Genomic DNA, 60,948 nt, shown 5'->3' with positions numbered 1-60,948 from the left:
ACCCACAGTCCCGGTGGCATAGCAGGATATTCAGGTTGCTGGCCACCAAGAGGTTGTGAGTTCATAGCCCAAGTGTGGTTAATTCCAAAGTAATCCGAATACGGCAGCCTGCTGTCTCTTACAGAAAGAACATCTTAGTCCAGCTAAAAAAATACAGTCATTTGTTGTATATTTTCATTGCACACACGAGCAAGGATTGTTTTTTTACAGTGTAATTATTCCTTATTCCTGGTAGAATGGATGATTATACAAATAACCAATATAAGGTTCTCCACAGCCCAAAAAAGGCTTCGCCTTCATGGGCTAAATTAATTTGCACCAATTTTTTAAACTACAAAAAAAATTCTGTGTAAGAGTGTACGATGGAATGGATGGGTCATAGTGATGGTGTGGGAGTGAGAGTTGCCTAGGGAATAAAACTGTGAGTCAGTGAACTCACTCCCTCAGTTCTGCTGTGTTCAGTCCCCTACATTGGGGTCACTTTATTCCCAACTTTTACTAAAGGGACATGAATGATGACAGGGTAATGGCATATTGCTGAGGAGACAGCCCGGAAGGGGCTCAGGTGGACAGGGAGAGTAGTAAGCTTTGAGGAGGAATGCTTTTAGTCCAAATTACACACTAAAAATACCCACCCCAAAATAAATCTTGATCTGACGCAAACAAAAAATACATTGTTTAAAGAAAATGGGTTGGAATTGAGGTGAGTTTAAAGACAACTCACAGAGCATCTCTTCTTGAGAAAGGGGTGATGCTGAATCCATCAGAAAAGAAAGACACATTCATTGAATAAGTGCTGAAAAATAAGACCGTTTTAAATATTGCCACTGCACAGAGTTTATCTTATGGAGACGAAACGCTTCCTGAAGCCGAGAGACCAGCAGTGGAGCCCAGATGCAGTCATCTGGAAACGCAGGCCACTGCTTACTGCGTCTCTCTCTCTCACACGCACGCACGCACGCACGCACGCACGCACGCACGCACGCACACACACACACACACACACACACACACACACACACACACACACACACACACACACACACACACACACACACACACACACACACACACACACACACACACACACACACACACACACACACACACACACACACACACACATATATATATATCTACCTACCTCTGTTGCCATGGGTCATGTCCTTTTTACTTTGTTAAAACCTCAGTAAATCTGGTTGAGCTGAAGTGCTTTGAGGGGGGCCAAAATGAATGGACATGTTCTCCACAAATTTATAATTTTCCCTTCTTCTCAAACAGCTCCCCAGCTGCATTGCATTCCTGTTGCAGTCCTAGCTGCTCCCAGGATGAAGTGCTTGTGTTGGTTACTACAGGAGGTTGGTGGCACCTTAATTGGGGAGATTGGGCTCGTGGTAATGGCTGGACCGGAATAGGTGGAATGGTATCAAATACGTCTATTCCATTCCATTTGCTCCATTTCAGCCATTATTATGAGCCATTCTCCCCTCAGCAGCCTCCACTGTTGGTTACATACCTGCTGTGTTACTTCCCCTGTAATCAGGAGTATAGCCCTGCACCCAGGGAGGTTGGGTTTGAGATGAACCTCTACGGGATCGGTGTCCCCCTCGTGGGACGGTTGAGCTAATGTAGGCTAATGTGATTAGCATGAGGTTGCAAGTAACAAAATAAATTCCCAGGACATAGATATATCTGATAAAGGCAGAAAGCTTAAATTCTTGTTAATCTAACTGCACTGTCCAATTTACAGTAGCTATTACAGTGAAATAATCCCATGCTATTGTTTGAGGAGAGTGCATAATTATGAACTTGAAAATGTATAGACCAAATAGGCACATTTGGGCAGTCTTACAACATTTTGAACATATATACAATGGTTCATTGGATCAGTCTAAAATTTGCACATACACTGCCATCTATTGGCCAAAATCTAAATATGGCCTTTCTCTTGCATTTCAAAAACGCATGTTTTTTTTCTTTGTATTATCTTTTACCAGATCTAATGTGTTATTCTCCTACGTTAATTTCACATTTCCACAAGCTTCAAAGTGTTTCCTTTCAAATTATATCAAGAATATACATATCCTTGCTTCAGGTCCTGAGCTACAGGTAGTTAGATTTGGGTAAGTCCTTTTAGACGATAGTTGGGGAAAAAAGGGTCCGATCCCCAGAAGAGTCGGTTGGTGAGCGCTCTGCTTGTGGTCTCAGCTTGTAATCAGGCCCTATTTATTCTAAAGTTTAAAGTAGACCTTTCTGTCAGCCTTTGCATACTTTGAACTGTATAACTCACATGGGAGATTGGAGGTAACAGAAAAAGTACCAGCTATTCCAATATTGGAAACAAGCTTTTTAACAAGATGTATTACTTACAGTACATGTGCTCAAAAATGAAGTGACCTGCTATAACCTAACCTTTCCTTTATATCTGTGCAATATCATAAAATATAAATATATAATCTGATTAGCCAAACATGGGTTAATTTAACCATCAGTTGAGTTTTTTATTCAATTTCATTCTAAGTTGACCCAGCAGCTGGGTCTTTTTTAATAGAATCCATTGGTTATTTCCAGGAGGTAGGGCCTATTGGGGGCTTGGCTTTCATGTAGTTATTTTTGGCGACCTGTGAGAGTAAATGCCATTCCTGTTCATCATGCTACGTTTGCACACTGCAACATATTTGCCTTCAATATTTTTGCCTGGTCGAGTCACTCAGCATTAAAAAGATGGATTAGCGTCCTGTCTAGGAAGTGTAATTGTACGTACATGTATTTTTATTTCACCTTTATTTAACTAGGCAAGTCAAGCTGCCTCACGCTATAGAATCAGGAGATGGGCTCCTGCCCTTGTGCCATTCTGGCTCAGACGAGGCTTACTTGTACAAGGTTTTACTTATACCTACTTACTGTAAAACAGTGGCAGCAGCAGCGACTATAGTTGAAGTCATAGTCATTGTGGGTCTGAATTTGACCCCGATGCTGAGTCTGGCCCCACATTTGGCATGGGCTTGAGGGCTGACTGATTCCTCTCTCTGTTCAAAGGTGCAAAAACAATCATCAGTTGTTGGCAAACATTGGCGTCTTAGTGTAGCCTACCATCAGCTGGCAAAGGGGTCAATGCAATTTTGTCCGGTTTTACAATGTGGGTGATCCAATGGCTTTACCATCCATTTCAAATCTGGCAGCTGTATTGTATGTTCATACCAATGAATTCACAACTGCCTTGATATTGGTTTTTACGAATTACCAACATCAGACATTTTGATATAAAGACTTAAAAATGATCATATAAATAGCTTATACAGTCTTCTAAAATCATGATGGAAGCACAGGAATAGTCTTGAAAACATGTTTATAAATGCAACATGTAAAGTGTTGGTCCTGAGTTGAAATAAACAGAAATGTTTAATAGACACAGAAAGCTTATTTCTCTCAAATGTTGTGCACAAATTGGTTTACATCCCTGTTAGTGAGCATTTAATTGTTGCCAAAATAATCCATCCACTAGACAGGTGTGGCATATCAAGAAGCTGATTAAACAGCATGATCATTACACAGGTGCACCTTGTGCTGGGGACAATAAAAGGCCACTAAAATGTGCCATTTTTTCACATAACTCAATGCCACAGATGTCTCATGTTTTGAGGGAGCATGCAATTGGCATGCTGACTGCAGGAATGTCCACCAGAGCTGTTGCCAGAGGATTGAATGTTCATTGCTCTATCATAAGCAATGTCGTTTTAGAGAATTTGGCAGTGTGTCCAACTGGCACTACCTCATGTAACCACGCCAGCCCAGGACCTTCACATCTGGTTTCTTCAGCTGCAGGATCCTCTGAGACTAGCCACTTGGACAGCTGATGAAACAGGACTATTTCTGTCTGTAATAAAGCCCTTTTGTGGGCAAAAACTCATTCTGATTGGCTGGGATCTCCAGTGGGTGGGCCTATGCTCTCCCAGACCCACCCAGAGATGAGCCCCTGCCCAGTCATGTGAAATCCATAGACTAGGGCCTAATTTATTAATTTAAATCGACTGATTTCCTTATGAACTGTAACTCTGTAAAACTGTTGAAATTGTTGCATGTTGCATTTATATTTTTGTTAAAATAAATTACACCCGCAAATTATAATACAAAAAAGCAAAGATGGTCCTATTCTCAAATTATTGTAGTCCCACCAACCTGTACCAGCACCTTTTAAATTACAGACAAAAAATAATTTTAAATATATTTTTTTGTTTTCTTATGGTAATTGACTTAGGTTGGCAACCTTCCTCCGGACAGCCACTGGGTGGTTCAGGCTTTTGTTCTAGCCCTGCTCTAACAGACCAGATCCTACCAATCAACTGATTATCAGGAACTGGTTGGAGTTGGTCTTGAAAAATGATCTTGCCTTAATGGCCATATGTACTTTTCAATCTCTACCCTGGTCCAGCCAGAAGAGGACTGGCCACCCCTTGGAGCCATGTTTCTCTGAAGGTTTCTGCCTTCTAGACTGTTTTTCCTAGCTTCTGTGCTTCTGACTCTGCATTGCTTGCTCTTTGGGGTTTTAGGCTGGGTATCTATGTAAAGCACTTTATGACAACTGCTGATGTAAAAAGGGGTTTATGAGAAGAAAAAAAATATTTGAAGACATGAGCGTTAACCTGGGTTGAAGAGGATGAGGGCTCGGAGTTAGCCCAGCTCTGTCTTGTCCATTTGCTTGTCATTCATCTTAGACACCAGCACGGTCAGATCCCTGGAGGCCACAACACAAGTGACAGTGAGGAAATGTAACAGGAAAAAACAAAGCCCAATTTTACTGCTGTATAGCCCATAATCAGCTTAATATCGAATGATTATAGTGTGCATGTAAATGTGCTGACTATGGTCCAAAATCCAAAATGTCAACCGAAACTGTTTATTTTCTTTATGAATCTTACATAATGTAATAAATCACCAAGGCTGACGTCAATCGAGAGACATACAGTGAGAGTTTAGCCTGGATTGAATACTTTATTTGGACAACACTAATTAACCGATTATCAAGTGTTTTGTACATGGGTTTATTGTATGTGTGCATGTGTATGTATACAAGTGGTATGATATGTGTGTGAGCATGCATGAGTATGTGTGCTATGGCGTGTGAGATGTGCTATACCTGGTCGTAGTAAGATGGTCATCCAGTGGCAGCTCAAAGAAATGGGGGATCTTCTTGGCCACTTCACCAGGGTTGTCTGCTGCATGCAGAGATGGCGAGTATTCCTGTTACATGTATTCCTGTTACATGTGTATTTCAATTACTTCTGAGTATTTTGTCATTTGAATTACATTGGGCTGAACTACAATCCCAATGTATTTTGTAACAAGATACTTTCGAGAGCTGAAATTTGCATTTTCAAAATACAAAATACTTTTCTATACTATTTTTTTTATAGCAGTTCACCTTTTGTGTCTCCCTTTCAACCTGCAAATCAAGGATAGTTGAAATCACAGTGTTAAATAAATTAACTCTACTGGTAGTTATCCTAACCCTCAGGGCCCTCCCTCCCAAGGGGCACATTTTGTTTTTTGCCCTAGCAGTACACAGCTGATTCAAAGAATAGGCTACACCTTGTTCAGCTATGTTACCTCATTAGCTAGCTACAGCTAACAACCTGCGGTGCTTTCAGCAGGACGTCACGTTTTGGAACATTCCAATAGAAATGTGTATATAGAACAAACATGCCTCTCTGACATGTTGAATAAGGAATAATGTTGGCTCCATTCATGGAATTTCTATCTGCAACATTCGAGAACGTTTTGCAACTGAACGTGGTCCTGGTAACATTATCAGTAGCCTAAATGCAAACATTTGGTGGCACAGAAAGAAAGGAAAATGGATAGCAAACAATTTAATGACTAAATCCCTCTTGCCACTACACTAATCAAATCAAACTAAATTTACAGCACATTTCAGACATGGAATGCAACACAATGTACTTCACTAGAAAATAAAAACTAAAAACAATGAAAATAAAAATGAAATATTTACTACACAACAAACAAAAGAATAACAAATAAAACTATTGACTAAAAAGCACTCCAAGGAAAAGCAATGCTAAAAAGGCATGTTTTAAGATCTCTTTTATAAATGTCCCTCGGGTTCTCTGGTGGGCACTATATCTGACAGGGTAAATAACTGTATTTTGAGTTAATGTGGACCCAGTGACTCAGGGCAAGGGGACTCGGACTTTAGCCATAGGGACTCGTGAGTCAACCATTGGTGAATCAGACATGGACTCGGACTCGAGAACAAATCAAAATCTAATTTTATTGGTCACATACAAGTGTTTAGCAGATGTTATTGCGGGTGTACCGAAATGCAAGTGCTTCTAGTTCCGACAGTGCAGCAATATCTAACAATTAATATCCAACAATTTCACCACAAATACCTAATACACATAAATCTAAGTAAAGGAATGGAATTAAGAATATATAAATATATGGACGAGCAATGTCAGAGCGGCATAGATAGTATAGAATACAGTATATACATATGAGATGAGTAATGCAAGATACATAAACATTATTAAAGTGACCTTATTAAAAATGACTAGTGTTCCATTTATTAAAGTGGCCAATGATGTCAAGTCTGTGTATGTAGGCAGTAGCCTCTCTGTGCTAGTGATGGCTATTTAACAGTCTGATGACCTTGAGATAGCAGCTGTTTTTCTGTCTCTCAGTCCCAGCTTTGATGCACCTGTACTGACCTCAACTTTTGGATGATAGCGAGGTGAACAGGCAGTGCCTCTGGTGGTTGTTGTCCTTGATGATCTTTTGACATTGGGACTGAGACATTGATTGCTGTGACATTGGGTGCTGTAGGTGTCCTGGTGGGCAAGTAATTTGCCCCAGCTGACACGTTGTGCAGAACACACAGTTCTCTGGAGAGCCCTGAGGTTGTGGGTGGTGCAGTTGCTGTACCAGGCGGTGATGCAGCCGACAGGATGCTCTCAATTGTTTTTCTGTGAAAGTTTGTGAGGGTTTTAGGTGACAAGCAACATTTCTTCAGTCTCCTGAAGTTGAAGAGGGGCCGTTGCGCCTCCTTCACCACACTGTCTATGTGGGTGGACCATTTCAGTTTGTCAGTGACATGTACGCCACAGAACATAAGACTTTACTACTTCTCCACTGCTGTCACGCCGATGTGGATAGTTGGGTGCTTCCTCTGCTGTGTCCTGAAGTCCATGATCATCTCATTTGTTTTGTTGACGTTGAGTGAGAGGTTATTTTCCTGACACCACACTTCCAGAGCCCTCACCTCCTCCCTGTAGGCTGTCTTGTTGTTGTTGGTAATCAAGCCTACTACTGTTGTGTCGTCTGCAAACTTGATGATTGAGTTGGAGACGTCCATGGCCACACAGTCATGGGTGAACAGGGAGTACAGGAGGGGGCTGAGCACACACCCTTGTGGGGCCCCCGTGTTGAGGATCAGCAAAGTGGAGGTGTTGTTTCTTACCTTCACCACCTGGGGGTGGCCCGTCAGGATGTCCAGGACCCAATTGCACAGGGTGGGGTTCAGACCCAGGGCCTCAAGCTTAATGATGAGCTTGGAGGGTACTATGGTGTTGAGTGCTGAGCTATAGTCAATGAACAGCATTCTTACATAGGTATTCCTCTTGTTCAGATAGGATAGGATAGTGCAGTGTGATGGCGATTGCATTGTCTGTGAACCTATTGGGGCGGTTAGCAAATTGAAGTGTGTCTAGGGTGACAGGTAAGGTGGAGGCGACATGATCCTGGACTCGTCTCTCAAAGCACTTCATGACAGAAGTGAGTGCTACTGGGCAATAGTCATGTAGTTTGCATTCTTGGATACAGGAACAATGGTGGCCATCTTGAAGCATGTGGGGATAGAAGACTGGGATAGGGAGAGATTGTATATGTCCGTAAATACACCAGCCAGTTGGGCTGCGCATATTCTGCAGCCTTGCGAGGGTTAACACGTTTAAATGTCTTACTCACGTCGGCCACGGAGAAGGAGAGCCCACGGTCCTTGGTAACTGGCAGCGTTGGTGGCACTGTGTTATCCTCAAAGCGGGAAAAGAACGTGTTTAGTTTGTCCGGAAGCAAGACGTCGGTGTATGCGACATGGCTGGTTTTCCTTTTGTAGTCTGTGATTGTCTGTAGACCCTGCCACATATGTCTTGTGTCTGAACCGTTGAATTGTGACTCCACTTTGTCTCTATACTGACGTTTTGCCTGTTTGATTGCCTTATGGAGGGAATGACTACTCTGTATGTATTCTTCCATATTACCAGTCACCTTACTATGGTTAAATGTGGTGGTTTGCGCTTTCAGTTTTGCGCTAATGCTGTCATCTACCCATTGTTTCTGGTTAGGGTAGGTTTTAATAATCACAGTGGGTACAACATCTCCAATACACTTCTTGATAAACTCAGTAACCGTCCCAGTATATTCATTGATATTATTCTCTGAAGCTACCCGGAACATATCCCAGTCCGCGTGATCAAAACAATATTGAAGTGTGGATTCCGATTGGTCAGACCAGCGTTGAATAGTCCTTAGCACGGGTACTTCCTGTTAGAGTTTCTGCCTATAGGAAGGGGGAGCAAAATGCAGTCGTAGGTAACCTTGTCCTCAAATCTGCTTTGTTAAAGTGCCCAGCTACAATAAATGTAGCCTCAGGATATATGGTTATCAGTTTGCATAAAGTCCAGTGAAGTTCCTTGAGGGCAGTCGTGGTATCGATTTGAGGGGGGATATCCACGCCTGTGACAATAACCGAAGAGAATTCTCTTGGGAGATAATACGGTTGGAATTTGATCGTGAGGGATTCTAGGGTTGGGTGAACAAAAGGACTTGAGTTCCTGTATGTCATTACAATTACACCATGAGTCGTTAATCATGAAACATACAGTTGAAGTCAGAAGTTTACATAGCCAAATACATTTAAACTCAGTTTTTCACAATTCCTGACATTTAATCCGAATAAAGATTCCGTGTTTTAGGTCATTTAGGATCACCACTTTATTTTAAGAATGTGAAATGTCAGAATAATAGTAGAGAGAATGATTTATTTCAGCTTTCATTTCTTTCATCACATTCCCAGTGGGTCAGAAGTTTACACACTCAATTAGTATTTGGTAGCATTGCCTTTAAATTGTTTAACTTGGGTCAAACATTTCTGGTAGCCTTCCATAAGCTTCCCACAATAAGTTGGGTAAATTTTGGCCCACTCCTCCTGACAGAGCTGGTGTAACTGAGTCAGGTTTGTAGGCCTCCTTGCTCACACACACTTTTTCAGTTCTGCCCACACATTTTCTACAGGATTGAGGTCAGGGCTTTGTGATGGCCACTCCAATACCTTGACTTTGTTGTCCTTAAGCCATTTTGCCACAACTTTGGAATTATTCTTGGGGTCATTTTCCACTTGGAAGACCCATGTGTGACCAAGCTTTAACTTCCTGACTGATGTCTTGAGATCTTGCTTCAATATATCCACATAAATGTCCTACCTCATGATGTCATCTGTTTTGTGAATTGCACCAGTCCCTCCTGCAGCAAAGCACCCCCACAACATGATGCTGCCACCCCCGTGCTTCATGGTTGGCATGGTGTTCTTTGGCTTGCAAGCTTCCCCCTTTCTCCTCTAAACACAATGAGGGTCATTATGGCCAAACAGTTCTGTCAGACCATAGGACATTTTTTTTTAAGTACGATATTTGTCCCTATGTGCAGTTGCAAACCGTACTCTATACTTTGTACCTATTTCCTCCAGCATCTTCACAAGGTCCTTTGCTGTGGTTCTGGGATTGATTTGCACTTTTCACACCAAAGTACATTAATCTTTAGGAGACAGAACCCGTCTCCTTCCCGAGCGGTATGACGGCTGCGTGGTCCCATGGTGTCTATACGTACTTGCGTACTATTATTTGTACAGATGAACGTGGTACCTTCAGGAGTTTTATAATTGCTCCCAAGGATGAACCAGACTTGTGGATGTGAAGCAAAGAGGCACTGAGTTTGAAGGTAGGGCTTGAAATACATCCACAGGTACACCTCCAATTGACTCAAATGACGTCAATTAGCCTATCAGAAGCTTCTATAGCTATGACATCATTTTCTGGAATTGTCCAAGCTGTTTAAAGGGACTGTCAACTTAGTGTGTGTAAACTCCTGACCCACTGGAATTGTGATACAGTGAATTATAAGTGAAATAATCTGTCTGTAAACAATTTTTCATGCACAAAGAAGAAGTCCTAACCGACTTTCCAAGACCATCGTTTGTTAACAAGCAATTTGTGGAGTGGTTGAAAAACGTTTTAACCTGTAGTGACACCCCATCCCGTGAACGGGACCATTCTCATCATCTGACACTAATTACCATAACGCAGCGGACATAAATCTTCCTAGAAAATATTCCTATTCATGAAAATCACAAGTGAAATATATTGGAACACAGCTTAGCCTTTTGTTAATCACCCTTTCATCTCAGATTTTCAATATATGCTTTACAGCCAACGCTAGACAAGCATTTGTGTAAGTTTATCATAGCCTAGCATAGCATTATGCCTTGCTAGCAGCAGGCAACCTTGTCACGGAAATCAGATAAGCAATCCAATTAAATAATTTAAATCGAAATTCGGATGTTTTCACTCACAAGACTCCCAGGTAGACAGCCAAAGTTCATTTTTTCCCCAAATATTATTTTTGTAGGTGAAATAGCTCCATTTGTTCTTCACGTTTGGCTGAGAAATCGCCCGGAAATTGCGGTCACCACAACTCTGTTTGCTGGGACACCTCTCCAATATCCCGGCAGCCATCTATCTTCTCCAGGAGTGTGGCATCCCATAAAAGGAGATGGATGCACTCCTGAAGGAGGAGTGGGCTCTCTCTGGTCAGGCTCCAACACCGCCAGAGCAGACAGTGTTGGCATATTGGTTACCAAGCCCTACCTCCAACTGAAATCCAGCAGGTTAGTCGAGAGCGGGAGAATCCTGGACTTAGACCTCGAGATTCAGAGTTTGCCCCTGATGGTCATCAATGTGTACCAACATGGCCAAGAGAGTATCCCTCTTCAAACAGCTTCAGTCACTCCTGCTCATCTCCCACACCAGTGCCCTCCAAGACAAAGACTGCAGTAGGCCCAGGAGAGAACGTAGCACACAGGAACTACAAAAAATCATCAATGACGCCTCCCTTACAGATGCCGGTGGCACCTCCCCTCCAACATCAATGTGGGTGAGTTCCTTTGGTGCATCCTACTCCAGGATTGACATGTTCTTGCTCTCGCCAGGTCTGAGAATGTTCTCCCTGACAAGCCAAGCGGTGCACTTGTCAGACCACAAGATGATGACTGTGTCCTTAGATTGGGAAGGCCTAGTGAGAGTAGGTAGGGAGGATGAATACATCTATCCTAGCAGTCCAGCTCTACTTCTCCAGACACTACCTGGAGTGGAGAACCTTGAAAGAACTATTTGACTCCCAGAGTGGTGGGAAATGGTAAAGGCCAGGGCCAAGGGCTACTTCGGGGGAATAGGGTGGAGGAAAGCTAGGGAGAAGAGGGACAGTTTTGAACACCACAACAAGGCCCTCCAACGTCTTAGCCCCCTCCAGCTAGAGGAGTGGAATTCTGGCCCAAGAGCTGGCTAAAACTAAAAAAACAAGATGCAGCACAAGTCAAAATTCCAGGGTCTGGAGGAGGAGAAATGCATCTACTTTTTATTTTGCCAAGCACGGTCAAAGCAAAAACACACCCTTTCCCTGTACAGCAACCAAGGGGACTCTGTGACCAACAGTGATGACATTTTGGGGGTGGCCAGGTAGTTCTACAGTAGGCTGTGTGACATCAAGCCTACCGACGAGGCCCTTATGGCCACCATCCTAGATGGTGTAGACAGATTCACTGAGGGTGGCTACAGCGAGAACCCTGACCTAAGAGGAGCTCACGAGGGGTGTGGACTTCTTGAACAGACACAAAGCACCAGGACCGGACGGGATCCCAGGAATATTCTATCAGACCTTCTGGAATCTCCTCAAGGACAACGTGGCAGAGGTCTTCAGAGCAGTAAACAGGGAAAAGAGGGTGGGTACATGGGACAGAGTATGGTTATGGACATCGATTAAGGCAGCCCCAAGCACCTCTCTGATTCAGAGGGGTTGGGTTCAATGCGCAAGACACATTTCAGTTGAATGCATTCAGTTGTGCAACTGACTAGGTATTCTCGTTCCCTTTCCGTCTCTTATCCCCAAGAAAGAGGACCTCAAGGACCTCCGAACTGTCGCCCCCATCAACCTCCTCTCCGTCTACTACAAAATCATGACCAAGGCCCTCACCAAATGATTCCAGACACACCCCTCCTCAGTAATAGCCCCACACCAGACCTGCAGCATCCTTGATAGGTCCATCAATGACAACCTGCTCCTGGTGAAAGATCTCATCCTGCACCTTCTCAGCCTAGACCAGGAGAAGGCTTTTGACAGGTATAGCTATGGCTTCCTCCAGAGGGTGCTAACCAGATTAACTTTCCCCAACACATCATCCACTGCTACGAGAATATCACAAGCAGAGTTCTGTTAAAGAACACTCTCACAGACCCATTCCCCAACAGATCCGGCATATGCCAAGGTTGCCCCCGAGCCCCTCTGCTGTACGTCATCTACCCAGAGCCATTACTCCAGAAGATCAGGTCAACACCAGAAATCTCGGGCTACCAGGGGCCCAGGGGGGAGGCTCAAAGTGGTGGTATACATGGACGACATCACCATAGTCTGCACAGATAGTCACTCCATCGCCATGGCAACAAAGGTGGTAGACGACTACTGTGCAGCCACTGGCACCCTCGTCAACAGGGGTCAGAGTGAACTGTTCCTCTCACAGGACTGGCATAAATCTCTCACCACCTCTTTCCCTGTCAAAACAGAGACCATCAAGCTGCTGGTGGTCACCGTCCAGAGGGATAGAGGTGGCTCCTTAACCTGGGAGAAGACCATGTGCCACATCCAACAGAAGATCTGTGAATGGAGCGCACAATCCCTTACAATGACGGGTAAGATCCTGGTCTTGAAGGCAATCGTTCTCACCATTCTCCTGTACCTAGGCAGGCGTTTCCCCATACAGTGCAACCAGCAAGAAGATCGAATGCATGATGTTCACCTTTGTCTGTGGAAGCCAGATGAAATGACTCAAGCACAGAACCTTGTACAAAGCAGTTGAGAATGGGGGGAAGGTGGTCCCAGGCATCCTTAAAAATTATTGTTCACCTAACTTCATTGTCCGAGTTTACAATAGGCTTTACAGTGAAAGCATGACATGCGATTGTTTGAGAACTGCGCCCCACATCAACATATTTTTCCACCAGCACAAGCTTCATAAAATAACAAATAGCGATTTAAATATTCATTTACTTTTTGAAAATCTTGCTCTGATTTGCAATCCAAAGGGTCCCAGCTACAACATGTATTTGTTGTTTTGTTAGATAAAATCCTTCTTTATATCGCAAAAGGTCTGTTTAGTTGGCGCCATTGATTTGAGTAATCCACTCGTTCAACATGCAGAAAAAGGAATCCAAAAAGCTACCGCTAAACTTTGTTAAAACAAGTCAAAATACATTTATATTTAATCCTCAGGTACCCTAAAATGTTCAATAGGAAAGCAAAATTAGCAGGTGCGCGTCCACTTCGTTGAGCGCATAGACTGATTTCCAACTCTGACTCCCAGTCCTAAAACTCAAAATTCTTCCTTGTTTGGGAAGAAACAAGCCTAACACTTTGAACAAAGACTGTTGACATCTAATGTAAGCCATATGAATTGTAATCTGGGAGCTGGAATTGCATATGCCCCTATGCTTTCCATTGTAAGAGCATGGGCTCTCAAAATCAAAATCTGGTTGGTTTTTCTTTGGATTTTCTCCCACCATATCAATTGTGTGATAGTCTCATACATTATTTTAACATTTCTACAAACTTCAAAGTGTTTTCTATCCAATAATACTAATTATATGCATATCCTGGCTTCTGGGCCTGAGTAAGAGGCAGTTTACTTTGGGAAAGTCAGCCAGACAGGAAGTGGAGAAAAATAAACCCTAGCCTGAAGAAGTTTTAACATCATTAGGGCACATGGTCTATACAGATTGGTCTCCTACATCCACAAGACAGACAGTAAAGCCAGCTACTTCGAACTGTACTTTGTCACCCCCATCCCCAGAACCCTGAGGAGGAGGATCACTATCCTTCTCAGGGATCACGCCATCACAGACTTCCACAAAGACCCAGACCAGGTGAGGGCAGTATGGGGGGTGGCAAGATGAAAGGACACCGCCCTTTGTGCCGCCCAGACCAATACCATGGACACATTCTCTACTCCCCCTTCTCACTCTCTATTTATCTCTAACTCCCTCTAATTGTTTTATTTTTAATTTAACCTTTATTTAACTAGGCAAGTCAGTTAAGAACAATTTCTTAATTCACAATGACAGCCTACCCCAGCCAAACCCAGACGACACTGGGCCAATTGTGCGCCACCCTATGACTCACAATCATGGCCGGAGCACCAGACAAAGCATGGAGTGGGGACAAAACATCTAACCTTCACCCGGAATGAGCAGAACACAGGGGAATGCCACCATTGACCTCCGGGTCTAGGGCTCCCTATTGTGTCTGCTTGCTCCTCAGGTTGTCCTTCCTCCCCTCTGCAGGCCCAGTCACAGCACCAGCATCCACCCAGTACCCGGTTTCCAGCACTAGACCACCAGATGAGACGTGGAGGAGATACCAAAGATCAGACCTTCACCAGGAGCGAGCAGGCCACAGGAGAGTACTACCATTGACCTATGGGTCTGGAGCTACCTTGTGGGTCTGCTTGCTCTTCTTCTTCTTTGGGTTTGCGGATTGCATCCAACTGTTAAGGTGCATACACAGCACTGAAGTGTGAGGCCAGTCACAACCTACCTACAATAAATTATTTTCATTATTCATGTTCCTAAAAGGAAAAAATTGCACCAGTATTCAATAAAAAATATAAAAATCACCACCCATTCCACTATTTTCCCCCTAACTGACTCGTACACCCACCCCAACATCTATTTTCTGTGATTTACCTGCCATTTCTGCAGTACAGTTGATAATCATGGCAATGAATGCTAAGAAGCCAACCTTACCCAAAGCACAAATTCGTACCACTCTGTATTGTACTCTAGGTCTACTACTCACCCTTTTGACCCATCATCCTCTACTCTCTTTAATGCCTCAGAAAATTATACCTTCTGTTCTACTCTGACTCTGGCAATTTCAACCTGTCCATCGCACTGGACAGTTCTGATACCCAGCAACATGGGCACCCCCAGAATTGACATGAAATTTGTTTCCCACCGATACTACACATTCCTTTGTCCATGCCCTCCAACATACTTCTCACATCTATTCATCTCCCCCCTACACACTACTGCAACATGACCATAGTCTGAAACACCTTAGTGGGATCTGCACAAGAGCTCTCATTGGAAAAATGACATATCCTAACATGACTTTATCAGGTAAAGACTCTGCTTCAAAACTCAAAAGGACGGCCAATGTCTTCTCAGTTTCACCATGCCTGCCACCAGTTCTGTGTCGCACCAAATGACGGGCTTCACAGACATAAGGAATTTTTCCATTTAAGTTGCTCTACCTCAACACTTAAAGCCACACCAGCAATCACTCCTTTCATAGGTATAGAAAGGCACACCCCCTATATAAGGTCCCACAGTTGACAGTGCATGTCAGAGCAATAACCAAACCATGAAGTTAAAGGAATTATCCGTAGAGCTCTGAGACAGGATTGAGGCAAGGCTCAGATCTGGGAAAGGGTACCAAAAAAGGTCTGCAGCATTGAAGGTCCTTCTGTAGCTCAGTTGGTAGAGCATGGCGCTTGTAACGCCAGGGTAGTGGGTTCGATTCCCGGGACCACCCATACGTAGAATGTATGCACACATGACTGTAAGTCGCTTTGGATAAAAGCGTCTGCTAAATGGCATATATTATTATTATTATATTAACACAATGGCCTCCATCATTCTTCAATGGAAGAAGTTAGGAACCACCAAGACTCTTCCTAGAGCTGGCCGCCCAGCCAAACTGAGAAATCGGGGGAGAAGGGCCTTGGTCAGGGTGGTGACCAAGAACCAGATGGTCACTCTGACAAAGCTCCGGAGTTCCTCTGTGGAGATGGGAGAACCTTTCAGAAGGACAACCATCTCTGCAGCACTCCAAGAATCAGGCCTTTATGGTAGAGTGGCCAGATGGAAGCCACTCCTCAGTTAAAGGCACATGACAGCTCGCTTGGCCTGAATGCCAAGCGTCATGTCTGGAGGAAACCTGGCACCATCCCTACGGTGAAGCATGGTGGTGGCAGCATCATGCTGTGGGGATGTTTTTCAGCAGCAGGGACTGGGAGACGACTCAGGTAAAGATGAATGGAGCAAAGTACAGAGAGATCCTTGTTGAAAACCTGCTCCAGAGGGCTCAGGACCTCAGACTGGGGCAAAGGTTCACCTTCCATCAGGACAATGACCCTAAGCACACAGCCAAGACAAAACAGGAGTGGCTTCCGAACAACTCTCTGAATGTCCTTGGCACTCATGGCTTCAGCAGAGAGATCTGGGGGGACTGTCATCTGCAGCACCTTTATAACCTCTGTCTGCATTCCCCATTAGTAAACAATGCTTTCAAGAAATTGTTATTTTGTCTGAAATGTTGCCTATTTTGCCTGTAAACTTGAGTCATGTGTGGGGTCATAGAGGGGAGATGCTGCACATGCTCAAGAACATTTTAATTTTTAGTTCAATCAGAAGCACACATACAGAGATTGTGTGTGTGTGTGTGTGTGTGTGTGTGTGTGTGTGTGTGTGTGTGTGTGTGTGTGTGTGTGTGTGTGTGTGTGTGTGTGTGTGTGTGTGTGTGTGTGTGTGTGTGTGTGTATAAAGGATTTTATAACTACCGGGTCAAATCTTTATAACTACCCTACCCTAAGTCAATCTTTGTTCCCTGGTGGTGTACAGCTTTCATGGAAATATGAACAAAAGCAATGTTTCACTTTTTCTAGTGCTGGGGGTCACTCTAGGAAAAGTAATCAAATTTCAAGTTGAAAAAATATAATTTAGGGGGTTTTCTCTGCTGTTAAACATAGTGGCTGGTGATTTTTGACCCTTAAGACAACACAAGGGTTAATGGTTGAATATTTACCCATGTCTATTTGCTCTGTAAACACAGCCAGTTTGAGAGCTTTTGATAAAGCCCAGATGTGCAGGTGATATAAAAATCGAATCAAATCAAATTGTATTAGTCGCATGCGCCGACTACAACAGGTAGTATAGATCTTACAGTGAAATGGTTACTTATGAGCCCTTAACTGACAATGCAGTTTCAAAACATACGGATAAGAATAAGAGATAAAAGTAACAAGTTATTAAAGAGGAGCAATAAAAAATAACAATACATACAGGGGGGTGCCGGTATAGAGTCAATGTGCGGGGGCACCGGTTAGTTAAGGTAGCATGTACATGTAGGTAGAGTTAATTAAAGTGACTATGCATAGATGACAAAAGAGAGTGGCAATGGTGTGGAGAGGGGAGGGGGGGGGGGGCAATGTGAATAGTCTGGGTAGCCATTTGACTAGATGTTCAGGAGTCTTATGGCTTGGGGTTAGAAGCTGTTTTTAGTAGCCTCTTGGACCTAGACTTGGTGCTCCGGTACCGTTTGCCGTGTGGTAGCAGAGAGTCTTTGACAATTTTCAGTGCCTTCCTCTGACACTGCCTGGTATAGATGGCTGGAAGCTTGGCCCCAGTGATGTACTGGGCCGTTCGCACGACCCTCTGTAGTGCCTTGCAGTCAGAGGCCGAGCAGTTGCCATACCAGGCAGTGATGCAACCAGTCAGGATGCTCTCGATGGTGCAGCTGTAGAACCTTTTGAGGATCTGAAGACCCATGTCAAATCTTTCCAGTCTCTTGAGGGGGAATAGGTTTTGTCGTGTCCGCTTCATGACTGGCATGGTGTGCATGGACCATGTTAGTTTGTTGAAGATCTCAACCTGCTCCACTGCAGTCCCGTCGATGGGAATGGGGGAGTGCTCGGTCCTCTTTTTCCTGTAATCCACAATCATCTCCTTTGTCTTGATCACGTTGAGGGAGAGGTTGTTGTCCTGGCACCACATGGCCAGGTCTCTGACCACCTCCCTATAGGCTGTCTCGTTGTTGTCGGTGATCAGGCCTACCACTGTTGTGTCATCTGCAAATGTAATGATGGTTTCGGAGTCGTGCCTGGCCATGCAGTCATGAGTGAACAGGGAGTAGGAGGGGACTGAGCACGCACCCTTGAGGGGCCCCTGTGTTGAAGAGCAGCGTGGCGGATGTGTTGTTACCCTTACCACCTGGGGGCGGGCCGTCACAAAGTCCAGGATCAAGTTGCAGAGGGAGGTGTTCAGTCCCAGGGTCCTTAGCTTATTGATGAGCTTTGGGGGCACTATGGGGTTGAACGCTGAGCTGTAGTCAATGAATAGCATTCTCACATAGGTTTTCCTTCTGTCCAGGTGGATAGGGCATTGTGGACTGCAATAGAGACTGCATCATCTGTGGATCTGTTGGGGCGATATGAAAATCGGAGTGGGTTTAGGGTTTCTGGGATGATGGTGTTAATGTGAGCCATGACAAGCCTTTCAAAGCACCTCATGGCTACAGACATGAGTGCTACATGTCGGTATTAATTTAGGCAGGTTACCTTGGTGTTCTTGGGCACAGGCACTATGGTGGTCTGCTTAAACAATGTTGGTATTACAGACTCGGACAGGGAGAGGTTAAAAATGTCAGTGAAGACACTTAGTCCTGTATTGACACTTTGCCTATTTGATCGTTCGTCAGAGGGCTTATAAGCTTCCGAGTTACAGTCCCGCTCCTTGAAAGCGGCAGCTCTAGCCTTTAGCTCAGTGAGGATGCTGCCTGTAATCCATGGTGTCTGGTTGGGGTATGTACGTACGGTCACTGTGGGGACGACGTCATCGATGCATTTATTGATGAAGCCAATGACCAATGTGGTGTACTCCTCAATGCCATTGGAGTAATCCTGGAACATAATTCCAGGATGTGCTAGCAAAACTGTCCTGTAGCTTAGCATCTGTTTCATCTGACCACTTTATGATTGATTTAGTCACTGGTGCTTCCTGCTTTAATTTTTAGCTTGTAAGCAGGAATCAGGAGGATAAGATTTATGGAGGGCGAGGGAGAGCTTTGTATGCATCTCTGTATGTGGAGTATAGGTGGTCCAGAGATATTTTCCCTGTGGTTGCACGTTTAACATGTTGACAGAAATGAGGTAAAACTGATTTAAGTTTCCCTGCGTTAAAGTCCTTGGTACTAGGAGCGTCGCCTCTCGGTGAGTGTTTTCTTGTTTGCTTATGGCGGAATACAGCTCATTCAATGTGCCAGCATCTGACTGTGGGGGTATGTAAAACAGCTACATAGAATATAGATGAAAACTCTCTTGGTAAGTAATGTTGTCTGCAGCTTATCATGAGATACTCTACCTAAGGCAAGCAATGGCTTAAGACTTCCTTAGATATCTTGCACCAGCTATTGTTTACAAAAATACATAGACCACCGCTCCTTGTCTTACCAGACGCCGCTGTTCTATCCTGCTGGTACATCGTGTAACCAGCCAGCTAGCTGTATGTTGATATTCTCGCAGCCACGACACTGTGAAGCATAAGATGTTACAGTTTTTAATGTCCTGTTGGTAGTTTAATCTTCCCAATAACTCGTCCATTTTATTGTCCAAAGATTGCATGTTTGCGAGCAGAATTGAGGGGCGTGGGGGTTTATTCGATCGCCTCCTACTCCTCAGAAGGCAGCCCGCCCTCCGGCCTCTCTTTCTCCGCCTCCTCTTCACGCAGATCACTGGGCCTGTTCCCGAGGGAGCTGTATATCCTCTGCTCGTCAGAGTCGTGAAAGAAGAAAAAGGAAGAAAAAGGATTCTGCTAGTCCATGGTGAGTAATAGCAGTCATGATGTCTAGAAGTTATTTTCGGTCATAAGAGACGACAGCGGCAACATTATGTACAAAAATCGTTAAAAAAAAGAAGTTATAAACAACACAGATAAATGAACAAAAAAACACAATTGGTTGGGTGCACAGTTGGGGTCACATAAAACGTCTCCCTTCTGCTCCGGCGCCACCTAGTATTCATTAATGTGATGTAATATGCAAATGCCTACAGCCTACCTGCTTGCTCTAATCCCTTGGAATTACAGTAAAATACTATAATAAATGTTTTCATACAGTTTAATAGTCAGAGATATAACATAAGATATCTTGTTGTAATTACAATTATTTTGAAGACCAATATATCCTTAACTACAACGCCTGTGCCCGCTCGTGTTACAATTAAAACCAATAGTTTTGCTTGCAAAGATGTCACTATTCCAATAATATACTGTAAATTAAATTACAGTATCATTGTTGGTACCATTATATGGATTACTGTAAAATGGATTACAGTAGCTGTACTGTAAAATAAATTACAAAAATGTACTGGATTATTGCAGAGGAAATGTTTTATACTGTATGTAATGTGCAATATTTATTTAGGCTGAATTAGGAATTTACATGGCCACATAATTGTTATATATTCTGATATACAGCGCATTTGGAAAGAATTCTGGCTCCTTGACTTATTCCACATTTTTTTAAGCTACAGCTTTATTCCAAAATGGATTAACTAGTTGTTTTTCCTCATCAAACTACACACAACAATACCCCAAAATTACAAAGCAAAAACAACTTTTTAGACATTTTTGAAAAACAAAAGAAGAAAAAAAAACATTTATAGAAGTATTTAGAGCCTTTCCTCAGTACTTTGTTGAAGGACAACCATCTCTGCAGCGCTCCGCCAATCAGGCTTTTATGGTAGAGTAGCCAGACAGATACCATTCCTCAGTAAAATGAACATGACAGCCGGCTTGGAGTTAGCCAAAAGGCATCTAAAGGACTCTCAGACCATGAGAAACAAGATTCTTTGGTCTTAAAACAAAAATACTATTTGACCTGAATGCCAAAAGTCACGTCTGGAGGAAACCTGCCACCATCCCTACGGTGAAGCATGGTGGTGGCAGCATCATGCTGTGTGGATGTTTTTCAGCAACAGGAACTGGAAGACTAGTCAGGATCGAGGCAAAGATGAACGGAGCAAAGTACTTGATGAAAACCTGCTCCAGAGTGCTCCGGTCCTCAGACTGGGGTGAAGGTTCACCTTCCAACAGGACAATGACCCTAAGCACACAGCCAAGACAACGCAGGATTGGCTTCAGGACAATAATCTGAATGTCCTTGAGTGGCCCAGCCAGAGCTCAGACTTGAACCCAATCGAACATCTCTGGAGAGACCTGAAAATAGCTCCCCTTCCAACCTGACAGAGCTTGAGAGGATTTGCAGAGAAGAATTGGAGTAACTCCCCAAATACAGGTGTTCCAGGCTTGTAGCATCCTACCCAAGAAGACTCAAGGCTGTAATTGCTGCCAAATGTGCTTCAACAAAGTACTGAGTAAAGGGTCTGAATACTTATATAAATGTCATGTTTCAGTTTATTATATTTGATAAAATAGCAAACATTTCTAAAAATCAGGTTTTTACTTTGTCATTATGGGTTATTGTGTGTAGATTGATGAAGGGAAAAAATATTTGATTTATTTTAGAATAAGGCTGTAAACTATCAAAATGTGGAAAAGTCAAGGTGTCTGAATACTTTCCAAAGGCACTGTACCTTAGTGCCTTGTTGCTTTTTTTATTGTGGAGTCACTACAATGTTGTTGATGCATCCTTAGTTCTTACCCATCACAGCCATTGAACACTGTAACTGCTCACCAATGACCTCATGGTAACATCCCTGATCAGTTTCATTCCTGTCCTGCAGCGCAGTTCAGAAGGACGACTGTATCTTGTCTGGGTTGACTAATACATAATGAACAGCACAATTATTAACTAGACCATGCTTAGAGATATTCAATGTCTGATTTGTTGTTGTTACCCATCTACCAAATCACTGCGTTTTGTTTCTGAGGCTTTTGAAAAGCTCCCTGATTTTTGTATTTGAATCTTGAAGTTCAATACTTGACTGAGGGACCTTACAGATGTTGAATGTATGGGGGATCGAGGAAGTGTTAGTTATTTAAAAATGATTCCATGTAAATTTAAAAATGATTCCATGTCAATTTAAAAATGATTCCATGTCAATTTAATGTGATTTGTTAAGACACAATTTTTGCTAATGAACTAATTTAGGCTTGCCTAAACAAAGGGGCTGAATACTTAAGCAACAAATATATTTGAATTATTACATTTTTTATTCATTTTTTTTAAATCACCTTTTTCTTCCACTTGACATTAGAGTGAGTATTTTGTTGACAGATTGTTGACAAAATGTTTTATTCATTTTAATACCACTTTGTAACAATAAAATATGTAGAAATCCAAGCGTTCTGAATAGTTTTGCAAGGCAAGATAACTAATTAAAAGGTAAGCCATGCCTTTTTCCTCCGCCCATGCTGTAAATTAGTTCCTTAATCACTATGTGGATCCTTGTGTATGTTTAAAGTTCTTTCGGAACCAGTTATCCAATGTGAAAACCCTTAAATGTCCATATCCCTGCTGTCATATTGGAAATTAAAGTGTATGTGCATGCCTCTGATTTGATGTCTGATTTTTAGATAGGGAGAGCTATAAAAATGTACTTTACATATCATATTTAGGATACACTTTAACGGTTAACCATGGACACTTGACCTAGACACTGAACTAAGATCTGCTATATTTTTCACCTTGAACAGTTAAGGTTTAGCTTGAGGAAGGGTAGCACCTAGATCTGTGCCTATGGTCATTATCTATGCTGAGGTGTCATAACAGAGCATGTGCCGGGAGTCACCAGAGGGGGCAGCACCTCCCCACAACAACAACAACACTCGTCCCTCCATCCCCTATTATTGGATCCTGGGAAAAACTGACTTATAGATGATGACGACCATCATATCTCTTTTTCTCTCTCTCTTTCTTTCTCTCTCTCTCTCACTTACTCACAGCCCACTGCTCTGCTCCACCAATAATGGAGTGACTTATGGTATTGTTATTGTATGGCAGGCAGACAGGCAGATGAAGCAGGCAGCATAAAATGGAAAAGCAATTAGCTTGAGCTAGGTTCAGGGTTGTGTTGCGAGTGTGATGATGCATGTCTCTGGCTCCTGCATCATTCCTGCGTCACTTTCCTACCCAGTCCTCTGTGTACAGCTAATACAACCACGTCACATACACTTAGTATACAAAATATTTTACGAACACCTGCTCTTTCCATGACATATTTCCATGACTGACCAGGTGAATCCAGGTGAAAGCTATGATCCCTTATTGATGTCACTTATTAAATCCACTTCAATCAGTGTAGATGAAGGGGAGGAGACAGGTTAAAGAAGGATTCTTAAGCCTTGAGACAATTGAGACATGGATTGTGTACGTGTGCCATTCAGAGGGTCAAAAGATTTAAGTGCCTTCGAACGGGGTATAGTAGTAGGTGCTTTGTGTACTGGTTTGTGTCAAGAACTGCAATGCTGATGGGTTTTTCACGCTCAACAACTGTATGTATCAAGAATGGCCACCACCCAAAGAACATCCAGCCACCTTTACACAACTGTGGGAAGCATTGGAGTCAACAGTCTATTGGAGGTGCACAGTACTTCATAGAGCCATGGCTACATGGAACTCTATTCCACATCAGGTAACTGATGTAAGCAGTAGAATCTCATCTAAAAAACAGATAAAAATACACATTATGGAACAGCGGGGACTGAGAAAAGACACACACAGGCACAGACACACACGTGCACATGGACGTTGTATTGTAAATATGTGGTGGTGGAGTGGTGACCTGAGGGAACACACTGAATGTGTTGGGTAAAGGTGTTATGAACTGTATGTAACGGTCTTATGTTGCTGGACCTCAGGAAGAGTAGCTGCTGGGGATCCTTAATAAATAGAAATACAAACATGGGCCAGCTTCCCTGTGGAATGCTTGACACCTTAAGTCCATGCCCGATGAAATTGAGGAAAATGTTTGGTATACTCAGTTTCTGTCCTCAATTAGGGACTATGGTTTCAGCAGTCATTATTTTAATTGATTCTGTCATGTCTAAGTGAAGCGGTCAGATTTATGAACAATACTTTAACTCTTAGTGTGTAATGAATTCCATCTACCTGTAGTGTGTGTGGGAATGCTTACTCAATGTGTTAATTGAGCCATCTTTAGAGCTGTAATAACTATTTTGATCACTAGTATTACTACTGTATATGCACCTCCCTTACCCATTTGGTTTATAGGGTTTCAATGACTGAGGAAGTTTTACCAGTAGGTCAAGATGACAACACAAGTATGATTTATGTACAAAAAGAGATTTAATTGAAAAGTTTGTATAAAAAAAAAAAAAATCTCCAGATCTCTATCATTCATGTCATACTGCTAAACTGAAAGAGAATATCTAACACTAGGCAAGCCACAGATTCATCATAGTGACTATCTAGAATAGCCCTATCCAACCCAATAGCCATACGTGTACCATGGAGCTCAATGCATGTAGACAGCACGTATAATGTACCCCAAAAAAAAACAGATGTACTTTTAGATTAATTATTACAACATTACCACAGAAAGGTCTATATTTAAAAAAAAGTTCAATAACATTCATAGCTCTTCCAAATGTAAGTAAACCTTGTTTTATTCCCTTCAGACAACTTCAGTGCATCCATCCACAATCAAAAATTGTGTAAAAGAAAATAATTACAGGAATGCAAAACAAAAGGCCATGTAAAGATATGCAAACTCTGGGATTTCTCACTCTTAAACATCGACAATAAATAAATAAGCTAAAAGAGTGTGGAACATGTGAAGAAATGAAAAGCATAGGAAGATAAAAAAAAACCCTGCACAATATTTGTATTTGAAAAAATAGCCCATGAATATTGCATTGATTGTGCATTTCACACTTAAGCCATGGATACACCAGTTCAGGGCAGGAGATATAGTGCCAGCTACGAGATGGGGGAAAGGCAATACATTTAAATAAAATACATTTCCAAGGGGCTAAACACACAGATATAATGTAGTTTTAATACACATTCAGAAATGAAAGGATTAAATTTTGAGAAATACAAATGACTGAGGTTATAGTATGAGTGAGCAGCTTAGTAAGGGGGTGCAGTGTGAGTGAGTTGTGTTTCAAGCATTCCATGGTCAACACATCCCCCCTCCTATGATCCCTAAGCATGCTGGGTGGTGTAGTTTACCACACTGTTATGGAAGAAGACAACTCATCTCCATCATGACAGAGTGGGATACGTACAAACAAACCAGCCGGAAAGGGCTATAACAAAACAAAAATTTGGACAAAAGCCCCGAGAAGCAGCTTTCAAAAAGGCACTACAAATCAAAATGTTTAAAAATAAAGTATTCTCCTAGCTCTATGAGAGCAGCCATGTCAGTCTGAATAGGGGTCTTTAAACCAGATGCATAAACCCACCGTCATAACAAATTAGAAAATAAAGTACAAAATAAATAGTCACCGGTAAAGACCGCCCCAAACAGCAAATGTCCCACATTAGGAAACAATTAATGAGGTATAAAAATAAAAGAGCAAAAGGAAGAACAAACTGTAATAAATTATAATAATTCAATACAAAAAAAAAAAATTCTGCCTGCCCAAGCCAGGACCAGAGCCCTTTAAGTCCAGTTAACAACCCCCCCATGTCCATTCTTTCCTCTCATCCCCTCTTTCATAGGCTCTCCTTGCTGGAGCTTGTGCTAGATATGTCCGTGTTGATGGTCCTCAGCCGGATGTCCCCATCCTCCGTCTTGGAGGATATCGACACTTCCCCAGCCAAGCGCATCCAAGGGTGGTCCATGATCTGTTCCAGAGTAGGCCTATCTGAGGGCCGTAACGACAGGCACCACTTGATCAGCTGCTGGCACTCTGGAAAGAGGAAGAGGAAAGGGGAAAACATGAATTAGTATTTTATTTTGTGGGAGAATCTCAAGAGGGAGATAGGTGTATAGGAACACACAAGAAAAGAAAAAAGAAATGAGTGTTTAGAAATATGTTTTAAGATTAGAAATGAGTGAATTATTGTAGATTGTATATTGGAGGTAGTGCACACACCATTAGACACTCTCCTCCTGAAGTACAGTCTCCCCTGGAGGATTTCCTCGTCTTGCTCAAAGGGGATGTCTCCACAGACCATGTCATACAGAAGCACCCCTAGCGACCACACCGTAGCCGAGCGCCCGTGGTATCTATGGAAGCGAATCCACTCTGGCGGGCTATATACTCTTGTACCTGGAGAAAAAGGGGGGAAAGGCTCATTAGTGATGTTTTACTTGTATAATAGTGATGTTTACTTGTATAATAAACATCAAACAGTTTATTTGGGGCATTTCATGTGACAATAACAGGACTATATTGCAATACTGTAGGATTGTCTAAGATATTATAAATTGATATTTAAAAAAAAAAAGTCTGATGTTGTCTCTATAAAGGCTGAACAAGGCAAGTGTAATTCCATGCAAACAAGGACTTATACTGGCATATTAGTGCCTTTTTTTTCTCCATGAGTAACTTGGATACCAAAAAAAAAACTTGAGTGCAATGCGAGCTATCAGGTGACATGAATCAGCCCAAGCTCAGGTTTCACAACAAACAGATGTTACGTGGCAGCTGACCCAATAGCCATTACCTAAGCTTTGAAATGTGCATTTCTTGTAACATAACAGGCAATGATCAACATATAACAATAACCTATATACACTAGTGTGTTATATTATTGACTAATATGAGATAATGTAAAGAACCTTTATAAATAACTACATAAGGACAACAAAATGAACATGGCTGATAATGTTACCACCTGAAGGGGGGAGGGGGGGGGATTACCAGCTGATGATCTAATAATAGTAGCTATCTATATTAAAGCCAAAAAGACCCCAAATCTAATAAGTGTAAACCTAAAAGTCAAAAATAGCTGGAGTCAAACAAATATAGCTGGAAGCAAGTCAAGGGTCAGTGCAGACTATCATGCACCTTCAAAAACAAAACCAGAAAATACAATGGAGCCACTGCTGGCCAAAGCACTGAGGAAGGGTAGGGTGCTTACCGTCAAAGTCAGTGTAGACTGTGTCCTTGAGAATCGCCCCTGAACCAAAGTCAATAAGTGTGAGGTCCCCAGTGCGTAGGTCTACAAGCAGATTTTCATCTTTGATATCTCTGTGAACTACTCCGCTGCTGTAGCAGTGGCGGACAGACTCCAAAACCTGACGGAAAAATCCCTTCGCAGTCTCCTCCTCCAAAGCGCCCTTCTCAGTTATGAAATCGAAAAGATCCTTAACCAGCTCCGGTCGTTCCATGACAATCAACCAGCCGTCTGGTCGCTCATACCAATCCAGGAGTTGTATAACCCCTCGAAACGACGAACTGACTTTCTTCAATAAAATAATCTCCAAAGGCACGATCACACCATTCTGTAAGAAAATATGAATCACAAATGAGTTGAGTAGATTCGATTCAAATATCAAACAACGACAACTAGCATGGGTGAAAAACCAAAACAAACCGGAGTGGTGATACTTACAATAGTACCCCATTCGGTCACCCGCTCCTTCTGCACGTGTTTAACTGCGACCTAATTTCGGGGTTAAAAATACATATTAGATACATTGTAGCCAGCCGTGAAGACATGCATTGTAGCAACAACTAAATTAGTCAATAACCATGAGATAGATAGATGCCTTTGATGGCGCCATGTGCCGAGATCAAAGCATTCCTATTCTTACCGGTGCGTCATCGGAGAGCCGACTACCGGCATAGACTGTGCCGAATCCACCGCTGCCGAGCACGGATCCCACCTTGTAAACCTTTTCGAACGGCTCCTTTTCCACTTTAACTGAAGAAACATCAAATTTAGAGCAGATAAGAATAAACGATAGCCACTCGAGTAGCAGCCGTTGACTAGACTTTCCAGACAAGTTACTAATTAATATTAGCTATGTTTGTTAATAAATCACCGTTGGCGTGCATATCCACCGCACGAAGCCATTTAAATAATTCAACGCACAGGATTTTAGAGTGAATTAAATAATTGTATTTTACTAACTATTGGACGCATTAATGATTGCAATATAAAGCTACTTCACTAAACAGTGCAACAGTATTTCTGGCAATGTACGAAGAATGACAGCGGGTTCTAATCATACCTGGCTGGAGCTGTATTTTCACCGGGTCCATGCTCGAAGGGTTGCAAATGTGTGAGAATGAGCCAAACTTTGACAGCAACATATTCGAACGGAAGACAGACGAAATCCTTGTTTATCTGAAAAGGTAGATCCCGATCCAATCCTATGGAAATATGATTGAAAAGGCTATCGCTAGCTAATAAATCCAGTGTGCCAACTCCACCCGCCCGTCGCCGTGACTCAAATACAATGCCGCCTCTATCTTTTCCAGATTAGAAACGCCGCGTACAAAGAGAATCCTGTATCTTGATTTCTGCACTTGGAAGATTACAGTTTTCTTGAAGTACTGAAGAAAGGACACTTGCAGAGCTGTTATCTGCAATCGAAGAAGTTTGTAAGAAATCCAAGGGACTGTGTTGATATCACGGAACGGATTTGAGCTCTGGCACACTTTCCCTACCTTTTCTATAACGCCAATATTTTTGGACGAGTGGAGAATGGTTATATCCTTCCGCCCCGAAACACTACTCGGTATTTTACTGGAATTTGTTTTAATATCCGGCAATAATTAATTGAAATGTAGAGATTTTCCAAAATATATAAAAACAACAACAACCATTGTGTAATTTATCTGATATAAGGATATGTATACACGAACTACTTTCTCATAGTACGAGACGCCCAAGGATCTCTTGTCTGGAGGTTTTGCGCTGTGTTGACAAGCGACCTGGAGAACTCAACCAATAAGATGGTATATATTTACCATGTTTTCGATTTGGACCAATCAAATGCTCATTATCATAAAGAGGTGATTTGCGCGCACGTGGCGGGAATTCCGAGACGCCACTTCCTCTGGGAAACACTGAGCGTTCGAGTGGATCGCCGCCTTTCAAAGTGTTTCACAATGGGGATAAACATGGTCCAACATGCGATTACATGGACTTTACAACAACCATGTGCATGTGATCAAAAGTCATGCAGTTTTACCCAGGCGATTGGGACCAAATACGTGACTGAAACGGGATGCACATTTTCGCGATTCATGTGGAATCAGCTGTTATTCTTCGTAACTAACCTTGCTGTAAATTGCCAAAAATAATGCACTGTTTAGCGAGCTAGCTTTATGTTACAATCATTTCAGTCTCTCTCGCCCAAATTGATAGTACAATGTACATACATATATTTACCGTTTGGGAGTGTGTAATATGGGTGTTATAGACATGTCTATTTCGATTTAACAAATAAAACCTTTCGTAAACTGAGACTTGCTGTTGGAAAACCACATCGGTGTCTGACCTTTGGCTGTAGTAGATGCACTTCCCCCAACTTCACTCAACTTTCTTCTGCAGTGGGTTGCTTCAGGTTTACCACTCAAAACAAGCCCACTCTTTTCACAGCATTTCACCAGGGAGGTGGGTTTTAAAGTCTAGGTACCAGTTAGCGTCGTCCTGCAAAGAGCTATTGGTCGTGTTCGAGAGCATCAATACGACTGCAGGCCGACTTGACTCGACAAATCACCTTGCATCATAAATCATAAATTACGACTCATTATTATTTGTAATTGTCAGTCAATCACACTTTATTTGTAATTGTCAGTCAATCACACTTTACCCTTGATAGATTGCGCTTTTGATCCTCTCGAACACGGCCGTTGTTTTGACAGCTGTCTCATTGCTGGAGCTTTCATAGCCTGGCATCTTTGATCAGCCAAATCTAAAATATTCGGTTTCACCAAAATACTGTTTTAACCTTACAGGGGCATATCCAGTATCAATACTTAAGATTCATTGGATTTAATGTGTCCTTCACTATCAATTAAGCTTCTAAAACTTGCTTTTATTCAGGGTCTCCCATTTTCCGCATTTGGGCTGCCATTGTAGTCCTTTCTAGACGACGCAGGCACTTCTACAGGCAGACATCCTCAGACCCAGGATAAAAATGTGTTTCAACGCTTATTTGATAGCGAAGGACACAATTGACCCTACAAATCTTAAATATTGTTCCTAGAGATAGTGGATATGTCTCTGTAACATTAAAACATAATTTTGGTGAAACCAAATAGTCAGGGGTGGAAAAAGTACCCAATTGTCATACTTGCGTAAAAGTAAAGATACCTCTTAAATCCTCTTAAGGATTAGCCCCTTTTTTTCAATTTTCGCCTAAAATGACTTACCCAAATCTAACTGCCTGTATGCATGTTCTTGGTACCATTTGATAGGAAACACTTTGAAGTTTATGGAAATCTGAAAGGAATATAGTAGATAGTAGATCACAATAGATCACAATACACAATAGATCTGGTAAAAGATATGTTTTTTATTTTTGTTGCATCATCTGTGACATGAAAAAGAAAACCCACACATTCAGCTAGGAAGCTGGAGGTGATTTAGATGGTGTCCACAAGACTGATAACTTCAAGAATGAGCAAGCTACATGACATTTAGTATGAAGTCACCCAGGTGTCTCTCATGATTTGCCCAAATGTACCTAAGTGGCCGAATTGGTAAATTTATACATTTTCAAGAACATAACTATAGAAAACATACAAAAATGCTATGCTAATAAAAATACAAGTTTACACACTCCCAGGAATGTCATACATGATGAATCATTAGCTTCCCTACATAAAAGGTACATCCAGGAGTGGCAACAAGAATGCTGATCCAATGCCTCCAAACACAGAAGTGAAATATTTAAGATAAGGGGCAAGTTTGCAGCCAAAGCTGATCTAATGTCATAAGTGAACACACCACAAACCACACACAAAGTAAAAAAAAAAAATGTACACTATTTACAATTACAGTATTTAGAACATCCTCTACCCAAGATTGTGCTGCTGGTCCCAAATCCCAAGTCTCTTTCTGCTTTACCATCCTCTACTTGTATGCTGGCTGGTTATTCACACCTCTCGATGGCTGGGCGGGGGTTTGTTGTGGAGCCAGAGAGAGCAGCCGTCAGACTAAGTGGGGGATGGAGGACTTGAATGTGGTGTCTTTGAAGTCAGTCTTTACCGCTAATGAAGATAAAAAAAATCTGTAAGAATTCATGTTTATTGCTTGTTTTATTGAATCTTTATTTTAGCAATACATCAAATGAACAACACATCTATAAACATATATTATATAGAGTATGAGGAACACTGGTGAAGTGTGTGTTCCAATTTAATTAAATATTTTTTTTTATTAACCTTTACTTAACTAGGCAAGTCAGTACACATTCTTATTTAGAGACAACGCTGGGCCAAGCCTTTATGGGACTCCCAAATCACGGCCGAATGTGATGCAGCCTGGATTCGAACCAGGTGTTAGACCACTGCACCAGTACAATGTGTATTTTATGTTGACTTTGACATGTTGTGGCTTTCGAGTACCTTCTTTGCTATTCATACACATATTTCATTAGGGATTATATATAGCAATCAAAGAAAATATTTAAAAAATCTCGCAAATTAATACTATGCAACCATTCAAACTGCATTAGCTCGGATTTACAATATAAAATAACATAAATATAAAGACTGGTATTTCATTTACAAGTCTAAGGTAGCGTCCTCTCTCTTTAGCTGTTGTCTAAACTACAGTGCCTTGCGAAAGTATTCGGCCCCCTTGAACTTTGCGACCTTTTGCCACATTTCAGGCTTCAAATATAAAGATATAAAACTGTATTTTTTTGTGAAGAATCAACAACAAGTGGGACACAATCATGAAGTGGAACGACATTTATTGGATATTTCAAACTTTTTTAACAAATCAAAAACTGAAAAATTGGGCGTGCAAAATTATTCAGCCCCTTTACTTTCAGTGCAGCAAACTCTCTTCAGAAGTTCAGTGAGGATCTCTGAATGATCCAATGTTGACCTAAATGACTAATGATGATAAATACAATCCACCTGTGTGTAATCAAGTCTCCGTATAAATGCACCTGCACTGTGATAGTCTCAGAGGTCCGTTAAAAGCGCAGAGAGCATCATGAAGAACAATAATAATATAATAAATAATAATAATAAATATATATAAAATATAATAAATATAATAAATAAATAATGAATGGAAAATACGGAAATCAAAGAATGGAACAAAATTAGCAAGTTGTAGTAGAAGACAAGTACGGGTCCAATAATGCATTTCTTATTGGACTGTGTTTTTTGGACAAGGAGATTAATTTGGGATATCCATTTGTAATATCGAGGACTGGAAAGTTGGATTCAATCAAGGTGACTAGAATCTGACCTGTTTTGGTTAAAACCTCTCTGAGATATGCAGGGCGCCAAATTCAAAACAACAGAAATCCAATAATTAAAATTCCTCAAACATACAAGTATTTTACACCATTTAAAAATACACTTGTTGTAAATCCAGCCACAGTGTCCGATTTCAAAAATGCTTTACGACAAAAGCACACCAAACGATTATGTTAGGTCAGCACCTAGTCACAGAAAAACACAGCCATTTTTCCAGCCAAAGAGAGGAGTCACAAAAAGCAGAAATAGAGATAGAATTCATCACTAACCTTTGATGATCTTCACCAGATGACACTCATAGGACTTCATGTTACACAATACGTGTATGTTTTGTTTGATGAAGTTCATATTTATATCCAAAAATCTCAGTTTACATTGGCACGTTATGTTCAGTAGTTCCAAAACATCCGGTAATTTTCCAGAGAGCCACATCAATTTAGAGAAATACTTATAATACACATTGCTAAAAGATACAAGTGTTATGCATGGAATTTTAGATCCCCTTCTCCTTAATGCAACCGCTGTGTCAGATTTTTAAAAAAACTTTACGGAGAAAGCACACCATGCAATAATCTGAGTACAGCACTCAGACACAAAAACAAGCCATACAGATACCCGCCATGTTGTGGAGTCAACAGAAGTCAGAAATAGCATTATAAATATGAACTTACTTTTGATGATCTTCATCAGAATGCACTCCCAGGAATCCCATTTCCACAATAAATGTTTGTTTTGTTCGATAGTGTCCCTCATTTATGTCCAAATACCTCCTTTTTGTTTGTGCGTTTAGCCCAGTAATCCAAATTCATGAGGCGCACTAGGTCCAGACGAAAAGTCAAAAAGTTCCGTTACAGGTCATAGAAACATGTCAAACGATGTATAGAATCAATCTTTAGGATGTTTTTAACACAAATCTTCAATAATGTTCCAACTGGAGAATTCCTTTGTCTTTAGAAATGCAATGGAACGCAAGTCGCTCTCACGGGATTGCACATGATCAGCTCATGGCAGACACCTGATTGAAAGAACTCTCTTTCTCTCCCCCTTCATAGTAGAAGCCTCAAACAAGGTTCTGGTGACAAGGACTGTTGACATCTAGTGGAAGCCTTAGGAAGTGCAATATGACCTCATAGACACTATATATTCGATAGGCAATGACTTGAAAAATTACAAACCTCAGATTTTCCACTTCCTAGTTGGATTTTTTCTCAGGTTTTTACCTGCCATATGAATTCTGTTATACTCATAGACATCATTCAAACAGTTTTAGAAACTTCAGCGTGTTTTCTATCCAAATCTACTAATTATATGCATATTCTAGCTTTTGGACCTGAGTAGCAGGCAGTTTACTCTGGGCACCTTTTTATCCAAGCTACTCAATACTGCCCCCCAGTCCCAAAGAAGTTTTAATTGTGCTGATGCATGCAACAGAAGAAGCATGCACTCGATCTGGCAAAATTGTCCATGTCAGAAGTAAAGTGTATTGATCTTTGGAGCAGGACACCTGCCAAAGGAGATATTGCTGGAGTCTCGTTGAATGTAGATCATAGTCAGAAAATCCCAGGAGTTGTCAGTGCGCGTCGACCTGACCCGTATGGTAAATGGAGGGAAGGAGAAAACCCTGTCGACATTGTTGTTTGAGGAGGCTACCTGAATTTGTGAAGCTTGGATATGTGAGGTATGTGGTGAGAGCATTTGTGTCCAAACCGTTACAGTGTGGGAATTGTAAAGGATATGGTCACATGTCAAATGTTTGCAGACGGAAGAAGTATGATATTGAAGAATCTGTGAATGGAAAATGTTGCAACTGTGGTGGGATCATGCTCTGAACTTCCTTGAGTGCCCTGTTAGGGTCAAGGTGTCAGGAATCAGGGCTCTGCAGCCGATCTCCTATGTGGAGGCGGTGAAGAGAGTCAAAGGGGCAAGAGGCAACAGTGTTGGCGGTGGATGCATTTTAACCAGTTGCTAGTGTTTTAAGTCAAGTGATCTGGATACACATTGTGAAGAAGGTGAATTTGTGGCATTTATAGCGACAGAGATTAATTGCACATAACACGTGTCTAAGAAGTGCAAGAAGCTGGATATCATTATATCTGCAGCCAATACGTTTTTGGGGCTCCAAGACTTCAGAAGGCAGATGGCAGAAGCTGTGCAAGGACTATTGTCACTAGAAAATGTCCCACCCTCACAGGAGGCTTCTGAGACTGTGTTGGGACCTGATTAGAATGACGTTTTTAAAGCAAATTAGGTTGATTTTATTTTGTTAATTATTTTTTTGGTAGTTTGAATTATATTTTATTTATTTTTACCCAACTGGTTTTCTTTTTGTGCTCCTTTAATATCCACCCTCTTAAATGGACATCTAATTGTTACGAATTGCATTATACCATAGAAGAAGAAGAAGTGCATGTCAGTGCAAATACCAAGACATGAGGTCGATGGAATTGTCCGTAGAGCTCAGAGAAAGGATTGTGTCAAGGCATAGATCTGGGGAAGTGTTCCTGCAGCATTGAATATCCCTAAGAACACAGTGGCCTCCATAATTCTTAAGTGGATGACGTTTGGAACCACCAAGACTCCAAACTGAGCAATCGGGGGAAAAGGGCATTGGTCAGGGAGGTGACCAAAAACCTGATGGTCACTCTCACAGAACTCCAGAGTTTCTCTGTGGAGATGGGTAACCTTCCAGAAGGATAACCATCTCTGCAGCACTCCACCAATGAGGCCTTTATGATAGAGTGGCCAGACAGAAGCAACTCCTTAGTAAAAGGCACATGACAGCCCGCTTGGAGTTTGCCAAAAGGCACCTAAAGGACTCTCAGACCATGAGCAACAATATTCTCTGGTCTAATGAAACCAAGATTGAACACTTTGGCCTGAATGCTAAGCATCACGTCTTGAACCCAATCGAATATCTCTGGAGAGACCTGAAAATAACTGTGCAACGACGCTCCCCATCCAACCTGACAGAGTTTGAGAGGATCTGCAGAGAAGAATGGGAGAAACTCCCCAAATCCAGGTGTGCCAACCTTGTAGTGTCATACCCAAGAAGAATTGAGGCTTTAATTGCTACCAAATGTGCTTCAACACAGTACTGTGTAAAGGGTCTAAATACTTACGTGCTCTTTGTTTTTATTTTATTTTTTATATTAGCAAAAATGTCTAAAAAACAGTTTTTGCTTTGTCATTATGGGCTATTGTGTGTACTGATTGATGAGGGGGAAAAACAATTTAATCCATTTTAGAATAAGGCTGTAACCTAACAAAATGTGGAAAAGGTGATGGGGTCTGAATACTTTCTGAATGCACTGTTGGTGGGGTTTATTATTTTGTGGCTGTACTACAGGCATTGTCAGCACAAAACACGTTCCCTTATTATAGTGAATGGAATAATTGCAGTCTTCGTGTTACCAATAATTGCTTCCAATACACCATGTCCATAAATACATTATTTAAAAAATTGCACACAGGATAATTTAGCTGCTAATGGCTTAACTACACTCCAATGTATTTTGTAACAACATACTTTCAAGAACTAATATGTATTTTCAAAATACAAAATACTTTTCTATACCAATTTGTTTTATAGCAGTTCAAATGTTGTGGCTCCCTTTCACCCTGCATTGGCTTCAGAAGTCTGACACTATGGTGTGATGAGAGTGTCTGCTAAATGGAACTAAATAAAAATGTATATGTAAAAATGAACAATTGCAAAGCATGCTGAGTATTATTCTGAAGGTTCCGCGCCCGAAACAAGGCCAATAATAATACCCAGTGTGTTTTGCAATTAATTTAGGTATCTTAATTTTCATATATACTGTGTATTTATACATTTTGGTCATTTAGTGGATACTCTTGTCCAGAATGACTTACAGTCAGTGTATTCAACTAAGATATACAGTGGGGCAAAAAAGTATTTAGTCAGCCACCAATTGTGCAAGTTCTGCCACTTAAAATTATAAGAGAGGCTTGTCATTTTCATCATAGGTACACTTCAACTATGACAGACAAAAGTGAGAGAAAAAAAATCCAGAATATCACATTGTAGGATTTTTAATTTATTTATTTGCAAATTATGGTGGAAAATAAGTATTTGGTCAATAACAAAAGTTTATCTCAATACTTTGTTATTTACCCTTTGTTGGCAATGACAGAGGTCAAACGTTTTCTGTAAGTCTTCACAAGGTTTTCACACACTGTTACTGGTATTTTGGCCCATTCCTCCATGCAGATCTCCTCTAGAGCAGTGATGTTTTGGGGCTGTTGCTGGGCAACACAGACTTTCAACTCCCTCCAAAGATGTTCTATGAGGTTGAGATCTGGAGACTGGCTAGGCCACTCCAGGACCTTGAAATGCTTCTTACGAAGCCACTCCTTCGTTGCCCGGGCGGTGTGTTTGGGATCATTGTCATGCTGAAAGACCCAGCCACGTTTCATCTTCAATGCCCTTGCTGATGGAAGGAGGTTTTCACTCAAAATCTCACGATACATGGCCCCATTCATTCTTTCCTTTACACAGACCAGTCGTCCTGGTCCCTTTGCAGAAGAACAGCCCCAAAGCATGATATTTCCACCCCCATGCTACACAGTAGGTATGGTGTTCTTTGGATGCAACTCAGCATTCTTTGTCCTCCAAACACGACGAGTTGAGTTTTTACCAAAAAGTTCTATTTTGGTTTCATCTGACCATATGACATTCTCCCAATCTTCTTCTGGATCATCCAAATGCTCTCTAGCAAACTTCAGACGGGCCTGGACATGTACTGGCTTATAAGCAGGAGGACACGTCTGGCACTGCAGGACTTGAGTCCCTGGCGGCGTAGTGTGTTACTGATGGTAAGCTTTGTTACTTTGGTCCCAGCTCTCTGCAGGTCATTCACTAGGTCCCCCCGTGTGGTTCTGGCATTTTTTCTCACCGTTCTTGTGATCATTTTGACCCCACGGGGTGAGATCTTGCGTGGAGCCATTAATACAGGTAACAAGTGGAGGACAGAGGAGCCTCTTAAAGAAGAAGTTACAGGTCTGTGAGAGACAGAAATCTTGCTTGTTTGTAGGTGACCAAATACTTATTTTCCCCCATAATTTGCAAATAAATTCATTAAAAATCCTACAATGTGATTTTCTGTTTTTTTTTCTCATTTTGTCTGTCATAGTTAACGTGCACCTATGATGAAAATACAGGCCTCTCTCATCTTTTTAAGTGGGAGAACTTGCACAATTGGTGGCTGACTAAATACTTTTTTGCCCCACTGTATAAACAATAACATATCACAGTCATAAAAAAGTTAATGCAAACTGTTACTGAGAATGTTGTTGCTGTTCAGCCGGCTACTTGCAAATGTTTTTTAAAATACAATATACATGTATTTTTCTAAAATATATTTCTGTTTATTTTGGTGCATTATGTTGTTTTGTAATAGTTTTATGTAAGTCTATTTTGACATTTTTGCCCATCCCTGTCTCCAATCCTTGCTCCATCCAACCCATATCAATGGGTCACCAATGTAATAGGAATCCTCTTTTATTTGTATTTATTTTTTATTTAACCTTTAATTAACTAGGCAAGTCAGTCAAGAACAAATTCTTATTTACAATGATGGCCTGACCAGGCCAAAACCTCCCCTAACCCAGACCACACTGGGTCAATTGTGCGCTGACCTATGGGGCTCCCGATCATGGCCGGTTGTGATTACAGCCCATGATCAAACCAGGGTCCGCAGTGACGCCTCTAGCACTGAGGTGCAGTGCCTTAGACCGATGTGCCACTTGGGAGCCCTCTTCCTCCATAGTTCTGTGTCATTATGAATATATTAGAGTCCCATTTGACCCCACATCCTGACATGCCATAGCAACCCATGATTAATATTTTTCCCATAAAGCAAAGAGGAAACCAGGTCTATGATATGCAGGGCCTATTACAAAGAGTTCATGTTTTATTAATGTATCTTGTGGCTGGCCATAGGCTGTGGTTGGGGTCAAAGGGGAATTAATCGTGATTAGGCTCTCTCTGCATGAGGATGGAGGGATTAAGGAAAGATAGATACGTTGTTTTATATCTATCGTTTTCATTATGGAATAGGAGGAAAGCCTTGGTGCATTTGTCATGCACAATTTATCTTTAAATCAAATCAAATCAAATTGTATTGATCCATACACATGGTTAGCAGATGTTATTGCGAGTGTAGCGAAATGCTTGTGCTTCTAGTTCCGACAGTGCAGCAATATCTAACAACTCCACGATAACTACCCTAATACACACAAATCTAAGTAAAGAATATATAAATATTAATATATGGATGAGCAATGATAGGGTGGCATAGGCTCCGTGAGCAATGACAGAGCGGCATAGGCAAGATGGTATCTTTGTGTTTCAGTATCAATGAGCCTTTTTAAGATGTCCTGTTCTCAATATTATCCAGTTTAGGCTAAGGGGAAAAAAACACATGGTGAGTGGGTGTTCGAAAGGAAAAAGCTGTGTGCTTTTTCCATTCTAAACACTTGAGTCTGAATCGACCTTGGTAAGTTGGCTCAATAATAACACAGGACTGACTTTATCCAGTTTAGCCTAAGGAAAAAAAACGCATGGTGAGTGGGCGTTCAAAAGGCGAAAGCTGTGTACTTTTTCCATCCAGTCTGACTTGACCTTAACTCATGTTTGTAACGTGTCCTTTATCTCCTCTGCTCTGGTGATAACCCTTGTGTACACTGAAGAGGGAAATAATGCTTATAACATTAGAGACTTCTCTGGAACCTAATCTTCCTATACAGCTCCAGAGTTATGTAAATGTGTGATGTTCATCCAAAATGGCACCATATTTCCTATATAGTGCACTACTATTGACCAGAGCCTCATTGGACCCTGTCCTATGAGCACTATGGGCCCTTCACAAAAATAGGGTGTCCTTTCATAGCAACATGTATGCCCCACCTACCTGAGGATCTGTCTTTTTCAGCCATTTTACAATATTTCATGTCTTTGAAGAATGCAAAATCAACTTCTCACTTAAATCTTGCTAAATTGATTGCACCGCCTCTGTGCACGTTTAGTCCCCCCCCAACACTACATATCTGATTCAAATACTGTAATCAAAACTTGATAATGAGTTGTTTATTTGAATCAGCCGTGTCGTGTAAGGCCAAAAATCAAAACGTGCACCTGGAGTATAATGACACCCAGAAGTATTATTCTCTCAAGTTGACACACATGGAAGGAGGACTTCATGCATATGAATAAGTAAAAAGAAGAAAAGGATATTGTACTACATAGGACACAACTATGCAATGGGCTTTAACTTTGATAGAATGTGTCATGCCCTGGTCTAAGTATTTTGTGTTTCTTCATTTATTTGGTCAGGCCAGGGTGTGACATGGGTTTATTGTGGTGTGTTTTGTCTTGGGGTTTTGTGGGGTGTTGGGTGTGTGGCTTTAGTGGGGTTATCTAGCAAAGTCTATGGCTGTCTGGAGTGGTTATCAATCAGAGGCAGGTGTGTATCGTTGTCTCTGATTGGGAACCATATTTAGGCAGCCATATTCTTTGAGTGTTTCGTGGGTGATTGTCCTTAGTGTCTTGATGTCCTTAGTCTGTGTTAGTTTACACTAGTATAGGCTGTTTTGGTTTTCGTTACGTTTATTGTTTTGTAGTGTTTGTATTTAGATTCGTGTTTCGTTTGTTGAATAAACATGGATCGCAATCTACACGCTGCATTTTTGTCCGACTCTCCTTCACCACAAGAGAACCGTTACAGAATGAATACATCGTTTTTACCTCCTGATATTTTTCTCACAATATTTCTCACTTCATATAGGACATACAGTTTTATTTTATGCAGATGTAACGTCTTCGACACTGCAGCACCTTGCAAGGTGAGAACCTTCATGCAAACTCTCGATGCTTCACATTTAAGTGTTATGGGAAATGCATTTACTCCAACTTACTGTGGCAGCCTATATAAGATATTCCCTATGAGACCTGCAGAGTGAATCTGTCAACACACTCCTGGAGAAAAAGGTGCAAAGTAGACCTATATACATAATGTGCATTTGGAAACTATTCAGACACCTTGACTTTTTCCACATTTTGTGAGGTTACAGCCTTTTTCTAAGATGGATACATTTTTTATTCGTCATCAATCTAAACAAAATACCCCATAATGACAAAGCAAAAACAGTTTTTTTGATTTTTCTGTTGTAAATGTATAAAAAAACAGAAATGGAAATATCACGATTACATAAGAATTCAGTCCCTGCCACTGAAAAACATCCCCACAGCAGGATGCTGCAGCCACCATGCTTCACCATAGCGATGGGTGCCAGGTTTCCTCAAGATGTGATGCTTGGCATTGAGGAAAGAGTTTAAAAAGTTCTATCTTGGTTTCATCAGACCAGAGAATCGGATTCTCATGGTCTGAAAGTCCTTTGGGTGCCTTTTAGCAAATTCAAAGTCGGCTGTCATGTGCATTTTACTGAGGAGTGGCTTCCATCTGGCCAGCTTACCATAATGGCTTGATTGGTGGAGTGCTGCAGAGATGGTTGTCCTTCTTGAAGGTTATCCCATCTCCACAGGGGAACTCTGGAGCTCTGTCAGAGTGACCATCGGGTTCTGGGTCACCTCCCTGACCGAAGCCCTTCTCGGTAGTTCCAAACTTCTTACATTTAACAATGATGGAGGCCACTGTTTTTTTGGGGAGCTTCAATGCTGCATAGATTTTTTGGTACCTTTCCCCAGATCTGTGCCTCGGCACAATCCTGTCTCGGAGCTCTACGGACAATTCCTTCGACCTCATGATATGGTTTAGGCTCTGACATGCACTGTCAACTGTGGGAACTTATATAGACAGGTGTGTGCCTTTCCAGATCATGTCCATTCAATTTAATTTACCACATGTGGACTCCAAGTTGTTGAAACATCTCAAAGATGATCAATGGAAACAAGATGCACCTGGGCTCAATTTTGAGTCTCATAGCAAATGGTCTGAATAATTGTATAAATAAGGTATTTCAGTTGTTTATATTTCATGCATTTGCTAAATTTTCTAAAAAACTGTTTTTGCCTTGTCATTATGGGGTATTGTGTGTTGATTGATGAGGAAAAACAACTATTGAATCCATTTTCGGATAAGGTTGTAATGTAACAAAATGTTGAAAAAGTCAAGGGGTCTGAATACTTTCCGAATGCACTTTAGGGAACCCTTTATATAATGGTTATTTATAGAAGCCCATGTATATGGTTGTACCTATGAACCCTATGAAGGGTTCTGCCTAGAACCATTTTATATTTGGAGGGTTCTTCTTAGAAGCCTGTATGAACAGTTCCATCAGCCTTTTTAGCCATTAAAATGAAATGATTTACGACAATACATATCATATGGCCTTTCTTTGAGGGCCTAGTTACACTCTACCACAGTGGTGTTAGGAAACTCCTGCTTTACATGCCACAGCTGGTCGGCAAGTCACATTATGTTGGCTTGCAAAGTGAGGTTTAGCTCCTACTGGAATCCAGTCAAAGTTGGGATAACCAACAAGTTACATTTTTAATCACCCCCCCCAACCTGCATTCAGAACAACTGCCAAGGTTGTGAAGATTGATTATTGAGACTACCTCAATCATCTAAACTGAAACAACTATCTCAGTAATGGGTGCAAGAACTACAAACAGATTGGATTAGTTTAGAAACAGTTATGCTATGTATCTTTGTGTAGCATACAATTAATCAATCAATGTACATGTAAAAACACAGATATTAAAACAAACAATTCTGAAAATCATAGAGCATACTGGGAAATATGATACATGGTTCTATGAAGAACCGTTCCTGCCTTCCAAAGAATCCTTTTTGCCTTCCAAATAATATTTTTGCCTTCCAAAGAATCATCAAAGAACACTTTCTTCCAAAAGTGGTTATTAGGATGTTAAAGGTTCTAGGTAGAACCCTTTGCCTTACAAATAACTGTTGTCTTCCAAAAGGGGTTCTTCAGATCAAGACGGTTATTGTTAGAAACTTATCCCTCCACAATTAACCCTTTTGGAACACTTTTTTCTAAGAGTGCAGCATCATGTATTGTAGCCTGGTGGTATGAATCACCACACCATCAGAGAGGCATGTTACAATGCAACTGTTTAGGCCAGCCTGAGCCTGCATGTGACCATAGGCTATGTGACTGATGTGGCTATGACTATTACACTCATGGGAAATCATCATCAGTCACCATTATTTATGTACATGGAATCCATTGATCTGCTGCTGAGAGAGAGAGAGAGAGAGAGAGAGAGAGAGAGAGAGAGAGAGAGAGAGAGAGAGAGAGAGAGCAGTCCACAATCCTCCACACTCCTCCTGCAGCATCACTGCCACCATCCTTTACATGCCTGAGATACCTCCTGATATTTTCTGTTGGCTCTAATTAACTATGACAGCTTTAGGAAAACTATGTTACTGAGCTGAAATTGTTTGATAAGGCTCTAGGGCTGAAGGTTCTACATCTGATCTGTAATTTGATGGGTTGTGTTTTGGGATACATAAAACCAGAGAGTGTTGACCACATCAAAGCTGTAGGATCGGCAGTGTTATATTTACCCCAGGCCTATGCAGCCAGAGCTGGGTAGCCACATCATTTTGGTGGCTGATTGAAATCCATTCAGCTTGGTTGGTTCTGCTGGGGCTGTCCATGCCAATGCCTGCTGGGAATACCTCAGGCATGTTATGTTCCTGCATGGGGTTAGCTGAAGTAAGGGAGATGTGTATGTTGCTATATAGTTAACATGCCACTATCCTCTCATTATAGCAATGATTATGTGCAGAAGTCTGTCTCTCTCGCTCACTCTCTCTCTTTCTCTTTCCTATACTCCAGGGCTCTCCAACCCTGTTTCTGGAGAGCCAAACTCCTGTAGGTTTCATTCCAACCCCAGTTGTAACTAACCTGATTCAGTTTATCAACCAGCTAGATTATGGTTGGAGCGAAAACGAACAGGACGGTAGCTCTCCAGGAACAGGGTTGGAGATCCCTGCATACTCTATATCCCTCTTTGTCCCTTTGTCTCTGTCTCCCTCTCTCCTATAATTTGTATCCATCTCTATCCCTCTCTCTGCCTCTGCCCTGGGGGGTGAGGTTTGGCTCATGTTCATGTGTGTACTCCAAGTCCCTGTGTGGATTATAGTCTGGACCTTGCACCTGGCCTGGGTTACATAATCCCTGTCAAATCAACTATGTGATAATCTGGCAGCAGCATATCTTTAATATTGCATAACTGTAACTGTTCATTAGCTCCTATACACTACTGTCTCCACTCAAACATCATCAGCCTCACATTTATCCCAACACAGGAAACACTCCTGCCAATACCTGTGTAAATTAATTTGCATACAGAGGAGACTATCTATTCTAGTGTTGGCAGTTAGCACTATGAGAGGGTCGCATGGACAATGTGCCCCTGCTGTGCTACCTGATGTGCGGATTGTACCTGTAAACTGGTTAAGTGTTATTATCAAACTGGTCATAATTTGTTGTCATGTACGCCTGTCAGTGTGGTCTTTCATTTGGAAGATATCATATTAAAACTTCAAAGCGCATTTAAGAAGAATTTAATAAAAAGTTCTATATTTTCAAATCGGGATAACAGTAAATAAGTCTAGATGTATTCAAACATGAATCTAAACATGTTATATACTCTTATATGCCATTTAGCAGACGCTTTTATCCAAAGCGACTTACAGTCATGTGTGCATACATTCTACATATGGGTGGTCCCGGGGATCAAACCCACTACCCTGGCATTACAAGCACCATGCTCTACCAACTGAGCTACAGAAGATTAGTTTGGGGTTTGCATTGGTTATACTGCACCGTAGCATTCCCTCTGGCCTCAACACAACTCAACTCTATGTTGTGCATAAAGGAGTTTTCACTGGCATTTCTCACATCATACATTTTACCAACACAAAAAGATCCCACCATGTCGAACGAACAAATTGTCTGTTGCCATTTATAAAATTGTACCGAAAATTCCTGTTTCCTTTATGTCCTCAACTTTCCTTTAGGTACATATTACTGTATACTGTATATCAGTTCAGTTTAGCATATCTAAACAGTTGTCCTACTTAACATGGATTAGATAGAACAGTGAATGGCAGAGTTTTGATGCTCACTTAGAAGACTGACCTGTTGAGTGTAGGGGGCAGTATTTTGATTTTTGGATGAAAAACGTACCCAAATTTAACTGCCTATTTCTCAGGCCCAGAATCTAGAATATGCATATAATTGTCAGATTAGGAAAATTTAAAGGGATATCAACCACAGTCTTTAGACATAGTTTCAGGCTTTTATTTTGAAAAATGAACGAGAAAGATAACATCGCGTCAGTGCATAGCTGGGTGTTCCTGGAGTTTTCCTTGCGCAACAGTAGGGTGGCAGCCATTGTCTCTCTCTCTCCTAGCTAAAGCTAAAGTCGCGGTTGATATATTATCGATTATATATTGAAAAAACAACCTGAGGATTGATTATGAAAAATGTTTGACATGTTTCTGTGAACATTACGGATACTATTTGGAATTTTCGTATGCGATGTCGTGACCGCTTGAGCCTGTGGATATCTGAACATAATGCTCCAAACAAATGGAGCTATTTTGGATATAAGAATAATCTTTATGGAACAAAAGGAACATTTATTGAGAAGCTGGGAGTCTCCTGAGTACAAACAACAAAAGATCATCAAAGGTAATTTAATTTATTGCTTTTCTGACTTTCGTGACCAATCTATTTCTTTGTAATATTTTGTCTACTGAGAGAGATGTTCCTACATAAACGCTTGGATAGCTTTTGCCGAAAAGCTTTATTGAAATCTGACACGCCAGGTGGATTAACAACAAGCTAAGCTGTGTTTTGCTATATTGCACTTGTGATTTCAAGAACATTTAATATTTTTAGTAATTTAATTTGAATTTGGCGCGCTGCATTCCAGCTGATGTTGACGTAAATGATCCCGCTAACAGGATGGGTACATCAAGAAGTTAAAGATTGCTGTCCAATTTGGAACCCTTTGACTTTTCCCACATTTTGTTCCAGTATAGCCTTGTTCTAAAATGGATTAAATATAAAACAATTCTCAGCAATCTACACACAATACCCCATAATGACAAAGCGAAAACAGGTTTTTAGACATTTTAGGAAATCTATAAAAATGTTAAAACAAAAATACCTTATTTACATAAGTATTTAGACCCTTTGCTATGAGACTCAAAATTGAGCTCAGGTGCATCCTTTCACCACTGATCATCCTTGAGATGTTTCTACAATTTGATTGGAGTCCACCTGTTGTAAATTCAATTGATTGGACAAAAACCAATCCATGATGTTGAAGGAATTGTCTGTAGAGCGCCGAGACAGGATTGTGTTGAGGCACAGATCTGGGGAATGTTACTAAAACATTTCTTTAGCATTGAAGGTCCCAAAGAACAAAGTGGCCTCACTCATTCTTAAATGGAAGACGTTTGGAACCACTAAGACTGTTCCTAGAGTTGGCCGCCCGGCCAAACTGAACAGTCAGGGGAGAAGAGCTTTATTCGGGGAGGTTACTAAAAACCCGTTGGTCACTCTGACAGAGCTCTAGAATTCCTCTGAGAAGATGGGAGAACCTCCCAGAAGGACAACCATCTCTACAGCACTCCACCAATCAGGCCTTTATGGTAGACTGGCCAGATGGAAGCCACTCCTCAGTAAAAGGCACATGACAGCCCACTTGGAGTTTGTCAAAAGCCACCTAAATGGCTCTCCGACCATGAGAAACAAAATTCTCTGGTCTGATGAAACCAAGATAGAACTCTTTGGCCTGCGCCATGTCTGCAGGAAACCTGGCACCATCCTTATGGTGAAGCATGCTGTGGGGATGTTTTTCAGCGGAAAGGACTGGGAGACTATTCAGGATCGAGGCAAAGACGAACGGAGCAAGGTACTCCAGAGCGCTCAGGACCTCAGACTGGGGCGACAGTTCATCTTCCAACAGGACAATGACCTTAAGCAGACAGCCAAGAAAACGCAGGAGTGGCTTCGGGACAAGTCTCTGAATGTCCTTGAGTGGCCCAGCTAGAGCCCAGACTTTAACCCGATCGAACATCTCTGGAGAGACCTGAAAATAGCTGTGCAGCGGCGTTCCCCATCCAACTTGACAGAGCTTGAGAGGATCTGCAGAGAGGAATGGGAGAAACTCCCCAAATACAGTTGTGCCAAGCTTGTAGAGTCATATTCAATAATTATCAAGGCTGTAATCACTGCCAAAGGTGCTTCAACAAAGTACTGTGTAAAGGGTCTGATACCTATGTAAATGTGATATTTAATTGTGTCATTTTATTACATTTGCAAAAAATTCTAAACCTGTTTTTGCTTTTTTCATTATGGGGTATTTTGTGTAGATGGATGAATTTAATACATTTTGAATAAGGTTTGTAAATGAAACAAAATGTGGAAAAAGTTAAGGGGTCTGAATACTTTCAGAATGCACTGTACTGTATATCCCATGTTACCCAAATCTGCTCCTTGTATGGAATCGAGCAGAACAGAAAATAAACACTTAAATGTACCTCAAAGCCTTCTGCGATGCCTGGGTACCTCGGATGGAACCGCGGGGGTCACATGTACGCCTCAACTGCAAGAAGGAACCTTTTCATGTTGCTGCCAAGCCTGTTTAACTTCCACCAATTCCCTTAATTTATTCTGGCATCTCACCCTAACTGGAAACACCAGTGTTTAGCCCCAGCTTGTCTGGAACGAGCCTGTCCTCTTACTCTGTTTGCGTCCCAAATGGCACCATATTCCTTACATAGTGCACTAGGGAAGAGGGTGCCATTGGGGACAGAGCTTGTGTGTTTTACATAAACGCTCTAGGAAGGGACAGAACAAGCCGCAGGGCTGTTGTAGCAGACTTAGTAAAACAGATCATTTAGATGGGGAACAAGGTTTATTGAGTTAGTTCTGCTCTCAGATTCCCACTTCCCCATTTAGCTTACCATATAAAAATGGTGGCATGCTCCCCAACTCCAAACTGGACCAGTAAAACGTTTGTAGTAGGAAAAGGTAACTAAAACATACAGCATCTTGATTCTGAAATGTGAAACAGGTGTTAGCACTACACTTGTAGTACTTTTCCTGTAGTGAAACATTCTGTTTTTGTGGTCAAGGACATTATGGGGATAGTATTATTGCCAATCAATGGTTTGGGGCTGACCGATAACAATTGACAGACAAGCAATTTGATATTATGGATCAACAGCATACAATTGAATGTCTTATAAACAAATGACTCCTCTAAGTGACTTTGGGTCCTTGAAAAGTGCTATTTAAAAACCACGTAATATTATTATTATTATTATTATTACTACTCCTCAAAAACAAGCAATATACACAACCTGATCTCTAACTCTAACCAGCTCCTTCTCTAACCTTGTTACAGGACCGTGGACCTTCTCTTTGACCTCAGCCTGACAATGTAAGTTCCCCTACTACTGCAGCCTGCTGTCCCTGAGGAAAGCCTGAACACTGCGGCCACTCTACGGGAAAGTGTCTGGTATGTGCTCCACTTCACTCTGGTTACTTATTTGATCCATTTCACTGTCCATCCCCAGCCTTAAGAGGATACTGACACTAAAGCTTTAAATCTCTGTGAACACTGACCTTATGGGGCTCAGAATCAAAGGGGGGCTGGCCTGTGTACTGTTTGTGTAAGCAGATGTTTGAATTAAGATCATGAGTACTGTATGGTAGGCTGTGAGTGAGTGTGTAGTATGTATGTGATTGTGTGTGAGTGAGGTTGTGAGTTCTGTTTTTGATAAAGCCCATTTAGATATCTTACCAGAATGTTTTCCCCTTTTGAAAATGTAATGCCCTGGTCAAATGTAACCATATGTAAATAATAATACTTTCACCTGATATCACATTAAAATGAGCTTATTTGCAATATTCACACATTCTGCTACAGTTTCATAATCTTGTAACTTTCCACACGGATGTCGTGTCAAAAATGGTGTCAGGTTATACATTGAGCCACGAGCCACTGAAAAGAGGCAGTGCCATTACAAGTGGTGCATCTATACCCTCTGACCCATGGTTCGGAGCAATCCTATTAGCCGTGCTAGGTGATGGCATTGTGCTGACTGCATGTCTGTGTGGGCCCAAGTTCTGGCAGGCTGCCTGGTCAGCAGTCTGTGCCCACACGCACAAGCATGCACACACAAACACACACACATGCTGCTCTGCACAGTTCTCTGTCACAGTTCTCTCTGCTCCAACCTCTTCTGCTCTGTTCTGCTGCGGCAACGGTCAGATCATTATTTATTTAGAGAAGGAAGCAGATGACCACATGTCACCATGGAGCCTGGTCACATGGTCCAGGAACCGAACCCATAAGCCTCACTAGTTGTGACGGAGAGACAATAACAAGCAAAGCTGCCCCCCTTGCCACACATATGACACTTACACAATACCCAAGGTCTCTCCCCGGCCTGCTCCAATCCTTCACACCCGACTGCTCCAAATGAAATGGAAAACAAAATGGAGAACAATGGAGGTGAATGGCAATCTGAGTCCATTATTACTGGGTCCCTCCTCAATTATGGCCTGTTCCACTGATCCCCTGTCTACATGATATGGTTTATTAAATAGCTTCAGGTGGCAGAGATGGCCAGCTCAACAGTAAACACCAGATTCAGCCTTCATCTTAAAACGGTCTCGTAGCAGAATTCCTCCAGGTGATTTCACAGCCAGGTAATACAAAGCTGATGTCTGTTTGTAGTGTTATAGTTTATACATAGGCTATGTCATGTAGGTATAATGAATTGGTAATGCGAACCACCATGACAATTTTAATTGAAATGAGCTTGGAAGGTGATGGAAGAGGAGAAGAAAGATTATCGTTCACATTAAATCACTAATTTCCCCATCCGAATCTCAGAATGTACTCAGCATGTATTATTGGCTAAACACCCCCAAAGCAGCATGAGTTAAATCAATGTTTCCCAACTCCAGTCCTCAGGCCCCCCAACAGTACATATTTCTATTGTAGCCCCAGACAAGCGCACTTGATTCAACTTGTCAGGTGTGTTTGTCTGGGGCTACAACGAAAATGTGTACTGTTGGGAATACTACAGGACCGGAGTTGGAAAACACTGACTTAGTTTGAACTGAACATAGGGAACCACCAGAGCTAAGGGGTCTGAACTCATTTACTCTGCCCAACCACAGTTCCTCTGACTTCTAATGGGCCATCTAATGCCTTCTTGTGTGGGTTGTATACCTTGGGTGTGAGAGTTTGAGACACAGACACAGAGGGTACTAGAGTCAGTGTGTGGCGAACCAGTTCCCTGTGCCTGCCTACGGCCTCTTCTGTGTGGTCCTCTGATGTCTCAGTGGTAGGCCTGGACTCGACCGGACTACAAAAGTTGTGTGGGTTAGATTGGCCAGAGTCAGGAGGTTGCAAACTCATTCACTGTTGCCTACTCCTCCTCTGTTTGGGCTTCTGATGGCCCAGTAGTGGGCCTGTACCCGATTGTACTATACTATTCCGGTTCTCCTCAGACCCACACAGACAGGGTGGTAATGGAAATGAATGGCAGAGCGACAGTGTCAGCTCTGAAAATCCCTAAATGACGTCCAGCTAATTGCATGTAATTAGGCATCGCATGCTCAGCAGTTTGGAAAAATAGACTCCTGTCCCATCCCTTGGCCTGTAAATACCTTGGTAGTGCCCGGTAATCAAAAATAATCAAGTCCAAGTTGTACCCCGGCCCAACATGCTAGTTAAAGCTTGGTCGCAAATGGGTCTTCCAAATGGACAATGACCTCAAGCATACTTCCAAAGTTGTGGCAAAATGGCTTAAGGACAAAGTCAAAGTCAAGGTATTGGAGTGGCCATCACATTTCCCTGACCTCAATCCTATAGAAAATATGTGGGTGTCACGACTCCTACCGAAGGTGGCTCCCCTTCCTGTTCGGGTGGCGCTCGGCGGTCATCATCACCGGCCTACTAGCTTCCACTGATCCTTTTCCCCCTTTCTGTTTATTGGTTTCACCTGTTTTGTGTTTAGGCTGATTAGTCGGGCTATGTTAACCAGTAGGCCCGCCTGCTCTTTGTGCGGGATCGTTTGTGTAACTAGTGTGCACATTTAAGTTTAACGTGTTTCCCATTTCGTGGGTTTTTGCTGGACTGTTTAAGTCCCCGTGTTTGGGGCATTTGTTTTGTGTGCTCCCTGTGTTTCGTGGGGTGGCTTATGCACCCCGTTTGTGCATTAAATAGCACTACCCTGAACTCTCTGCTTCCTGCGCCTGACTTTGCACCCACTATATCCAGATCGTTACAGAATCCCGCACCTTGTAATGGAGTCAGCAGGAGCAGCTGCCAAACCCCTTCCATCGATGGAGGAATGGGTCCTCCATCATACCACCGTCCTCCATCGGATAGGATCGGCAATGGATCAGATGATGGAAAGAATGGACAAATGGGAGAGGAGTGGTGTCCTCTCTTCACCTCCGGTTCCTCCGACGAGTCCACCTTCTCCAACTCGAGCTGTACCTTGCGACCGTGAGACCAATTCCCTCGGGGGAGGAGAGTGTGTGTGTCCTCGTCTCCTGCCTGACGGGTCGTGCTCTGGAGTGGGCCAACGGGGTCTGGAATGGCCCAGACCGACCGTTGGTGGGGGAGCCCGTCTGGGAGTCGAGAGGGGAGTCGGAACACTTCTCGGTCACCCCAGGTGAGTCAGCACCAAACTCACCCAGAGTCACATTTTTGTATTTATTTTGTTTCTTCACTTTTCTCCCTCTTCCCAGCATAAGGCCCTAGTCGATTCAGGCACAGCTGGGAACTTTATGGATGGCGGACTCGCCATCAAAATGGGTATTCCGCTAGTGCCGATAGAACCCCCCTTCCCCGTGCACTCCCTAGATAGCCGACCATTATGGTCAGGGTTTGTCAGGGAGGCCACGGTTCCACTGGACATGGTAACGCAGGGGAATCATAAGGAGCGGATTAGTCTCTTCCTTATCGATTCACCTGCGTTTTCAGTGGTACTGGGGCTTCCCTGGCTGGCTAGTCACAATCCTAGGATTTCGTGGAGACAGGGGATTCTCCAGGGGTGGTCAGAGGAGTGTTCAGGGAGGTGAATGGGAGTTTCCATCGGTGGATAGTCCAGACTAAATTTCCACTGTGCACATTCCCCCTGAATATGCCGATTTGGCTATCGCTTTCTGTAGGTAGAGGGCGACTAAATTACCACCTCATCGGCAGGGGGATTGTGCGATAAATCTCCAGGTAAACGCTGTGCTTCCCAAGAGTCAGGAGGAGATGTTGACTATGGAGACATACGTCACGGAATCTCTGGGACAAGGGTACATTCGGCCCTCCATTTCACCCGTCTCCTCAAGTAGATTTTTTTGTGAAGAAAAAGGAGGGAGGTCTGCGTCCGTGCATTGATTATAGAGGTCTAAATGCCATCACAGTGGGGTTTAGTTACCCGCTACCTCTCATCGCTACAGCGGTGGAATCATTTCACGGAGCACGTTTTTTCATAAAACTGGACCTCAGGAGCGCGTATAATCTGGTGCGTATTCGGGATGGAGACGAGTGGAAAACCACGTTCAGTACCACATCGGGTCATTATGAGTACCTCGTCATGCCGTATGGGTTAAAGAATGCTCCTGCCGTCTTTCAAATCTTTGTAGACGAGATTCTCAGGGACCTGCTCGGGCAGGGCGTGGGGGTCTATATCGATGATATTCTGATCTATTCCGCCACCCGCACCGCGCATGTGTCTATGGTGCGCAGGGTGCTTGGTAGACTGCTGGAGCATGACCTATACGTCAAGGCTGAGAAGTGTGTGTTCTCCAAATGAGCCGTCTCCTTCCTGGGTTATCGCATTTCCACCTCGGGGGTGGTGATGGTGTGTGACCGCGTTAAGGCCGTGCATAATTGGCCGACTCCAACCACGGTGATGGAGGTTTCTGCGGTCGTATTGCCGGGACCGGCCCAGGGAGTGGTCTAGGTACGTCCCATGGGCGGAGTTGGCCCAGAACTCACTCAGTCACTCCTCTATGAATCTATCACCATTCCAGTGTGTGTTGGGGCTACCAGCCGGTCCTGGCACCATGGCATCCGAGTCAGACCGAGGCTCCTGCAGTGGAGGAGTGGGGGCAGTGCTCCAATCTGGCTCTCAACCCGAAACCTACCCCTCCGCTTGCCCTGCCGGAAGCTGGGGCCGCAGTGTGTGGGGCCCTTCAATGTCCCGAGGAGGATAAACGAGGTGTGTTATAGATTACAACTATCCCATATTACAACTTTCCCATTTTGTGGGTTTTTGCTGGGCTGTTTAAGTCCCCGTGTTTGGGGCATTTGTTTTGTGTGCTCCCTGTGTTTCGGGGGTGCTTTATGTGCACCGTTTGTGCATTAAATTGCACTACCGTGAACTCTCTGCTTCCTGCGCATGACTTCGCACCCACTACACCCAGATCATTACAGTGGGCAAAACTGAAAAAGCGTGAGCTCTGTCAGCAGGAAGTGGCCAAGATTCACCCAGCTTATTGTGGGAAGCTTGTGGAAGGCTACCCGCAACATTTGACCTAAGTTAAACAATTTATAGACAATGTTACCAAATACTGATTGAGTGTATGTAAACTTCTGACCCACTGGGAATGTGATCAAAGAAATGAAAGCTGAAATAAAGCATTCTCTCTACTATTATTCTGACATTTCACATTCTTAAAATAAAGTGGTGATTCTAAATGACCTAAGACAGGGAATTTTTTACTCGGACTAAATGTCAGGAATTGTGAAAAACTGAGTTTAAATATATTTGGCTGAGGTGTATGTAAACTTCTGACTTAAACTGTATGTGCTGTGATGTCAATTCCAGCATTCACTGTAGCATGACTCTCTCAGCCCAATGCACGTCTATAGCTGTAGTCTATAGCTGCTCAGTAGTTCCAAAAACATCAGTTGATTTTACAGAGAGCCACATCAATTTACAGAAATACTCAGTATAAATGTTGATGAAAATACAAGAGTTATGCATGGAACTTTAGATACACTTCTCCTTAATGCAACCGCTGTGTCAGATTTCAAAAAAGCTTTACGGAAAAAACAAACCATGCTATAATCTGAGTACGGCGCTCAGAGACCAAACAACCCAAACAAGATATTGTGCAGTCAACATTAGTCAGAAATAGCATTATAAATATTCACTTACCTTTGATGATCTTCTTCAGAATGAACTCCCAGGAATCCCAGTTCCACAATAAATGTTTGATTTGTTCAATGAAGTCCATCATTTATGTCCAAATAGCTTCTTTTGTTAGCGCGTTTGCAAAAAAACATCACGAAAAGGTCACGAAATGCGTTCACTAGGAAATGTCAAAAAGGTCCGTTACAGTCTGTAGACACATGTCAAACGATGGATAGAATCAATCTTTTTGGATGTTTTTAACATAAATCTTCAATAATGTTCCATCCGGAGAATTCCTTTGTCTGTAGAATTGCGATGGAACAGAGCTCGCTCTCATGTGAACGAGCGTCATGAGCTCAAAGCATTCTGCCAAGCCTCTGACTCATTCCCCTCTCATTTGCCCCCACTTTACAGTAGAATCATCAAACTAGGTTCTAAAGACTGTTGACATCTAGCGGAAGCCTTAGGAAGTGCAACATTACCAATATCCCACTGTATCTTCAATAGGTAATGAGTTGAAAAACGACCAACCTCAGATTTCCCACTTTCTGGTTGGATTTTTTTCTCAGGTTTTTGCCTGCCGTGAGTTCAAAAACATGCTGTGATTTTGCAGAGAGCCACATCTATTCACATAAATACTCATTATAAATGTTGATGAAAATTCAAGTGTTGTGCATGGAACTTTAGATACGCTTCTCCTTAATGTAACCGTTGTGTCAGATTTCAAAAAGCTTTACAGAAAAAGCATAATCTGAGTATGGAGCTCAGAGCCCAAACTAGCCAAAAGAAATCTCCGCCATGTTGCACAGTCAACATTAGTCAGAAATAGCATTATAAATATTCACTTACCTTTGATGATCTTCATCAGAATGCACTCCCAGGAATCTCAGTTCCACAATAAATGTTTGATTTGTTCCGTAAAGTCCATCATTTATGTCCAAATAGCTTCTTTTGTTAGGGCGTTTGGTAAACAAAGCCAAACGCGCGTTCAGGTCCAACGTCGGACGAAAAGTTCAAAAAGTTATATTACAGGTCGAAGAAACTTGTCAGACTAAGTATAGAATGAATCTTTAGGATGTTATTATTTTAAATATTCAATAATGTTCCAACCAGAGAATTCCATTGTCTGTAGAAAAGCTTCCGACTTCAACTGTACATTAGCCTGGATGGCTAGAGGGTCTCTGGCATAACTGGGGGACAAGTGTTCTCAGGTTACTTACTGTATATCCATCTATATTCTTGAAATACGTTTACAACTCTATAAGAGCGCTGACCCGTTTAGCCACTGCACCATGCACTGTCCACTAGGACTAGGTTACTGTATTAGAGAGTCCAGCGCAGACATTTAACTCGATAGGCAGAATAATAGGCATTGCTCTTACTTGAGCAATTTAGATAAAGTGTTTTGTGGGAATTCTGCCTGTACACCCATGAGAAATGCAAGGAGAATTTCGAATTTATGTCACACCCTGCACCCAAACAGTCACACACACGTAAAATAGGCCTAATTTAACCATAATCATTGTTAAGTATGTTGTGAGGATGGAGATCAGTGCCACTCCCACCTAAAATACATAACCTTTTAGAAGGTATGCATGATATTACTTTGGAATGTGTAAATACCTTCTGTCTCTCTCTGGTGTGTCCTCGCCCACACACACAAAAAGGGGCCTTAACCAAACTGGGTCCAACCTTTTCCAGCCAAGTTGCCCTCTCCAGGCTTGGGCTGATAAGTTTCCGTAACGTGGAAATCCTTAACTTGCTGTTTATCTTTCACTTCTGTGTTTGTGTACATACTCCTCCTCTCACCTTTTTGGATTCCTGACATCCCAGTTTAGGCAAACTTTCCATTTGTACAATGTTCCATCGTGACTCCCCACCCTACACATTCACACAAACACACACGTGCTACAAATACCAGCTTCCACTACTGCTACTGCCAATGAGCCGTGTTAATGATGATAACAACGGTAGTGATATTTGAAAGAAAAAGCTAAAAATGTGCTTGAGGCATAGCCGCTAGAAGTAGATGCTAAGGGAGCTGCAACACACAGAAGATAGCCCTATTTGGTAAAAGACCATGGCCATATCATGGCAAGAACAACTCAAATGACATGAAGGTCAGTCAAAATTTCATTAACTTTGAACGTTTGTTCAAGTTCAGTCGCAAAAACCATCAAGCTCTATGATGAAACTACTCTCATGAGGACCGAAAGAAAAAGGTACCTTTGCTGCAGAGGATAAGTTCGTTAGAGTTACCAGCCTCAGGGAATTCTGCCCGAATAAATGCTTCACAGAGTTGATGCTTCACAACATCGACTGTTCAGAGTAGATGTTGACCGATTAATCGGAATGGCCCATTAATTAGGGCCGGTTTAAAGTTTTCATAACAATCAGAAATCTGTATTTTTGGCCGCCGTTTTTTTTACACCTTTATTTAACTAGGCAAGTCAGTTAAAGAACACATTCTTATTTTCAATGACGGCCTAGGAATGAACGGTGGGTTAACTGCCTTGTTCAGGGGCAGAATGACAGATTTTTACCTTGTCAGCTCTGGGATTTAATCTTGCAACCTTACGGTTAACTAGTTCAACGCTCTAACCACCTGCCTCTCATTGCACTCCACTAGGAGCCTGCCTGTTACACGAATGCAGTAGAAGCCAATGTAAGTTGCTAGCTAGCATTAAACTTATTTTATAAAAAACAATCAATCAATCAATCAATCATAATCACTAGTTAACTACACATGGTTGATGATATTACTAGTTTATCTAGCGTGTCCTGCGTTGCATATATATGCAACGCTGGGGGATGATTTAACAAAAGCGCATTTGCGAAAAAAAGCACAATTGTTGAACGACTGTACCTAACCATAAACACCAATGCCTTTCTTAAAATCAATACACAGAAGTATATAGTTTTAAACCTGCATATTTAGATAAAAGAAATCCAGGTTAGCAGGCAATATTAACCAGGTGAAATTGTTTCACTTCTCTTTCGTTCATTGCACGCAGAATCAGGGTATATGCAACATCTTGGGCAGACTGGCTCATTGCGAACTAATTTGCCAGAATTTTACGTAATTATGACATAATATTGAAGGTTGTACAATTGTAGGGATACCATCCGCACTTCGCTCCGCAGGTAGTATAACTTTTCATTACATTTCATTACATTTCATTATAGTACAACGGTTTGATTTGTCTAATCTTAGCAATTTCTTCTTAGCTAGCTACATAGCCGTCTTTGTATCAAAGATAATTGCGTAATTATCGTATTTCGTCGTCCTAACGTAGTCTACACTGCTATCTGCCCAGCAGCTAGCCAGCTAGCAAACGTCCACCGTCTACCGAATAGCAGCACTGTAGAAACTATTACACTCAACTGAACGACTTGATTAGTGTAGTGTTAGCTAGCTACATAGTTGTCTTTGCTGTCTTCGTATCCAAGATAATTGTGTAGTTTAGAGTGTGTAGTCTTAGAGTGATTATCTTAATTTACAGAGGTTAGCTAGCCAGCTATTTGTCGTCCTTAACGTAGGAGACACTGCTAGCTAGCCAACAGCTAGCCAACGTCTACCGAATAGAACTTCCGCACTCAACAACCCGGTCGCATTCCGCTTCGCTCCACAGGTAGTATCACATTTTCATTTCATTTCATTACAGCACAACGGTTTGATTTGTTTGATCGTAGCTAGCTACATAGCCGTCTTTGTATCAAAGATAATTGTGTAGTCTAGAGCGATTTTCTAGGTTAGCTAGCCAGCTATTGTCGTTCTTTTAACGCAACGTAACGTAATCAACACTGCTAGCTAGCCAGCTAGCCCCCGAATAGCAGCACTGTAGAAACTATTACACTCAACGGAACGACTTGATTAGTGTAGTGTCAACAACGCAGCCACTGCCAGCTAGCCTACAAAGTCAACAACGCAGCCACTGCCAGCTAGCCTACTTCAGCAGTACTGTATCATTTGAATCATTTTAGTCAATAAGATTCTTGCTACGTAAGCTTAACTTTCTGAACATTCGAGACGTGTAGTCCACTTGTCATTCCAATCTCCTTGCATTAGCGTAGCCTCTTCTGTAGCCTGTAGCCTGTCAACTATGTGTCTGTCTATCCCTGTTCTCTCCTCTCTGCACAGACCATACAAACGCTCCACACCGCGTGGCCGCGGCCACCCTAATCTGGTGGTCCCAGCGCGCACGACCCACGTGGAGTTCCAGGTCTCCGGTAGCCTCTGGAACTGCCGATCTGCGGCCAACAAGGCAGAGTTCATCTCAGCCTATGCCTCCCTCCAGTCCCTCGACTTCTTGGCACTGACGGAAACATGGATCACCACAGACAACACTGCTACTCCTACTGCTCTCTCTTCGTCCGCCCACGTGTTCTCGTACACCCCGAGAGCTTCTGGTCAGCGGGGTGGTGGCACCGGGATCCTCATCTCTCCCAAGTGGTCATTCTCTCTTTCTCCCCTTACCCATCTGTCTATCGCCTCCTTTGAATTCCATGCTGTCACAGTTACCAGCCCTTTCAAGCTTTACATCCTTATCATTTATCGCCCTCCAGGTCCCCTCGGAGAGTTCATCAATGAGCTTGATGCCTTGATAAGCTCCTTTCCTGAGGACGGCTCACCTCTCACAGTTCTGGGCGACTTTAACCTCCCCACGTCTACCTTTGACACATTCCTCTCTGCCTCCTTCTTTCCACTCCTCTCCTCTTTTGACATCACCCTCTCACCTTCCCCCCCTACTCACAAGGCAGGAAATACGCTCGACCTCATCTTTACTAGATGCTGTTCTTCCACTAACCGCATTGCAACTCCCCTCCAAGTCTCCGACCACTACCTTGTATCCTTTTCCCTCTCGCTCTCATCCAACACTTCCCACACTGCCCCTACTAGGATGGTATCGCGCCGTCCCAACCTTCGCTCTCTCTCCCCCGCTACTCTCTCCTCTTCCATCCTATCATCTCTTCCCTCTGCTCAAACCTTCTCCAACCTATCTCCTGATTCTGCCTCCTCAACCCTCCTCTCCTCCCTTTCTGCATCCTTTGACTCTCTATGTCCCCTATCCTCCAGGCCGGCTCGGTCCTCCCCTCCCGCTCCGTGGCTCGACGACTCATTGCGAGCTCACAGAACAGGGCTCCGGGCAGCCGAGCGGAAATGGAGGAAAACTCGCCTCCCTGCGGACCTGGCATCCTTTCACTCCCTCCTCTCTACATTTTCCTCCTCTGTCTCTGCTGCTAAAGCCACTTTCTACCACTCTAAATTCCAAGCATCTGCCTCTAACCCTAGGAAGCTCTTTGCCACCTTCTCCTCCCTCCTGAATCCTCCTCCCCCCCCCCCCCTCCTCCCTCTCTGCAGATGACTTCGTCAACCATTTTGAAAAGAAGGTCGACGACATCCGATCCTCGTTTGCTATGTCAAACGACACCGCTGGTTCTGCTCACACTGCCCTACCCTATGCTCTGACCTCTTTCTCCCCTCTCTCTCCAGATGAAATCTTGCGTCTTGTGACGGCCGGCCACCCAACAACCTGCCCGCTTGACCCTATCCCCTCCTCTCTTCTCCAGACCATTTCCGGAGACCTTCTCCCTTACCTCACCTCGCTCATCAACTCATCCCTGACCGCTGGCTACGTCCCTTCCGTCTTCAAGAGAGCGAGAGTTGCACCCCTTCTGAAAAAACCTACACTCGATCCCTCCGATGTCAACAACTACAGACCAGTATCCCTTCTTTCTTTTCTCTCCAAAACTCTTGAACGTGCCGTCCTTGGCCAGCTCTCCCGCTATCTCTCTCAGAATGACCTTCTTGATCCAAATCAGTCAGGTTTCAAGACTAGTCATTCAACTGAGACTGCTCTTCTCTGTATCACGGAGGCGCTCCGCACTGCTAAAGCTAACTCTCTCTCCTCTGCTCTCATCCTTCTAGACCTATCGGCTGCCTTCGATACTGTGAACCATCAGATCCTCCTCTCCACCCTCTCCGAGTTGGGCATCTCCGGCGCGGCCCACGCTTGGATTGCGTCCTACCTGACAGGTCGCTCCTACCAGGTGGCGTGGCGAGAATCTGTCTCCTCACCCCGCGCTCTCACCACTGGTGTCCCCAGGGCTCTGTTCTAGGCCCTCTCCTATTCTTGCTATACACCAAGTCACTTGGCTCTGTCATAACCTCACATGGTCTCTCCTATCATTGCTATGCAGACGACACACAATTAATCTTCTCCTTTCCCCCTTCTGATGACCAGGTGGCGAATCGCATCTCTGCATGTCTGGCAGACATATCAGTGTGGATGACGGATCACCACCTCAAGCTGAACCTCGGCAAGACGGAGCTGCTCTTCCTCCCGGGAAGGACTGCCCGTTCCATGATCTCGCCATCACGGTTGACAACTCCATTGTGTCCTCCTCCCAGAGCGCTAAGAACCTTGGCGTGATCCTGGACAACACCCTGTCGTTCTCAACTAACATTAAGGCGGTGGCCCGTTCCTGTAGGTTCATGCTCTAAAACATCCGCAGAGTACGACCCTGCCTCACACAGGAAGCGGAGCAGGTCCTAATCCAGGCACTTGTCATCTCCCGTCTGGATTACTGCAACTCGCTGTTGGCTGGGCTCCCTGCCTGTGCCATTAAACCCCTACAACTCATCCAGAACGCCGCAGCCCGTACGGTGTTCAACCTTCCCAAGTTCTCTCACGTCACCCCGCTCCTCCGCTCTCTCTACTGGCTTCCAGTTGAAGCTCGCATCCGCTACAAGACCATGGTGCTTGCCTACGGAGCTGTGAGGGGAACGGCACCTCAGTACCTCCAGGCTCTGATCAGGCCCTACACCCAAACAAGGCCACTGCGTTCATCCACCTCTGGCCTGCTCGCCTCCCTACCACTGAGGAAGTACAGTTCCCGCTCAGCCCAGTCAAAACTGTTCACTGCTCTGGCCCCCCAATGGTGGAACAAACTCCCTCACGACGCCAGGACAGCGGAGTCAATCACCACCTTCCGGAGACACCTGAAACCCCACCTCTTTAAGGAATACCTAGGATAGGATAAAGTAATCCTTCTCACCCCCTTAAAAGATTTAGATGCACTATTGTAAAGTGGCTGTTCCACTGGATGTCATAAGGTGAATGCACCAATTTGTAAGTCGCTCTGGATAAGAGCGTCTGCTAAATGACTTAAATGTAAATGTAAATGTAATAAAATACCAGAACGGTTCTGTATTTCACTGACATAATAAACGTTTTGTTTTTTGAAATGAT

The 60,948-nt window shown here is 42.6% G+C and overlaps 1 protein-coding gene across 1 annotated transcript; it reads right to left on the bottom strand.

The window, feature by feature from the left end:
- Positions 1-24,743: 24,743 nt before the first annotated feature.
- On the bottom strand, positions 24,744-28,759 carry LOC118392248 (serine/threonine-protein kinase pim-3-like). Its single transcript, XM_035784032.2, has 6 exons — positions 28,286-28,759; positions 27,866-27,975; positions 27,664-27,714; positions 27,190-27,553; positions 26,199-26,375; positions 24,744-26,012 (listed from the first exon to the last, which is right to left on the bottom strand). Exons 1-6 carry the CDS (start codon positions 28,365-28,367, stop codon positions 25,816-25,818), a joined length of 981 nt encoding a protein of 326 aa, XP_035639925.2. The 5' UTR covers positions 28,368-28,759; the 3' UTR covers positions 24,744-25,815.
- Between the last annotated feature and the right edge of the window lie 32,189 nt (positions 28,760-60,948).

This window comes from Oncorhynchus keta, chromosome 13 (assembly GCF_023373465.1).
Source record: "Oncorhynchus keta strain PuntledgeMale-10-30-2019 chromosome 13, Oket_V2, whole genome shotgun sequence".
Classification (NCBI taxonomy): Eukaryota; Metazoa; Chordata; class Actinopteri; order Salmoniformes; family Salmonidae; genus Oncorhynchus; species Oncorhynchus keta.
Note: the sequence above shows the minus strand (reverse complement) of the source record. Positions and strands in the feature narration are given on the sequence as shown.

Coding starts and splice junctions, on each gene's coding strand:
- LOC118392248 (XM_035784032.2), bottom strand. CDS start 28,367: ATGTTGCTGTCAAAGTTTGGCTCATTCTCACACATTTGCAACCCTTCG. Junction 27,715..27,865: donor GGCTCTCCGATGACGCACCG/GTAAGAATAGGA, acceptor CCCCGAAATTAG/GTCGCAGTTAAACACGTGCA. Junction 27,554..27,663: donor TGACCGAATGGGGTACTATT/GTAAGTATCACC, acceptor ATTTTCTTACAG/AATGGTGTGATCGTGCCTTT.